This window comes from Phoenix dactylifera, unplaced genomic scaffold (genome assembly GCF_009389715.1).
Source record: "Phoenix dactylifera cultivar Barhee BC4 unplaced genomic scaffold, palm_55x_up_171113_PBpolish2nd_filt_p 000261F, whole genome shotgun sequence".
Taxonomy (NCBI): Eukaryota; Viridiplantae; Streptophyta; class Magnoliopsida; order Arecales; family Arecaceae; genus Phoenix; species Phoenix dactylifera.
The window spans coordinates 375211-436158 of NW_024067752.1; the positions used below are offsets into that span (position 1 = coordinate 375211).

The window sequence follows — 60948 nt, forward strand, 5'->3', positions numbered from 1 at the left end:
CCTCGGCTCTGATACCAAATATCACGCCCCCGTCTGCGCGGGGCACGTGAGGCATCCAGTGCCCACGTGGGAGCCACATGAGAGAGGAATACGGGATTCTCCAGTCAGATACTGTCCGATTTCGGGGCTTCACGCAAGCGTCCTTCACGCCTCTCCAGTTTTTGTTTTCCACCCAAAACGCGTCTGCAAGATTTGGAGACACCCGCCTCATATGCCTAGGCTCTGGAACGAGTCTTTCCGATGTGGAACTATGAGGCCCAATAATCCCACATCGGAAAGACTCGTTCCAAAGCCTGAGCATATGAGGCGGATGTCTCCAAATCCTGCAGACGCGTTTTGAGTGGAAAACAAAATCGGGAAGGGGTGAAGGACGCGTGCGTGAAGCTCCGGAACTGGACAATATCTGGTAGGAGAGCCCCGTGTTTCTCCCCTCATGTGGCTCCCACGTGGGCACTGAGTGTCTCACGTGATAGGGAAGAGGGGACTACCCGGTGCCCTCCGGAACTTGTTATCTTTTAATTTCTTTGGATATATTTATACCTGCTATGTATGATACATCCATTTCAGCAAAAAGAAAAAAAAAATATAATAAAATATATATTTGCTAAATTGGGTATAATAATATTGCAATCATCTATTAAATACTCCTTCATAAATACTAATATATTTTACCTGCAGCATAGTGATCCGTGGACAAGAAAGATATAGTTATGTCGACTCTCCCCTGATTTAGGCTTCACTCTAGCTTAAATTCTACTGTGGGGATATCGTACGCAATGCTTCCGTCAGCAAGACTCAATGAGGCTATCTATGCCCTGTGATGGCTGGCAACCAAAACGAGCAGCCTTGCGACAAAACGGAGATCTGGAACCCATTGACTTGACTTCTTGCGAAGAAACAGCGGACTGCACGACAACAAATTGGGGCAGCCCGTGTCCTTTCACGTCTCTTCTTTTCCCCTTTCGTTTTATTAGATTACCAGTGGTTGCTCTCCTTTTGTTTTGATTTGGCAGCGTTAGACGACTTCCCCAAGTCGCTCTCCTTTTGATTTTGGACCATTCTAGAGGTTGCCACCTTTCAATTCAAAATTTGGCATTGATCGGAGAGAGAACAAAATTTGGGCCATCACCCAAGATATAGAGAGGTTTTGTGAGGACTCGTCTGGGTAAATGTTTAGTCCTACATTGATTATTTACTGAAAAAATTCAGATATATATACAGAACTAAGAAATCGAAAAAATATCTTTCGGCTAACCATTTTAAGTGAGGCCCGAAGTTGTTACAAATGGTATCAAAGTGAACTCGACCCATAACCTGTATGAACTAGGAAATACTGCAGCATAGATCCACTGGGGCTGACCACGGGCCAATTGTAGTGCTTGTGATTACATTTAAATATATATAAATCCTTATTTTGACGAGAATGTCATAGCTTAAATGGAGGAGTATATGAGGATTCATGTGGGCGTGTTTAGCTCCACATTGGTTATTCGCCGAGGAGATTTTGGGTACTTATACAAGACTAAAGAACCGAAAAAATACCTTCCGGCTATAGGACCTTGATGAAATATTTAATATGTCAAGCATATTATGTACCAAACAAAAAACCATGGGCCTTAGTGGAATGTTTAGTATGTCAAGCACATATTATGTACCAAAAAAAACTATGGCCTTTGATGGGATGTTTAGCATGTCAAGCATATTATGTGCATGAATAGAGAGAGAGAGAGAGAGAGAGAGAGAGAGAGAGAGAGAGGCACAATCTATTGCCCGTATTAACCAGAAGTTTAGTATTGGAAATACAATATGGCTAAAAGTTATAGTTAATTTTAAAAAAAACCTTATTGTACATAAAAATTCAGAAAAATAAGATGTTTAAAAATTCTATATTAAATAGATCAAAAAAACATATAACTATGTGCTCGAGAATTTAGGATGGTAGAGTTCTTGATTTTGAAGAATAAATGCAATTCATGTGCTTGTGAATATTTTCTAATAAGTTTATGGTGGAAAAACGATCGTATTCAATTAAACATACAATGAATGACTAACTACTCTCGTGGAGTTTTGCTTCAAGACTTTGACTCCATATTGCACCACTTGAATTTATGATGTTAAATTGATACTTAATGATATCATACAGTCATCATCTAGAAATAGTGACTTCAACTATACTAAGATGTTGCCATCTTTGTAAGGTCATCGACACGCGAGTGCTAGGTCATCATTCATTTATTCACGATTTTAAGTGATAACGATTTTTTCTTTTCCACATATGGGCTCCACTTTGTGAAATCTTCTTATTTTCTCCTATATGAGAGGCGGATGCAGGTCGGTTGTACTTGTTCAATGAAGAATCATCATATAATTATTCATTTCAAAGGTCTTTCACTTTCTTTAATGAGTTTCTGCAAAATTTTTCCTTGGCCTATTGAGACTGATACCTAAAACAAGGGACTCTGGGTCATCCATGATAGTCCACTAATGTTTATAAACAGGATCCAACTCCCTCCAAAAGAAAAAAAAGAGATTACTCATACATTGTAGCTGCAAGATATATAACCACTTTTATGTCTTTTACTTTGACAAATTTACTTTGGGGTTTGGTAGGGGGATAACTTTTCCTGCATTGCAGAAAGGATAGGCTATTCCGCAGGAAAAGTCTTCTTTTAATCTTTGGTTGGAGGGATAAATCCAAGGAATATATTAGTGCATCAGCATTAACAATGATTTGAATTTTATCACAATGGCAACATTGCCCTCACCTTTTGGAGGAATAGTATTCGGAGGAATAAGTTATCCTGTTACATGGGTTAACTGGATCTGTTCTACCAAAATTGCGGAATAGGTTATCATTTTTATGTCTAACTTGTACTCTTGAAGTGTTTGGCACGATATTCCTTATTAATTTGGAGGGATATCCCCAATTTTTATATCACCTCTCCCATCCATTAAAAATAATTAGTGCTAATCACATATGATGCATTAAAAAGAAATCATGAATACCACTGAAATTATGTGAGAGAGAACTGACCTACCATGAAGAAAAGGCCAATACGATTTGTGTTACAATAGCAGAGAAAAGAGAGTTTTCCTGGTATATCTAGAAGCAGAAATATTGGATAGAGACATGATTAAGATACGTCTCCCTTTCATTATGAAAGCTTGGGCACCAATTTTTCTACCGTCGTTGGACAAAACTACACCTTGATTCCACCTACTTCTTTGTAATCTAATGGTCTCACTAAAGAAAAAACAATTGAATGCTTCTTTTATGTCGGTATAACTAATTTCTCTCTGAAAAACATCAATATGACTGGTAATACTTGGTAACATCTTTCCATAGGTTTGTTACATCTAATGTTGTCTCTATTGTGTGAATAGGTGCTGGTTTTGCCACTGGTTTGAATAAGACCCCTTCCAGAAAAAGGGTTGTTGAATTGATTAGAAGGCCAATTCTCTAGAATTGCTGCTACTTTTTCTCTATTCCCACTTGTCTACTACTCTATTTTAGTTCTTGATATACTGGTGGTTATGGAATTTTAGTAGGTTTGTCGGCGAAAAATATGTGGTTAGCTTTTTCCTTTACATGTAGATACGTTTTAGAAGAGCTTTTATACATTTGCAAAATGTAAAGGGTACCACTTATTATAGGACAAACTCTACTATTCATAAAATATACTTTACAAATGTAGCATTGTTCACATAACTAATAAATGTTGGAACACTTCGACATCCTAATCCAATTTCCTTTTTGCATTTCTTACATTTTGCATAATAAAACAAAAATCTTACACTCTTCAAAATTTGTTGCTTCTTTGACTATTTACTCGTATCGATCTTAAAAATATATAGAAATGTTTCCACTAATATCCAGCGACAAACTTCCAATTTATTATAAAATATTATGTATTTTTTAAAAATTTATTTAATAATAAATTTGGTAGTTTTCAAAATTTTAATAATTTTTATTTTTCCTCTTCTCCTTATACATATTTGATAAGGGGCAAAATGGATCGTCCTGCTCAGGACAGAAGACCACCCTGTTCCGACCAAGCAGACCTCAGCGCCGACCAGGCTAGATCTCAGTCCTGCTGAGAAACCACAATATCATATCAGTGACTACATTGGCATTTAGTGATGAAAGATGAGTTGGTTGTCCTAACAATGTTCATAATATAAAAGGAACAAAATTGAATGTTGAGAATCCAGTTTCTGCATGGATGAGTTGGTTAATTTTTTTTCACACTAAGAATGATAATCATCTAGAATTTGGACTGCATTTTCTACTATAGATTAGAAAGTCCATTTAAGCATAGCTCATGTCAACCCAATACTTTCAATCCAAATCATATGGGAAGAAAAAAGATATCCATGATTTTTTTTCATTATAGGCCCACCATCTAAGATTTAGGCTGAGATTTTGGTGGGTCATTGAAGGTAAAGTTAGGCGGGCTAATAGATTCAATTCTCAGAGAATATTTCTACAAAATTATCCAAACAGCGTTCAATTTTTTGAAAAACCCAAAAATCTCGCCATAATATTTAAAGGCTCAATATCGTCATGGAGGTTACCAAAATTATTGGTGCTGTGAGGACCCGTGCGGGTATGTGTTTAGTCCCACATCGGTTATTCGCTGGGTAGATCTTTGGTACTTATACATGATCAAGGAACTCAAACAATAACTTCCGGTTAGCAATTTTGGGTGAGATCCTGGATTGTTACAAATGGTATCAGAGCGGACCCGGCCCATAACTTATATGGACTAGGGGACACTGCAGCACGGATCCATTGAGGTTGACCACGGACCGATCGTAGTATTTGTGATTAGATTTGAATGAATTTGAACCTTTAGCCTGACAAGAACGTCAGGGCTTGAACAGGGGGAGTATATGAGGACCCGTGCGGGCGTGTGTTTAGTCCTACATCGGTTATTCGCTGGGTAGATCTTGGGTACTTATACAGGATCAAGGAACCCAAACAATAACTTTCGATTAGCCATTTTGGGTGAGATCCTGGGTTGTTACAAGTGCCGGCTCAGATTTAGGTAGGATTGGATAATAACACTATATAGTATAATCCACTTTTTTTTTTTTTTAACACCACTATTAGGTATTTGGCACTCGGATTGGGTGAGATTAACAAAGTCGGCACCGTATAGCGGGAAAGGTGAACCAATCACCACGTGCATGCCAAGTGACGGTGATGACAGTAAACCAAAACCATTTGGTAACGGGGTTGAGCCTCATTTCATTATTCTTTCTCGGACCGGAAAGGGGTTGTATCCTTAAAGTAGGGTTCACCTTCATCGGCATGCATCCACCATTGGATCGCTCGCATCAAGATCTATGTAAATGAATGAATAGAAATTTTGGAGTGCTTTGAAATTATGCATGATGCAATCTAACGGTTGATATTGCAAAAGAAGATTAATTATCCTTTCGTGCTAAATATACAATCTGAATCCTATACCCCCGTAATCTAAAGCTTTTGAATCTCTTCAAGCTGTATATGTTATTCTTACGCAAGCGTCCATCATTGGATTGCACAATGATCGCATCGAGATCTATTCAAACGAATGAATAGAAAATTTAGAGTGTTTTGAGATTATACATGATGCAACCCAATGGCCGGCATTGCAAAAGAAGACAAATTATTCTTTCGCACCAAACATACCACCTGAATCCTGTCACACCGTAATCTAAAGCTTTTGAATCTCTTCAAATTGTACATGTTATTCCTATGCAAGCGTCCACCATTCGATCGCACAATGATCGCATCAAGATCTATGCAAATGAATGAATAGAAAATTTGGAGTGTTTTGAGATTATATATGATGCAGCCCAACCGCCGGCATTACAAAAGAAGACAAATTATTCTTTTGCGCTAAACATACAACCCGAATCCTATCACATCATAATCTAAAGCTTTTGAATCTCTTCAAGTTGTACATGTTATTCCTACGCACGGGTCCACCATTGGATCGCACAATGATTGCATCAAGATCTATGCAAACGAATGAATAGAAATTTCAGAGTGCTTTGAGATTATGCATAATGCAACCCAACGACCGACATCGCAAAAGAAGACAAATTATTCTTTCGCACCAAACATACGACCTGAATCCTGTCACACCGTAATCTAAAGCTTTTGAATCTCTTCAAGCTGTACATGTTATTCCTACGCAAGCATCCACCATTGGATCGCACAATGATCGCATCAAGATCTATGCAAATGAATGAATAGAAAATTTGGAGTGTTTTGAGATTATATATGATGCAGCCCAACCGCCGGCATTACAAAAGAAGACAAATTATTCTTTTGCGCTAAACATACAACCCGAATCCTATCACATCATAATCTAAAGCTTTTGAATCTCTTCAAGTTGTACATGTTATTCCTACGCACGGGTCCACCATTGGATCGCACAATGATTGCATCAAGATCTATGCAAACGAATGAATAGAAATTTCAGAGTGCTTTGAGATTATGCATAATGCAACCCAACGACCGACATCGCAAAAGAAGACAAATTATTCTTTCGCACCAAACATACGACCTGAATCCTGTCACACCGTAATCTAAAGCTTTTGAATCTCTTCAAGCTGTACATGTTATTCCTACGCAAGCATCCACCATTGGATCGCACAATGATCGCATCAAGATCTATGCAAATGAATGAATAGAAAATTTGGAGTGTTTTGAGATTATATATGATGCAGCCCAACCGCCGGCATTACAAAAGAAGACAAATTATTCTTTTGCGCTAAACATACAACCCGAATCCTATCACATCATAATCTAAAGCTTTTGAATCTCTTCAAGTTGTACATGTTATTCCTACGCACGGGTCCACCATTGGATCGCACAATGATTGCATCAAGATCTATGCAAACGAATGAATAGAAATTTCAGAGTGCTTTGAGATTATGCATAATGCAACCCAACGACCGACATCGCAAAAGAAGACAAATTATTCTTTCGCACCAAACATACAACCTGAATCCTGTCACACCGTAATCTAAAGCTTTTGAATCTCTTCAAGCTGTACATGTTATTCCTACGCAAGCATCCACCATTGGATCGCACAATGATCGCATCAAGATCTATGCAAATGAATGAATAGAAAATTTGGAGTGTTTTGAGATTATACATGATGCAACCCAACGGCCGGCATTGCAAAAGAAGACAAATTATTCTTTCGCATCAACATACAACCCAGATCCTATCACACCCCAATCTAAGCTTTTGAATCTCTTCAAGCTGTACATGTTAGTCCGGTATCAACCACCTTTTCAAGAGAATTCTCGTACTCAAGAAGAAATTATATCCTACACTGTGTCAATGCTGCCAATTATAGCCTCTTTTGAATCTCATTCATCAAACACTTATCTTGATGCACTACTATAGAAATTGGCGGTTGTGATTATCGGCATGCACGACTGCTGGATTAAGATCTAATTTCTCGTTTTGGAGTGCACAACAACCGTAGCCACCGGCATCTTACACGTGGTTGGATTTCATTCTCACACATGCAATAACCAACCTGCTGACGAGATAAAGCCCTCTTGTAATTAGTGGTACCACCGGAGCGGATCGCCGGTAGGTCCCTCCTGTCACCTTTTTGCCGGCCGCACGCGGGCACGAGCATGCACAGAAAGAAAAGCTACAGGACGAACCGAAGAAGAGCCCTTCACCGCCCACGAGTGCAGTACCCCAACGGCTCCAAAAGCCCACACCAAAGCAAAGGATAAGGCACAAAAGAAGCCCACCAACCACCGTCATAGAATTAATACAATACATCCCAATATATAATAGATATATACATGCATACGAGGTGGTAGCTAGGGGTGTAACCTTTGTTTTCTTTTTCTTTTTTTTTTCCTAAAAAAGGGGAAGGAGGAAGGAAGAGACAAGCCCACCTCCGCATAGCAGCCCCCACTGGGCCCTCGCCCCGCCAGGAGAATGTTCGATGCGGGCAGAAATGACTGGTGTTGAATATCCCGGCAGGTTTTACTCATACCTTTCCCACCCGTGGGCCCGGCTCGGCTATCCCTCTGGGCTCCGGCTCGAATACCACGTGTGAGCACGTCACACCTGGCACCACCCAGGTTACTAGTAGAGCGATACGCCCTTCCAGTCCACGTGTCCAAGCAGGGAACGTTCGATCTCCACAATTTGATCGACGCTCGTGCGTTTCGAACTCGGAACTACAGAGATGGAAGTGAGGCCACGCTGCCACTAGGCTACCATCTTGGTGGCAGGGGTGTAACCTTTTGCTCTTTATCTTTTGAACTGAAGCATATATAGGAAAGGGTGTACCGAACCACTTAAACAAGATGAAAGTTTGGTGTAAAAGGGGAACGTGTCAAAGGTTGTGATGATTGCCTACCTACTCAGGCTGGTAACTAAAGAGAATGATATGGGGGACCCTCCTGTGGATGAAGAAAGCAAGCTTTTTCTTAGTAGTGGGAATGGTGAGATGATGATGGGATGGATGGAGCTGTAAGTTGTTCATTGAGTGGCACTGCCGGCGATACTGGGGCGGTGGGCTGTGGGCCGGGCTCTGTCCCCTCGTGGCGAGCCGAGCGAGGTGCAGCCTTTATCAAATGACATATTGGAAGATCGAACCAAGTAGGAGATACTAGATGTTTCATTGGTCTTTGGAATGTGGACTTGGGATTGAATTTTAGTTTGATGGTCCATGGAACTGGAAAAGGCGAAAAAAAAAGGGAGGGGAGAAGCTTGGGGGATTAGCTTTTGACACTCGAGTCATTGCACCAAGTATTAAATTAAAATCTTATGCTCTCTATTTGTAGGTTATGCTTATGTCAGGATGATGAAAAAGATTGTGGTCAGTAGTAGTTTTGGCTAGGAAGAGAAGCATGCATTTGGATGGATTATAGATAGTGGAATATTCCAGAAGAAAGTCATGAAAGAAGCCCGAGTAATATGAATGACACTGCAATTGTGTGAGGAGGCGCATCATTTGTTAGCGTGATTTTAGAAATCACATAACAACCTGTATCAGTCTGTAATATTTTTCAATATTAGCGTGATCTCTGTATTATTTTTCTTTTTTCGTGATTTTAGAAATCATATAACAATCTGTATCATCCCGTAATTTTTTCTTTATTGGCATGATCCTATATAATTTGTATGGCATATGTACACTAATATATATAACCTCTCTCTCTCTCTCTCTCTCTCTCTCTCTCTCTCTCTCTCTCTCTCTCTCTCTCTCTCTCTCGTTTTCTTTTGTTTTTTTTCTTTTTTCACAAATATTTTAACATACAATTATAGGTTTAATATGGACAATGCTAAGAGGTATCCTTCTTGACAAGTTAAGATGTTGTAATCGACCATGTAGTTGTGCCATATCACTTACTAATCTTTTGGGTGCCATGGATAGTTTTCCATATATAACAGTACTCAACCAAGGGTGTTAATTAAGAGTTGGCCTGAAGCTGTGGCCCAGAGTCACCTGAGAGTGTTGGTTCTCAAAGAGAGTGTATGTAATTTGGACCATGGTGCGATGAAATAATCGAAATTTCCTAGGCATAAAAAATGATGAGCCATTGAGGACTGCTGCCATAGAACAGTGCTGTGGATATTGGAAATCTTAAAAAGATGGACACAATGAGGTGGGAACTCCAACATCTAAACACTACAAGGATGGTATCCTTTTTCAAGAAAACTAGAAGCTCTAAGAGTTCCCGAGCCTCCACTCTATGTGGTCTGTGCTCAAGGCAAAGCTCGACTAGTAGAATTTATATGTTTAAAGCTCGACAAATATAAATATTATACATGATAATTGAGAAAAAATATGATGCCAAATGTTCCAAGAAATGCAGAGTCATTAATTCTCAACAAAATTGGTTAATGGATATCATAATAGAACATCAGAACGGTTGGAATCCATTGATTAATTGATTGATTGTGCTAAACTTAGTCGGTCTTACTAAACTTCACCTTAATTGATTTGTGATTGATTGTGTCAAACTTAGTTGGTCTTACCAAACTTCGTCAACCTCCTGTCTATATAAAGACTGCTTTTGTACATTGTAACAGACGAACAGAAATGCAAATTTTTTCTCGCATTCTTTTTTTTTCAACAAGAATATATTCCTAAGTACATATATATTTGGGCTTATTTATAATACAAAGGCGGCTAACCATATTTACATGGAGGTTTAAAGAGAGGCAATGTTTAGTTTTATCTGCAGTTGCTAAAGGGGCATGGACATATGTCGGCATCACTATATTCCATAGCATCCCCCCTTGTACTCCTTTATCTCTTCTGTCATTTTCAAAGCAATGAAACTTAACATAGAGAAACTTTTTAAAGTTTGTGCCAGTGGATGCCAATGAAGCTTGAAAATTGCAGATCTTGTCGGCTTCCTACTTTATCCGAGCAGCATAACCTCCTGCACCACAAGCTGCAAGGATAAAAAAGTTTTTAAGGGAAAGTCTCTTTTGATATAAAACCAATCACTCCACTTGGACTTAAGGCACAAAGTTGCTTAGGCAATTAAAAAAAAAAAATTACCTCATACATTCATAAAAACTTCACATAGCTAAGGTTGTTGAGGATTCAAGCCTTTTCTGCCCCTCTTTCTCATAGGACTGCATAACTACTCTCCACCGCATATCTTCTTTTTTGGACTTTTGAAACAATTCTAGTCCACCAGCCAAACCAAATATCAACCGCTCGCTTGTCTTACTATTTTTTTTTTTTTACTAAAACGAATGATTCATATAATCTAGTACGAATACATTTAATAAGATCAGAGAACAGCAAATCTCGAAGCACTTTAGGCAACTCCTCTTTTCCAACCCACAGGGTGCTCCTGAAGTAACTAGCGGCCACATAGGAAGCCATCCAATTTTGCTGCATCTTACATACGATCTTTGATAAAAGTAAAGAAAAGGAATCATTATCCATAGCAATATTAATTTGAATCTTTTCAGGGCTAATTTGAGCAGAGCAATTTTGTGCTTGGATTGAGCAATAGTGGGGCTACAAATGCTGAAAAAATTTCAATTTTTTTTAGTTTCACTGACCTCGTGTGACCATGGTTTAATCCTATCTAGCTAGAATTAAAGGAACTTTTATTTTTCTATTTGTTGAACATAATCCAAACAAATAAACAAATCATGAATCCCGTATTGGAAGCCAATCAATGGCTCCTTCCAAAAGTAAAAAGATATGCCCAAAAACAAAGAAAGTGAACACCAACCAAGGTGGTGCGGGTTGAAAGGATGGATGGTCCAAATCAAGTTGGTAGAGCACACCATTTGTCAAGCCACCGATGGCCCCGTTTTCCCATGGCCTGCATCCTTGGGACCATTTCCGCCATTAGAAAGTTTGATTGAAGCGTATAGCTCTCCACAGCTATAGCTTTCAACCTGGCCAACGAATGCAGCATTTCAGCTGTCTTCCATTCAGCTAGCTTGGGTCCCAGTCTCCGCGTCTTGGCCTAACTGGACTAATTTGAAACCTAGGAACCTTTGAAGGGCCACAGTGTGGTGGAGAGAGAGAGAGAGCAAGGGCTGCCCCATGGTTGAGTGAAACAGGACCCTGCCCTTAAGAGTATCTTCCATTTTCTTAAGGCCACCACCACCATGATAGCCAATGCAGTGTTATCAGTGGATGCGTCACTCCATTTCAAGTACCTTATCCTCTTACTTCCCATTATTCTTTCTACATTCTTCTGCCAATATGTTAAAAAAGCCTGGTGCCATGAATGGCTATTTGAATATATGGTTCTCCTTTTCCTTGATGGGGTCATTGATCAAGTGCTCTTTTCCCTTTGCCACTAAGTTACCATTGCTGAGTTTGTAGGCAATGTCTTTAAGGGAGGCCATGTTGCTCATATGTGGCAAGTATATAAGTATGAAAACTAACCATCATCCAACGTTGAAGTCTAAGTTTTTCTATTTTCATGTAAAACTATGATCCTTGTATTGCATGATGACACCTAGGCGATGTCATTCCGATAGCCTTTTGCTACCTAGTCTTGCTTGTAATTTTTCTCATGAGACTTGTTTCGTGGAATCTCCATTGAAATGAGCAGGTGATGATGATGTAAGAAAAGCACAAGAAGGATGAGTGAGAGTGGATCCTGGATCCTGGATCCTGGATCTTCTCAAATATGCCCAGTTCGGTGGTCCATGGCCCATGGCCCATTACAATGTAATATTGGGTCGTTTGGGCCACCTTGTAACCAAATATAAGAGAAAAAATATAATGTGAAAATGATGTGTGTGTGTGTGTTTCTCTTTTGGTAAGGTAAATGGATAATTTATTGGATTAGAAAATTATAAGCAAGTCATTTTTACATTCGGCTCCACTTAGGGATCATCTGTCTCATGTGACATTCTAATATCATCAAATGCTACAAGACTAGCCTATCAAATTATAAATTTATTATAATGATATAGTATTGATACGATATGTGATTCAACTAATGCTAATGACTTGTGAGTCGTACCAACTCCTATTAATTGTATCCATCTCCTCTTGCCATGTTAACATAAGGATATGTTAATGTAACACATATATATTTCATCTCCATGTGGGACATCATGCGTGGACTTCTTGGATGTTCATCTTTTTCTTTCCTAATATCTCTCTATGTTTATTGTCATAAAATGGATGAGGAAGATAAAGGTAAGAAATACATAAGAGAAAAACAAAAAATGTATTTCTCAATTTCACTTCGTACAACTTTCCATCCATCAAATACTCTCTTCTTGAAAAAAAAAGAAGCAATATTATGTGTGCCAAATATTACCATTCAATCTGCAAAAATGCTGATGTTGATTATTTTTTCTATTTTTTTTAATTTTCTTTTCTTTTCGATGCAAAAGATGCAAAATCCATCATTATTTCAACATTGAGCTGCTACTATCTGGCTCGCCCATCACTGAGCCACTTTTATGGTAATCAAACCCAAAATATGAGTGACTTGGGCCACAACCGGACCTTTGTGACCAGTCCTTGAATGAAGCCCAGTTAGAGAAGATCTGCGGCTGGCTGACAACTTGAGATGTGGGCTGCCAAGCACAATGAGGAAGGCTCTCTCATTCAACTGTAAGAGAGAACACTACCACCCATTTCAACCACAAAAAGGATCAAAGAACTTTCCATGCATGGGCTGGTCATGCAAGGACCATCAGCTCACCAGGCCATGGTGGAGTGGATCCTCTTCTCTGTTTGTTGAGCTATAAAAAGCACGAAGGCCATGAGCTTAGTTTTCAGCATCTGTGTGCTTCTTAGATGAATTTTTAAGCTAAACCGAGGGGCTCGACTCAGGAGCTCGACAGCGAGTGTTGTGGGCTTGACTCATAAACAAGAAAGAAAGAAAGGGCGACAATTTACTCTACTTCATCGGCTATCAAACCAAACCCTATCTTAATAGGGTGGGGTTTTTTTCGGCCCGTAGCGGATCTAGAGAGTATACGAATAATGATAAAATCTATTTCGGATTCGATCTAAATATGTATATAATTTTTCACAAATTTTCTCGTTGAGGTATATATATATATAATTATGTTTTTAAGTTTTATCCGATCAATAGGTCCAATGAATAGGCGTTAGGCAGTCGTATTGTTTTCGAATTGTACCGTTATAGGGTGCGTTCGTGGAACGACGGGCCCATTCCTTCCACGAACGCACCCATTCCAAGAAATCACAATGGCTACGGCCCAAAAGGAGTGAAACCAGCCGAAAGTATAATACCAGCGGCCACCCTGTGACTCCGCCTTCATCTGTTCCTCGATCTGTCGTCTTTTGCCTCTCTCTCTCTCTCTCTCTCTCTCTCTCTCTCTCTCTCTCTCTCTCTGCGGATCCAAGAACTAGGGTTTCTGCAACGCAGAGCAATCGCTTCTCCGCCAATTCGGGATGGGTCTCTGGGAGTCTTTACTCAACTGGCTCCGAAGGTACTCTCTCTCTCTCTCTCTGATATGAATTTGTTTCTGATTGGTGATAGGAAGAATTGGAATATTTCTGGTATGTAATTGAGCTTTTGTTACTGAGGAACTCCTCGAGAAGAATTTTTTTGGAACTGCGATTGGTTTGAGCATGATTATGAGAAAAGATGGATGATATATGGCTGTGAAATGTCCTACCGAAAGATATGCAAATGGATAGGTGGTTTGCTTAGATAGCTTATGACTCCTTTTCCCCCTATATTTGGTTTGTTATTTTTAATGGTGTTATTTTTCTTGATAAATTGTTGCTCTTTTGTTGCTTATATAACGAGAGTTTTGCGCTTTAATATGAAAGTACACTTTTGTTGCGCAATTGGGTGGGAATGGAAAATTAGTGGTTTGAGATCTACTTTCGATAGCTGGAGAATGGAAATTCTTGAAGGTTTTTCATATAATCATTTTGATTAGTGGCTTAAATTTTGGGGCAATGATTGCATGATAGAGCGGATTACATGATGGAATTAGGCCTGACATGTATGTAGGAAATAGCCCAACTCCATCCTTGCTTTATGCAAGCTGCTGTAACAATAGTTAAGGTTGGTCCTTATTAAGTTGTTCAAAATGATGTCGCATATTGTTATAATAGTCTTATTGTGGCCCCCATGAGTATGTTGCAATTTAGATAATTGAGCCATCATATAAATAGATGTTGCTTATTTGGTGTTTCCAATTAGTGTTGTAAGTTTACTTTCCACCATAAATATCATGCCTAATGAAACAAAATTGTGTTTGGTTATTCATGATATTTATAGTATGCCTATCAATATAGTTATTCTTTCAGGTAGAATTTAGGAAAAAACAAGAATAAGAGTTCAACATACAGGTGTAAGGCATTTCAAAATTTGCCTCTTATTTGTAACTCTATGAACTCCAGTAGCAAGCTTGATAATTTTAGTACTTGAGACTTGTTAGTGATACATAATCTTAAAAACCATACAGTCAAATAAATTATAGAAAATAGACTTCTAGATTATTTAATATGTAAATAGCATGATCCAGTCAGATCCCATGATCCAAGGGACTATATGATCCTCAATATAAATTTAGATCCTATGATCCCAATTCCAATCCAAGGATGAGATCCAGATATCTTGGAGCCATTTGATCCATATTGCAAGATTTGGATTGTGAAACATAAGATTTTAACAACAATGCTTGAGTCACCATAATAGAGAAAGGAGAAAGTGGGTATTTTTAGATACTAGTGTATACAGGGGTTATGTTGTACAATTTCTTAAATGTTATTGTGAAACGAAACTATAACAGTGCTCATGGATAAAATTGTTAAGCTAGGTCTATGGCTAAAATATTGAATTAAAATAATTATGTGCTCTCTAAATCTTTTCATCTTTTGCTAAAATATAGAATTAAAATAAATGGTTTATCTTCTCCACATAAAGCTAGATTAGTTCCTTTAATGTTTTCTACTTTTCTTGTTTTCTGGTTCATTCTCTCACCTTCATAATCATAGCATGCCTCGAGTGCAAGTCCATTGTTGTTGCTGCAATATGTATATCACTTCATTCTTATATCAGGGCACCCCAGTGGTTCTTCAATCATCTGGTGCTTTTTTCAAATGTGCAACGGTTAGCATATGCTTCCTGACAATAATAGCCCATTTTATCTCATGAAATTCCATCCATGAATTGGTATTTCATATGGTCTTAATAGTTTAATTCCTAGCATCTTTTGAATTATTGGTGCTTCTATTTGTTTTTAAATTGGAGGTATGGTTGTTTATATATTTCCATGATCATTTTAGTTATTGTTTAAGCTGCAAAATAAAACTTTATCAAGGCACCCGCATTTTGAGATATATTCCTAAAGTTACAGAAAGCTCCTACATACAATCAGTACTTATGGATTTTAGATATAGCAAATTATCTTAGTAAAATAAGACTGATGGACTCGAATTGTAAAGTGTGAAGTCAAGCAGTGGGTGGATATCAATCCCAGTTGATTGGAAGATGCATTATCCATGCATATATGCAAGTGATTGCTTTTTGTCTGTGAAGATCCAACAATCTATTGAAGTTAAACCTGTTCAAATGGTTGTTTGAGAATCTTTAGTTGCTAGCCAGAACTCTTCAACCTAACTACTCAAGTTAAGTTAGTGTACCTGCTTTTATTTTAAAACCAAAGTTGAAAGGTTTAGAAGCCTAAAAAACAAGTTGACCTCTCTGACCTCAATGTATTAAAAGTCAAACCTATCTATTTCTTGAATGTTTTAAAAGAAGATTCAAATTGCAACCTCACAACTTGTAAAATCCGAGGGCTCCTCTTACTGTAGTTATTCGTTTCTCAGTTTACATACTCATTATTACATGAACATCATGTCATTTATTGCTTTTTGTTAGACATTTATAGATTGAATTTTTATTATTTAGGTTCAGAATATCTGATATCTTGTACAGTGTCTGACATCCCCTGGGATGCATATCCAAGTGTGCAATTCATGGATAAAAGAACTAAAGAAGCATCAATTCTTGGACTTGAAGCTCTTCATGGCGAAAAATAAGTTGATTATCCATCAGAGTGAAAGTATTCATGTTCAGGCTTTTATCTTAAAATTTTGTTGATAAACGAGTTCGTCTTGAGTAACTTCTCTGATGACATGATTGCATAATTTTTGGTTATCACATGGTATTTTGATCCTTTTCCCCCTTTTATCTTCATCTGGTTTCTGGATTAGCATCAGGTCTGTTAAATGTGTGTTTTGTAAATGATAAACATATATGTCGTACATATGTAAATGTAAACCATGTATATTAGAAAGATTACATGCTATCTCCTCAAATATGATGTTTAGACCTAATACGAGTAGCTAATGGAAAGCTTTTCATGCTGATAGAAATAATTTATTTAACAATGTTGATAAAACTGTAATTATTCTTTTGAGAAGGCCAACTTAATAAATTTTCCCTTGAAGTGGAATGATGTGGCATGAATTATCAGCCTAGCTCATAACTCCATGTCTTTTCATCTGCAGATATGGCATTTAGTGCTGACAATTGTAAGAATTATGGATGCTTAAAAATGGTTAACAAATGTTTGTAGCAAATGCATCTTCAGTAAAATTATATGTACTCTCAAGTTTATAGGTAGTCAAATATTCACCGGAATTTTTGGAAGGATTACTATTGTTATAAGTATTCATTATTCATGGACATATAGATATCTTCAGTGTTTCCTTTTTTTCGGGTATATCAACATGGCTTCCAACTTGGATTTATTTCATCTTAAATTCATAATGCATAGGGAAAATATTGCCTGATTTCTATGTTCTTTAGTCTTGAATTCTGTTTCTCAATTATGCTTTATATTTGAAATTCTTTTGTTGAGTTCAATCTTACTTCGTCAAAAAATGTTGTAGTTGCCAGTCTCATGGTTCAAAACTTGTTCCTACTTCTAACGGTATGCACTTCAGTTTGTTCTTCAAGCAGGAAATGGAGCTTTCCCTGATTGGTCTTCAAAATGCAGGAAAGACATCTCTTGTCAATGCAATTGCAGTGAGTAGATCTCATGCCTCCTTTTCTTTTCCCCAAGTTCTCTGCGTTTCCTGCTTCTTACATGACTCTTCTATTCTACAATCATCAGACAGGTGGCTACAGCGAGGACATGATTCCAACTGTATGTATCACTACCTTGTCATACATCATAATCTTATTATCCTATGATTTGATGTATTGTATGCCCCAAAATTGACATGGTTTTGTGTCTGGAAACCAGGTGGGTTTCAATATGCGTAAAGTTACAAAAGGAAACGTGACGATAAAACTTTGGGACCTTGGAGGACAACGAAGATTTCGCACCATGTGGGAGCGCTACTGTCGTGGAGTCTCTGCAATCCTGTAATTTCTCCCACATATCGTTTGATTATTACAGAAAAATGACTGGTTTTCTTTCTAGAAAATATGAAAAACCTGTTGAACATATAACAAGCAGATAACAGGACTTGATGAGTCAATTGGGAGATCTACCTTGGCTTTCGTTTTCTTTTCATTGCACAGTTACTCAAATGATAAATGCACTTTGGAGTTTTAGAGTTGATCCAAGTTTCAATATGAATCAATGAGTAAATGAAGAAATAAAAATGGTTGGCTAAACCCTAGGACATGACCTGGTAACTGGAATAATTACACTATAACCCAGAACTTGTCTTACAAATAGTAGTGCAACTGCTTGATTCCTGTAGTTAAGGGCGTTATATTTGAATCTCAATAGTGAGGATCAAACTAGACAGTTGTGTGCGTAGCATGCAAGTGGAGGGTTGGGATTGGGGGCAGACATGGTTAAGATATAGAAATAACAAAGTTACGCATGTTACATGTCATACTGGAAGAAACATGAAGCCACATCTGACATCATTGAGACATCAGAAAATTTTGTAAGATTCTTATGTGGAGTCTTTACTGTAGCTGTCAATATTCTTGTTCATTGCATCTCACTGTATAAAACAATAACAGGTGATGAAGCAAGGTGAGTATAGGAGAAAGGATTGCAAAATTACAAGAGAGATTAAAAAAATTTGATAAAAAGTAAAGTTCGACATGCTCTGTCATGGTATGACAAACATGAAGCTGTTTTTTTCATTGTAAACAAATTCAGTAGATTGATCTTTGTAGTTATCAGCATTAGATATTAAGGCTCTTGTTCTGGAATCTATCTGTAACATTGAAGAATAATCCAAGTATTGGTAGGTAAGCAATACAATAAACAAACTGTTAGCATGCAAAAAGCTTTCCGTGAGATATCGAATAGACTGCCTATATGCCTCCAGTGAAAAGTGAATATTTAATTATTATAATCAAATTCATGCCTAGCCTATCTGAAGAATTCAACATATGAATAACCCTTATATAAGGGCTATGATATTCCCATTACCATACCGAGTCAAAGATTATTTATATATCATAATGGAAACAAACTTGAATAAACTTGTAGTGCTCATTAGTAATTGTCTAAATCCATGGCTTATATTTGATTCGCAGAGTTTCCTCTGTTAAGCAACAGTTCTTATGCTAATCCACTTGGTCTAGAACTCTGTGTTGCATTGAACTGAAAGCGCAACTCACTAATTTTGTGTTTGTAGTATGTGGGAATGTCTTAAGGGTCTGGTCCAACTGATTCAATGTACCTTTCTGCAACCACCTAAGTACCTGATCTCTTGATTGTGCTTTTCCATTTACACTCTACAGCGTGCTTTCTTGTCAAAATTTATTCCTCCTACATATAATTGCCACGCACCATTTAAAAAGCTTCATCTAGAGTTTTAGGAACAGGAATCCAAAATTAGAGAACTGGAAACCGATGATAGGAACGAAGCTACAAAGAAACAAAGTTGGAAATGGGAATTGGATAGATGGTACAAATGTGCTAATTTTTCTTGGGGCAAAGAGGAGATAGATATCTTTGATCCGACGACTTGTAGGCTGATTTGGAACTGATTGAAGTGGTTATATTTGACCATTTGTTGCGCCTTTAGAAGAGTTTGAATTTCATCAGATTGCACTAGTAGATATTGTTAGATGGATGGAAGATCTACCTCTTACGTCTGAGATGGAAAATATGGAAGTCATGTTTTTAGAAGTCATGTTTGCGCCTTTTGATGGCTTGCTGAGGTTATTTTGTAGCTCTTTCCCTTCTTTGGGCATGTGAGGTGTTGCACGCAAGTGGCAGCCACTTTTTAGAATGTTCATGCTTGATACTAATCTATTAGCATGTTGTCATAAAGTGCCTTATAGATTTTGTACATTGAATGTAGAAAGCAGCATTTATTCATAATTTTATTTCTGTTATGATATTAAACCAGTTTCCATGCAGTCTGTCTCCAATGTTAGCTCATGTCATGCCAATATTGTAATTATGCAACTTAAATATGCGGCCTTTCTAGATGCATCAGTATTCTCTTCGGACACTTGTTGCTAGGATGAGGTCTTATGTTATCTGCTTTATTTTTGGTACTGTTATATTATCTGCTTTAGTACTTGTTTGTCCATTTGAGATGTGCATTGATGCATATGCTGAGCTGCTATCGAAAATCAGGAATGGGACTGAAGTAGGGTTGATTTAGTTGCAGGTTCAAAATAATCCTTAAGATATTGCTGGGGGTTGGGGCGGGTGTTGTTGCAATATTAAATGTGAGAGGTGGGAGATTGGGAATGGAAATCTGGGAAGGCGAAGAAGCACACGCATGAAACTTCTTGCTATCTTGAAGTTGACTTGTGAATCTTGTTATATCATCTTCACCCTTTTTGGTTTTATAACCATTTTGCTTGTTTTCTTTTGTTTTTTTGGGGACTGCGTATAATATTTTAATATCAGAGTCTGCATCACATTTCGATTACATGCTTTTTGACGTTCATTGATCATCGCAGGTACGTAGTAGATGCTGCTGATAGAGATAGCATTCCCATATCCAAAAGCGAACTGCATGAATTGCTGACGAAACCATCGTTAAATGGGATTCCTCTGCTAGTTCTTGGCAATAAGATTGACAAATCAGAAGCTCTTTCCAAGCAGGCTTTGGTCGATCAACTGTGAGTTTAGTGTGCAATATCTGTCAATCACCAACTTTCTAACTAATAGAAAGACATTGTTTTAAATATGACCATATTTTAATTATTTTTTCAATCTGAACTCATGTTGATGTTAATATGAATTCCAGAGGTCTGGAGTATATCAAGGACCGGGAGGTTTGCTGCTACATGATCTCATGCAAGGATTCCATCAACATAGACATTGTGATAGACTGGCTTATCAAGCACTCGAGAACGGCAAAATAACCAACGAGCACTCAGTGATTCTGCTGCTCGCAGCCAACTGCCTGATGAACTTTGCTACAGTTTGATTTACCACTGCTTGATTTGAAGATAAAATCTTATCTGGAGAATTCCTGAATCTCAAGTTTGGTAGGAAGCAATAATTTGACACCCTTAGTGGCAAGGAATCATCATCATCGAGAAGAATGTCTTATATGGTGTGTCTGTAACTCTGTACAGTCCTGTTTGTTCAGATTTGGATAAATTAAATGACTTCTTTGCAGTTTCTACCTGAAATTGGTACTGTGTTAAATAAATTAATTATGTTACCCCTGTTTTGATGAAAAATTTTGCTACGTACGCAATGTAAATGGAGCATGAAGAACACATTTTACATGGATGGCCCAGACTTCTTATAATTGCTTGGAAACTGAAAGCTGCTTACAAGAGCAGCCTGCCGGCCGTGAGGATGTCGATCTTAATCTAGCAGTAATGCTAACAATCCATGCGATCTATCCATGGGGGCTTAAATTGTGGGTGTTCCAGGTTGGAAATAGCATGGTGTCGAAGTGATTGCGAGATGAACTATGGCTTACCAAAGCTGCCAGAACAGTGTTTCAGACTGGAAATAGCATAGGCCGATCTGATTGAGCCAAACTTCTTGGTACCCTAGCTGCTGAGACAATGTTTGCTTCTACCTGTTATTTCATGGCCTGCCTTTGGAGTCAGATCCTCCTTCCCCTATACAAACGTTTTCTCGTGGTATGAGAGAGTCTTTGCAAGTACTTGATTATAAAAGCGGACTGGTGGAGAATAAAATGGCAAAGGAGACTTTAGGAGGCTTTGAGAAGATGCCGGAGCTTGTGAACTGTAAAAGTTTTTGCAAATTTAGGAGAGTGATACACCGTAGCATCCTCATGAAGTGACAAAGCCAGTGACTAAATTTCCCATCTCTCAAGAAAGCTGTATCAAATGGCTAGATGGATGGAAGTTTCTTGAGTTGGCAAGTTGGAGCCTTCTAATATGAAAACTGAAACGGCTGTCCTACATCCTTCTCTATTTCAACGTCAGAACAAACACCAAATCCCATCTGAAATACCGAAGCTAAAGCAACATCAACTCCAAAGAACTTTGAGAGACAGCTCCAACCTTATTTCGGCCCTTTCATATGTCTTCCATTGTCAGTTTCCACCACCCATCAAAGACATCGCCTTCAATCCTCTCCTGAGACACCAGGGCCTGCTCTTTAAATCCAACAACCCAAAGACTCCTGAGAGAGGCTAGGGAGCTCAACCGGCACCCAGAGCAAGTCTCTGAAAGACATGGGAGATAGGTACCAAAAGAACACCTTCGAGATGGGATACCGCCGGACGGGCACCAACAGAAGCTTAGAGAGCCTTCTTGGCCGGGACAAGCCTGCCGTGAGCCGTGCGCCGGCACCAGCCGAGAAGCTGTACCCAGGCCAGGGCCTAGAATTCCAGAACCTCTCCTACAGCGTAATAAAGAACCAGAAGAAAGAAGGTGTCAGGATCAAAAAGGAGGCCTATCTCCTCGACGACATATCCGGCCAGGCCCTCCGATGCCAAGTTACTGCCGTACTTGGCCCAAGTGGTGCCGGAAAGTCGACGCTCCTTGACGCGCTGGCCGGCAGGATTGCTCAGGGGAGCCTCCAAGGATCTGTCAGAATAGATGGAAGGCCGGTTAGTCCCGCTGCATGGCTCTTTTAAATGATCAAAAATAAAAAAAAAGTTGTACGAATAAGAATGATAACATATGCATCATGGATTTGGTTTGAGCAGGTGACCACCAGCTACATGAAGAAGGTGTCATCATACGTCATGCAAGACGACCAGCTCTTCCCCGCGCTGACAGTATTTGAAACCTTCATGTTTGCTGCTGAAGTTAGGCTCTCCCCTTCCATTTCTAAGTCGGAGAAGAAGCGGCGAGTGTGGGAGCTCATCGACCAGCTTGGTCTGCAGGTTGATTAGCTCACTATCAGTTACTACTTCAGTCATGACCAACACTTCTGATCTCAACTGTCTTGGAGTTTCAAGAGTTCCTCCCTTATCTACATTATTTACAGAACGGCTACATTTGTTTCCAAATTTATAGCTTCATTACATGCTTTCTGTTATGCCATACATTTTGTTACCCGTCTCCCTGCTCTTTCTTCAGTTTTTCAGCCTAAATCCAGCCAACTTTCTTCCATCTGGACAATCTTTGTTACACATGCCTATATCATCTCAATCATACCGAAGAACTCTTTGTGCATCCTTCAACATACTTGATATCTATCCTTTTTGTTTTACGATGCATATGTTGCAAACTTTCTGAAGTTCTAGATCTCTTGTAACTAAAGATATTTGAGTGCTGAACAGACAGCTGCTCACACATCCATAGGCGATGAAGGCAGGCGTGGTGTGTCGGGGGGCGAGCGTCGCAGGGTGTCGATTGGGATGGACATCATACACAAGCCATCCCTGTTGTTTCTTGATGAGCCCACATCAGGTCTCGACTCCACTAGTGCTTACAGTGTAGTGGAGAAGGTAAAGGACATTGCCAAGGAAGGAAGCATTGTACTCATGACCATTCACCAGCCATCTTTTAGGATACAGATGCTTCTGGACCGGGTGATCATCCTTGCAAGGTGAGCATAGCAAAAAACTACATAAATGCATATGCACAGCAAATAATTTGAATGATGTCACAGTGAAAAAGTTGGTTCGCCTGAATTTTTTCGTTGAAGCAGACCTTCAGGAAAAATTACTACGTGCGCAGTGGAAAGAGTTGCTTATATTTCACACAAATCCTTTAATAAGAATATTGTTGTTGTTCTCTTAAGTGGCTTCCAGTATATTTGATCGACAAGAACATTCTCACGGAGACTTTTTTTTGTTTTGTTTTCTTTTTGTTTTAAACTCCAATGATTTTTAGAATTTAGAACTTCAAGTTGTTGTCCTGAAAGATCGTCAGATGAGTGAAACAAGGTGGCCATGTCATCTCTTTTGCTCAAAAATTTAATGAGGGACAGAATAAAGGAAACAGACATTTACATAGTTCAATTGTTACTGGCAGTTCAATAATTGATGCAAATATTATAGCTGCTTCTGCTGCTCTCTCTTGGCTGTTATAAGATTTAAATAGAGCTTACCCCCAAAAAAAAAAAATCACAACTAGCTATATATCAAGCTAAAGTTTAGATATGAGAATCTTTCTACGCTTCTGAACAACTTTTGAGTAGAAATAACATTTCCTCAATTACAAAGTCAAGTTTACCAAAATCTCATGTAAAGAAAGACAGAAACATTGTTCCCACAAAGGTTCCCAAAAGTGGTTTTCTGAACTGTAATTAGATCAAAACTTAGATAACTAATCAAACTAGAGCAAAACTACTCGAGAATTTACAGTCGATCCTCTTAAAAACACTTGGGAATAATGCAAGTATATGTGCAGTAATATTGGCTGATGTATGACAACTGATCTGGACCTATGGTGTTGCTGCCTTTGTTCAGGGGGAGGTTGATATACTTGGGGAGCCCGGCAGCCCTCGCAGACCACCTCTCAAGATTTGGCCGGCCGGTCCCCGACGGCGAGAACAACATCGAGTACCTTCTGGATGTCATCAAGGAGTACGACGAGTCGACCCTCGGCCTCGGCCCTCTAGTTCAATACCAGCGCGACGGCCTCAAGCCCAGCGAGGCTGCAAGAACCCCGATCCCCAGGACCCCATACCTCAAGTCCACCCACGCTGCCCGGCAAATTCCGCTCAACAGCCGGCAATTCTCCGCCGGCAACCTTACGCCGGGGCCCAACTCCAGCCAGTACTCCGATTACTACGGCGACGGCGATGATGACGAAGACTTCGACAACTCCCTCGAGAGGAGGAGGAGGAGGAGCAGGACCAGGACCGGGACCGGGACCCCCCTACACAGTGGAATCTACCAGCCAAGACTAGCCTCCCAGTTCTACAAAGACTTCTCGGTGTGGATCTACCATGGCGTCACCGGCACTACTCCTCGCCGGCAGCCCACCTGGACGCCAGCTCGAACACCTGGCCGCACCCCGGCCATGACCCCCATGTCATCCTACTATTCCAGCCAATCCGCCGCCCAGCACCTCCCTACCCCAGTAGTGTTCATCAAGCCACCGGCAGCAGCCTACGCCCTCGAGACCGAGCCCCTCGACGACCCCGACGACGGCCCCAAGTTCGCCAACCCGTGGCTCCGCGAGGTGATGGTCCTCTCATGGCGCACTGCACTGAACGTCTTCCGCACTCCCGAGCTCTTCCTTTCGCGCGAAGTGGTTCTAACCGTCATGGCCGTGATCCTCTCGACTCTCTTCCACCGCCTCAGCGACGACAGCTTCACGACCATCAACCGCCTCCTCAACTTCTACATCTTCGCGGTGTGCCTCGTCTTCTTCTCCTCCAATGACGCCGTCCCGACGTTCATCCTGGAGCGTTTCATCTTCATCCGGGAGACCTCGCACAATGCCTACCGAGCGTCTTCGTACGTCATCTCCGCCCTCCTCGTCTACCTTCCCTTCTTCGCCATCCAAGGCTTCACCTTTGCAGCCATAACCAAGATCTTGCTGAAGCTCAAAAGCAGCCTGATCCACTTCTGGGTCATCCTGTTCGCCTCGCTGATCACCACCAACGCATACGTGATGCTGGTGAGCGCTCTCGTGCCGAGCTACATCACGGGCTACGCCGTGGTGATCGCGACGACCGCGCTCTTCTTCCTGACGTGCGGCTTCTTCATGAAGCGGCTGCAGATTCCCATCTACTGGCGGTGGCTCCATTACATATCGGCAATCAAGTACCCGTTCGAGGCGCTGCTCGTCAATGAGTTCAAAGGGGATAGGTGCTACTTTGGGACGCCCAACCAGCTCACGCCGGGGCCATTGGGCGACGTCAGGATCAGCAATCTTCACTTCGAGCGGAATCTGACATGCCCGTTGATCGGGGAGGACGTCCTCGCCACCATGGACATACGCCTCGAGAGCGTCTGGGCGGACGTCATGATACTGCTTGCATGGGGCGTGCTCTATAGGCTCCTCTTCTACCTCGTCCTCAGGTTCTATTCCAAGAATGAGAGGAAGTGAGACCAACCTCTCTGCCTCTCCGGAACACTTCAAAAAAAAAATTAAGCATTACCGGCGCTTTTTAAAGTATATACCCACGCTGAACGTACCGATGCTTATTAGCGTCGAAGATTTTGTTTTTCTCAAAAAAATGGGAAGAACTTTTAGTAGTTTTTCTATCAGATGCTTTCTTTATGAATGGGAGACTCTATTTTTGATTGATTATTTAATTGGTTTTAGCTGTTTCGTTTTTTTTTTTTGTTCTTCTTCTCTGGAGGTTTTATTATTATTATTATCGGACAACGTAGACTATGCTTTAATCAATATACTCTTTTGATGGAAAAAGCCATGAAAGATGAGCCCTGATAATGTCAACTACCACAGAAGGATCATGCTATGTTGTCCATTTTCACTGTGCTCATGAGCATCCAACATATTTGCAGCACATTTGCAGCATATGATAGCTTAATTTCCACTTTCACGTTATTAAAACTGGAAGATAACAGTCATCAAAAGTTGAGAAATCCTAGAGCTAATATCAGCATTATCTAAACTGATCAAACTCATAGCAGCGATCGAGCCAAAATTTCCAACAAGAAGATGAGATGCAAACCATGATAGTGAGAGGTGCAAGTGCTCTATCTTGTTGCCTCTGATGGTTTTATCTGAAAGTTCTCTCACTAAATTTGAAAGCTTTGTCTTCGCATTCAAGTAGGAGATGCCCTCATTTGTTAGGGTCTTTCTGAGGTGTTCCAATGTAAACAATAATTTCCTCACTGCTTTATCAAGCTAATAATACTGTTCACTCTTTAACTCACCAACTTCATATGTAGTTCATTCCAACAGTATTGAATTGTAAGACAGGAACCCTTGAATTCTTAAGTTTTATACAACTACATAAACATATCCAAACTTACGTTGTTGGCAGTAAGATGTAAATTAATATACAAATAAGCTTGGCTGAATAAGTCAGGACGTCCATCTCACCTTCTTGATTAGTAATAAGCGCCCAAATCTCAAAAGATCTCGATGGATAGTCTCCTTTCAGCTTTTTATTTGTTCTGTTTGTTTTTTGTTTTCCTTTCAGAGCATATAATGCAACAGTTGAAACCAAAATTCCAAGTCAACCATAATTGCAACTTATGACCTTCCTGCATGCAGCAAAATCTTCCCCTCCAGCCCACTCTTATCAGCCCCCACGACCTTGTCAATTTCTTTGCCATTTTTCACGAAGAAAAAGGTTGGTACACTGCTGACATTCCAGCTCTGAGCTACAACCCCAAGCTCATCTATATCCGCTTTCAGGAACACAACTTTGCGGTGCTTTTCTGCCAAGCTTTTGTAAAGAGGTGCCATGAAGCGGCAGGGCCCGCACCATGTTGCAGTGAAATAAAGAATGACCAATCTAGACAAGCTTGACGCAGCCCTGAATTTGGTTTCCAGTTCACTCGAAGAATGGATGCTAGCAACGCTCCCTGTTGATCAAAGCACTCATTTAGGTTGTCTTTTGCTGTGAATAGGTTTTACTGGAGATAAGGTTGAAGAAATTATGCAAAATATCAGTTTGTAATCAAAAGTAGGATCTGTATCTTGACCTAGAATTTCATATACATTACATCAAATAAAGCCAGTATCTCTAATAATATAACACTATAGTACAATAAAAAATATAATAGTGTAAAAATTTAACAAACCATAATAAACCTAGTAATACAAGGATGTGGATTTAGAACTTATCATCTCTGTGGGCAATGAAGAACATGCAATCCTTGCAAGCTGTCCAAGAGCAAGGATCAAGCAGGGATATGATCACCAGACAAATGATTGACGACCAGGTTGATCATCTAATGTTGGGTGGAGGTTACTGCTGTGAAGCGCAAGCCTTAATCTAGAGCACTAGGCTCAAGAAAGGGATAAGGGGTAGTCAAAGGCTCAGAGCAGTGGGGGCAACCAAACCACTACCAGGAACCAGAGGGGTGGATTCAACCAGGAAGTCTCAAAAGTCCAGACAGAGAGGCAACAATACTAGAAAAAAGAATAGCAGGTAGGCAACAAGTCCTTTAGACGTAGTTAACATAGGATATGTCCAAGACAACAACAGTGATTCCTCAACTCTTCAATAGTGATATGCCCCGATAACCTCAAGATACCAGCAACAATGATGACTAACGATGGGGATGACAATGGCAGTGGGGGGATAGGTGACATGGAGTCATAGAGGCTCAGCATATTCACCAGCCAGGTAGACTTTTACTGTGCCACCTGTGATCAAGATCATGGAGCAAGACAGTTCTTCAGGTGAGTTGAGGAAAAGGAGGGGACCATTGTTCAAGCATGCAACTGATCGAGTACTACTGCTGTATGTGGATCAAAGTGGATCCAAGACTGTTCAAGCATGCAACCCAAAGGATTACAAGGCAACCAGGATTGTCCAAGCATGCATGCATCCGATATCAATGATGTCAAACAATGAGTGTACCTCCTGAGTCCTGAATGTTTTAGCATCTCACCGGTATTCACAAACCTTGTATACAAACTTTGCATTACAACGCCACTGACATATGGCCCCCACATATACTCCCGATCATTATATTCCGAGGAGCATGTTTCTCCACAACCCTATCCTACTTATGGGTGTATGTTCTAGAGTCAATGTAGCATTGTCACCTATCTCCTCGAGTTAGAATGGCCAAGCCCATATTGGACTATCAGGGAAACTATTAGGAATGGTATCAACCATGGTATTAATAATAGCGATGGTTCTGATCCAAAATGCTCTCAAGGAATGCCTTTTCCATATACATAGTTATAATTATATTACTATAATTATATTATTTGACCCAGGGTCGGCAGAATAGGTACTTAGCACTGTACCGGTTGCCCGACGTCACGAGTTGGTACGAGCCTGCGTTGTGCCGGACCGGGCCTGTACTGACACAGTAGAAGAGGTGGGGGAGAAGGAGAACGAGAGAGAAAAAGAGAGAGAGAAGGGGGAGGCCAATAAAGAGCCAACAGAGGACCGAGGAGCCACCGCGCAGAGGAGGCGGAGGCCGGAGAGCTCCGGAGAGCTGCCGCGCGGAGGAGGAGGCGGAGGCCGGAGAGCTGCCACGCGGAGGAGGAGGCGGAGGCCGGAAAGCTGCCGCGCGGAGGAAGGCTCCACTCTAGTCCCCTGTTTCGTTCGAAACAAAGGCCGGAGGGGGCCCTTTTATTTTTGAAATTTTGAATTTAAAAAAAGTTAAGTGAAGTCAGCAATGGGTTTACCAACTTTCATTTAAAAACTCCAAAAATAAAAGGAGTCCCTTCGGCCCCTGTTTTGAACGAAACAAGGGACCGAAGCGAGCCCCTCTTTCATGGCTTCCTCCTCCGTGCGGCGGCTCCCCGGCTTCCGTCAGCCGGCCTCGACCTTCCTCTCTCTTCCTTCCTCTCCCTCTCCCTATCTCCCCTGCTCTCTCTCTTCCTCTTTTTTCATCATCTTCTCCCCCTCCGGTGCTGATCTCGTTTTCGTCGCCAGAACCGTCCTAATCCGCGGCCGGTACGGCTCGGGACGCCCCGAACCGTCGAGACGATTCTACCGACCTTGATCTGACCTAAGTATAAAAGTATAAGCTTACTAAATTATATAGATATATAAGTTTCATTTAAGGCATGCAAGTAATTATCTAGCAATAAAGCCTGTAGGTGGACAACAAAGCACAACAGCACAAAATACATAAAACAAATATTTTCTTAAACTACATAAGGGAGGTTGCCATTCAAATCTAGCTGATTTATTAAGATGAATCCATCCCAAATAAATTAAAAAAATGCTTTGATAGCGCATGAATAGTGCATGAGATAAAGTTGTTGACATGTTGGCATGGCAACAGTATACTCTAAGAGCAAAGCCCTAAACACTGAGGCCCATCTAAACATAATTATGGCCATAGAACATGATGCAATAGGATATGACATATTGATGGAGCTTCACCTTAAATAGATGACAAACATTTGAGAGAATAGGTGCTCTTTTAAAATTTTGGATTTATGATGCAATATCCTCTCTCCTTTATTTCCAACCCTGTATACTGTTCTTTTAGAATATCAGTTTTTATGATATAGTATCATATCCCTCCATTTTCCATCCCTACGTGCATGACTATCATAGAAGTAGATCAAATCAATGATCATGGATGGTGAGGATCATGGGTTTGAGGAGAGAATTGTAGTCAAACATATGATAAAAAGGGCTCCAATCCATTTGCCCATGACAAGCATGAAGATTGGACGGCCAAAATAGTTGATGATGCATACAGTATGCCTATAAAAAGGGGATCTATCTCTTTCTCTCTCCCCAGTCCCAATACTATGTGCCTTAGTAGGTCAAATACAAACTGCTGGTGACATTTTCTCTCTTTTGGCTAGGTTTTAGATTTTTCAACTAAAATAAGTTATTATATGAGAACTCGGGATACGTGAAATCTATCTGTGGGATCAGATTTCTCATTATTAGATTATGTGTCTAATACTTGTTGATATCCATTTGTGGGCCCAAAATGAGCTTGATCAGCCAAGTTGGATATTTGGAAGCCTGATGGCATAGAGTTGGGTCATAAATTTGACGAGTGGTTGGATAGAGGAAGCTAAAAGTAGTAGGTAGGATTGGGCATCTAGATCTAGAACATGAAGGGACAAGGTAGTCTAAAAGGCTTTGCACCTTTAGGTCTAGGAAGATATGGTAATCAAGCCTTTTTTTCAAGAACAAAAAATTGTGGGTTGTATCCATGGGAACGAGAAGTGGATGGGTTGTGGAGGACATCAACGGAGGGAAGTAGGCATCGACAAGGAGCTATAGGAGAGAGTCGAGTTGAATTGGGAGAGAATTGGATTAAGATGGATGGACAAAGGGAAATAGGAATTAAAGAGCCAGCCCATCGATACGAAGTTTCTAGGAAGATAAAAATGCATGGTGATTCTGCCGTTAGGACACATGGGCAACGTGGAGCATCATATAGCAAAAAAGGTCCAATCCATGAGCTGAATAAGACTGAATCACAAGGAAGGTGAGGACCTATAAATCATAAAGAGTTAGGATGGGTATGAGATGCTAAATTTGAGAAGATCCCTAAAGATATGGCATATAATTAATTTAAGTGGGAAGTGTGAAAGTTTCCACATAGGAGAAATATTGGCACTTATACCTAGATTAAGGATACACAAAAACATATAAATAGATAAGACAAATATATCCATATACATATTGTAAGGTTAGTCATATATTAAACAAAAATAATTTGCATAAAGCCCCATATTTGGTATATCAAGCCAAGGAAATGATACATGCTACATCAACAAGTTAATGAAAGAGGAACAGTGACTACCCGTGGTTAGGACCAATGAAATCATGCACATAAGCATGCATTCAGAACATAGCAAACAAAAAAAATGTGTCTCTTGTATGAGGGTGGGTGTATATATAGGTAAATAAAAAGAAAGATAGACAAAATGTTTATGTAGCAGGCTCTTAATAAGAATAAGAATTTTTTAAAAAAAGTGGAAGATTGGCATACCATCTTGTAAAGAAGCCAAGGAATCTTTCAACTCACGCTCCTGCTTTAAAAATAAAAAAAAATCATTTATGTAAGAAATCATTTGCCAATATATAAATATTTGAGATAATCCACATAGTAGGTTAGTCATGAGTAAATGTGTTAACATATAGCTAAGAAACTTCCAAAAGTTGTCTTTTCAAGATTGCTCTTTCTTTTTCTCCCTTATATATATAATCGGTGTCAAATAAGTAGACATGATGTAAGAACCTCCTGGACAAACTATGTTTACATTTTGAACAGACCTAAATCATACACTAAAGTAAATGCCAGTCTTTCCACTGTTCAAATTAATTGCATCATACCTTGTACATCACACGTCCTAAGGATGTACAGAAACAAAATTCTATCCTGTATTGAACGCAGGTCCATCTGCACCATGCTATTTAACATTCTATCCAACCACTATCGAATTTTTTACATGTCAAACACAAGCCACTTGTGTACTCCAAAAGGAAAAAAAAACACTTGCTGACGGTGGACGCATAAATGGGATTCCCAAGGTAAATTCATTAGCAATCAAGAATACAATCCTTGATGAATAGGAAACAATTCTAAGAAAAGATCCCATCTATTTGTGACTTGGTCTCATTGGCTCTCCGGTTTTGCCCTCTGCAAGATTAGATTATATAAAATTCTCTTTTTTTGTGGTTTTTTGGAGTATAGTTTATGACTTCTCCGGTTATTCAAATGGTGTTAATCTTCATTATCTAAATATCTAAATGTTCATTACCCGCAACATAACTATAGCTGATTTTGGCAGAAGACTACCTAACCTAGCAATGGTATGACATGTAATGCAAAACAAAGTAATATTTGTATTGTTTTATAACAAAAAAGTTCAATTTTTTTATTTCTCTTTTTTATTTTTTTCTTTATTTAAGACATAGCTTTACATGCTTTACGTGCAAATGCACATATATTTTTACTATATAATAATACATACATATGTACATTTACATATATACATACCTACGTATACACATTATATATATGTATGCATGTATCTATGTATATATAATTATATATCCTTCCTTCCCCCTCTTAATTCCTCATTTGGATAAGCATCACAACAATGGCTTATATATGTGGAAGCTACTATGTCCAATACTAGGGGACACTTGGCACCAGGTAAAAGTGGAAACAACAAATATATCATAAGTGAACCTTCTGCAATCCATTTGAATAATTACCTCAGCTTCTGCATGTTGTTTTTGCCTTTCACGTTGAATTTTCTTCATTTCGCTCTCTTTCCTCAAGCGCTCACATTTTCTACGATGCTCAATCTTATGCACATTAGGCTTAACCTGCATATGAGATGTATGTCATGCAACAAGTTTTTTGCACTTTCATGTAAGATGCTGAATTACCTTTTTGAGCACTAAGTTGATCTCCTCATCATAATCCAATTTTGATGCCAAGTGCAGGTCCCTAGCAGCCTCTTCCCATTGGCCCAACATAGCTTTTGCCATTCCTCGAGATTTGTATCCTTTGGCAGATTCAGGATTAATCTAGGAAGATGAAGTCATGAGAATAATAAGAACTGAACTTAGGAAGTAATCCATTTAGTACTTCTAGAAAGTGGGTTATAAACCTGCAAGGCTGCATCTGCATCTCGAATAGCAGCATTTGGTTTTTTCAGCTTCACAAAAACACTAGCTAAAACATAAGAATTCCAGCAGCATCAGATGTAACACAATGGTCAGAAAACAGTTTAGAAAAAATAACTAATATGGAACTATTTGTGCAGCTCGGCTTACCTCTAGTTGCATATAGAATAGACGAACTTGGATTTAACAAGATAGCTTCTGTTAGATGTTCGATGGCTTCATCCAGTTTACCTAGCGCAAATTATTATTTAATTTTAGTCAGCACTATAACACAGAGAAACAGAGAAATGTCTACTGCAAAAAAGTTATAGCCTGCCTTCTGATATTTCATCTACTGCTTTTGCTTTGCACATCTGAGCAGCATCACGAGTCTCCTCAGACACTTCAACAGAGGGATCTCCCATCTTGTAAAAAAAAATTTAGAAGTCAGCAAAAATTTAGAGAAGGCTTCATGATGTCAAAGTAGCCATCTATTAACAGACCTTCTGTGGAGGATCATTATCAGGTTCTACCACATCACCATCCAACTCAATATGTGATTCAACAATTTCATCCTCATCAACAGCATCTTCAGCTCTTTGATTGAATTTTTTGTCTTTCACATCCTTTGCCACAAAATCATCCCCTTCATTTTTCATTTGACCTCTTTGTATATGATATACTAAAATTTGAAGGGCTTGCAATAATATACACTTATATATGGAAATAAAATGCTTTTTGATATATGCTACTATTCAAAATTTAAACCAGAAGGAAGTATATGATCAAATAAAAACGTAGTTGCTTTCTTTTTCTAACAAAAAACAACTCTAAAAGTCAAAACAACTTGGTAATCAAACTACATATTACACAATATTTAAAATTTTAGATGTCACAATGAAAAAGAATTAGGTCAGTTTCATCTTCTATAACACATCATGCTGAGCAATAAATGCTATGGCCCCGCAATCTCTGTTACAGAGAAAAATGAAACAAAAGAAAAAACTAAGAGTTACATTCTGATATACACTATCAGAATGCGCTGTGTAAGTAGCATAAATATCTATTTTAGTTAGTTCTCATAGTTGATGCACACATAGATAGTTATAAGGGAAATACTTGACAATCATTGCTGCGGTACAATATGATAAAAGCATGGGCATCTACTGGTAATCATACAGCCAATGGATATGGGGGCTTTGTGGATATGTATGCACTTTAGCATAGTTCTGTGCAAGGACATGCATGCAAATCATGGAGCACAAGGCTAAACCAGCCAATGGGCCAATGGAACCAACCTGCAGGTTAAATGAGCCAGATTACTGTATGATAAAGCTGGGCATAAAACCCTTGGTCTGACTTCAATTTGGATAAAGCTGGCCAGCCTTTCACAGACCCAACTTAAGAAGCTAGGTGTAGTTTGTAACTGTAGCTGTATTCACTTCATTTCTCATGTAATGAACTGTGGGGATCATCCCATCTTTTCTCTTAAAAAGAAGGTAAAAACAGAAGCTAGAGATGTGTAGACTGAACAACTTCTATGTTTTCAAGTTAGCTCACAGTTCAAAGTGGCAGCAGTTACTGGAGTTGGGCAAGGGAGAAGGGCAATAGTATGCCAACATATCTGACACCATTATTCAGTTATCCCTAAGAGACCAGTGCTACTCCAACTTAATGCAAGTAGAATTATGTACCCATCCTTCTTGGTCTTTACGTTGTAGCTGCTTTCCCATTTACTAGACAGGGCTATGTCTTACATATATCCCCCAAGTGTCAGACAAGACCTACAAGGGAAGATCAAGAACCACATGTGATGATTTGAATCCCAAAACTGAAAATAAACTTTACGTCTTTTCCACTTTTCCTAAAATATGCTACTTTGTCTCCTTGCCACTACTGAATACCCCTAATTCGACGAATACTTATCCAAAGGCCTTGCCTCTTTTGCTGTATTCATTTAAATGTATCTTCTACTCACAATTTATCCTTCTCACCCTTTAAACTACTGGCATTTGGCATGTGAAATACACATGATTGACTCAAGAAATATTATTTCAATGGAAGATAGTGATTTGATACTAGGTGTTTTTTTTCATGAGATATGAAATGTCTTTTGTATATAAAATTATAAATAAACTATTTAGCACAAGATGCCACAAGTGGGTGATTGAAAAGGAAGAATATTGATGGACATCAATGGTCTTATCCAATGCTATGCATGTGACTCCTTCAAGGTTGCAGGTTACTGCTATGCATGTGACAGTTGCAAGCATATTGTTGTATCATTTCATGGATGGCAGTGATCCAATGAACCAATTAAATGTTGGATTGCACATCATTCCTATTATTTTAGGAGATTTATTTCTTTTTGATACTCTAGACTAATTCAAGAGGGAATTTTTGAAGAAAAATCCATCATATTTAATACATGTGGCTGATTCAAGTGGAAAGAGTGGTTGGTAAATGGTTCTGAACTTTTGGCATGTACAATACATGTGACTAACAAAGTCTACCGAGACAGGTTAATCAGGTAAAGGGTGTTGCATGACTCACAAGATAAACTAGAAAAATGAATAAAAAAAGAAAAAGAAAAATTTGGGGACTTTTTGGTATTTTGGGGAACTTTGGAGACTACAATATAATCTCTCTTCGTTTCTATGTGTCAAAATCACAGTTTGTTGAACTGTGCTGAACCGACCAGTTCGGGGCGTACTAAACTGACCCATTCAAGGCATACCGAACCAAACTAGTTGGAGATCGGCACATTCAGGCTTTTAACATGAGACGGGACCTCGGTTTGTTTAAACCACCCTTGGTTCACTTAAAACCATCTTGGCTCGCTTAAATCTTGGTCCGATTAAATCATGGTTCACTTAAATTTCCCCCGCTCGTTCGATTCCCACCCTACCCCATGCTCAAGATGTTCGAGCCCCCCCCCCCAGCCACTCATGATGGTCGGAGAGCGTCACTTCCCCTCGGTAAGCCCCCTCTCTCTCTCTCTCATGTGTACATGCTCGCTCGCTTCGAAGGTTAGGGTTAAGGTTTCGCTCTAAACATCCCCCCTTCCTCCCTCCCTCTCTCTCTCGTTCTCTCTTTTTCTCCCTCTCCGGCTCTCCTTATGTCGGTACACCCCAGAATAGCATGGTACAGTAATCCGATTGGGCAGAAGAAAGATTTTTTTTCAATCCGCTCAACTCGAATCTCTCAAAAGAAAACTAGAAGAAGATGAAAAAATCTCGAAAGTAGGGCTTTAAATCCCCTTCTCTTTTATTGATCCTAAAAAAAATGAGGTACATAGCCTCTATTTATAATGTGAGATCCGCACAATTTGAGTCTAATTCCTCTTCCTAATCCTAGTAGGGCTCTTTTTTTCTAAATAGATATGTCTAGTAAAAAAAGCTAAAAAAACTCGAGGAGGTAGATCTCGCCTAATTCTAATCGGATAGAGAGCTACGCCCGGTCAAAGTCTTATCCGAAAAAAAACTTTCAATTTGACTAGACAGTTTCAGGGACTAAACGATGGAATTTCGGCCCAATTCAACCTCCTAGAGGTTGTCCTAAAATTGTATATAGCGAAAAGATATCTAATTTCAAATAAAAAGATCATTTCAATTGAGCATCGTATGACCAAGTTACGGCCTCCGAAAGTTTGGCTGCGACTCGGCTTCTCGATGTGGCTGATCTCGCTCCTGAACCCTGTCCAGCCCTGCTTGTAGTGGCCAAAGTGTTCCACATCGAGTCTAGTGATCCTCCTGAATACTCGTAGTGGCCAAAGTGATCCACATTAAATCTAGTGATCTTTCTGAATACACGTAGTGGCCAAAATAGTCTATATTGAGTCTTGTGATCCTCCTGAATAATCGTAGTAGCCAAAGTGTTCCACATCGAGTTTGGTGATCGCCTTGGATACTTGTAGTGGTCAAAGTGATCCATATCGAGTTTGATGGATCCTTCTGAATACTCGTAGTGGCCAAACTGGTCCACATCGAGTCTAATAATTCTTCCGGATCAGAGTTCTCGTTTAGAAGATTTAGCTCCTGCTAAATCAGAATTGAAGGTGGAGAAACGCCTACTTCCCCGTCTCACGATTGAACCATCTAGCTTTGCTTGGAGATGGTTTCTGGCCTAGCTCTTCTTCACTCTCTTATCTCAGCGAACCACTTGCTCTGCTCCTGCATCTGGACTTCATGAAAGGGACGCTCCTTGCATTCCTTCCTCATCGATGACAACTACGATGACTCAATCTTGATCTCGGTAGATCAATCAATGGAACCAAAAAACGAGAGCTTGGCCTCTCATAAGTAGTATCAGATTTTCATATTATTATCACAAACTTGTTGCAAGCATTAACAAGTCACTTCGCTTGGGCAACAATTGCAAGATTATAAACATCTTTTCATCCTTCATGAACCGAAACTTCTTCAGACACTGGTAGAAGATTGCATCTCGATCACAAAGGTATGGATCCTAAGGATAACCCGACAAACATCCAAAGAAACTACTTTACTAGTTACCTCGTCAATATACCTCTCAATTATGGCGAATTTGAAGGTACATTGCTTCGTGATTTTTTATTCGAGGTTCTTCTGGATCCAACCAAGGGAATAAGGATGTGGATGAGGCTTGGTATAAAACCCCAGCTTCTGAACCAGAATTTCGGAGATAAGGTTCTTCTGACTTTCAGGATCTACAATAGCCTCACTCAATGATGTTCTGCTTCAACTGGATCTTCAGGCGGAAGAGTTTCTCTCGCACCTCTAAATCTGCTTCAATAATTGTCTCAATTTTTCTCGTCATCAGGCTCAATTTGGAGTCTGCTTGCTCAAGCTCAGGTAACTCCTCAACTTGTACAGTATTGAGAATTGCCTTCCCCTTCTTTTGGAATCCTCTTCTTTCTACGTCTTCCTCTTCGACCGCAACTCGAGGTGAAGTTTTCAACACTTCTTCTTGGTGTGTCCACAAAGGTCACCATGATCGCAGTAATTTTTTTAAGTCGTGTTGCCTTACTTTTTGCCCTACACCCCTTTTTGGCTTGATTTTTCGCTGTCTTTCTTAAATTTGCAGCCCTTTTTGCCTTCCTTAAGCCAATTCTTCTTCTCAATCCCTATTACCTTCATGCTGGCTTCGCTAATACTTTCAACTTTGAAGATTTTCAGCTCCTTTCAGATACTCTCGTGGAAACCTCCAATGTATTTCATGAAAACTGCATGATCGTCGATGGAGATTCGGAGGAAGACTGCTTGCTTGTGGAACTCGATGGTGTAGTCCTAAACAGACTGATCATACTTCTACCATAGGTACTGCCCACTTGATCCACTGATCCTCTTTGTGGTCGAATGGGTAGAATTGCTTCTCGATTAGGCTCTTGAATTTGTTCCATGTTAAATTTAAAATATCGTTGTTTCTCATGTATGAATTTTATCAGATAAGAGCATGGCTAGAAAACTTAAGACGGTGAAAGCTACCTTATGGATTCTAGAGTATCCACAGATAGTAAAATATGTCTCGAACTAGTCTAGCCAGTTATTTAACTTTTTCACATCAACAACTCCATCATATACAGGGATCTTAATTTGAGCCTCAACTTTAAACGGTTGAAGAGAGAGCTTTTTCATACCCGTAGGTCGCTCATCCTCATTCTCATCCTCCTCGTTGGATGGTGGTTCTTCATCTCAAGCCTTAAGAGACAGCTTTGCAACAAGAGTTGCCAGTGCTCATGCTGAAAGTATTGCCAATCTCCAGACGATCTCGGTGAGTTGGGCAATCTTCTCCTCTAGTTGTATGAGACGTCTCTTCGTGTCATCATCACCCATTAAGGAAGAACTAACAGCCATACTCGCCTTTGTCCTTCGATGTACTTGAAGCATAGATAGCCCTTCTCCTAATTGCTTGTACCGCTCGCGCATCTGGACCATGCAGTAAAGCTCCTATAAATGTAGAGGACCGAAGCTCTGATACCAACTTGATCTAAACAGATTAAGTTGGAATTTCACCAGGTAAGAGCATGGCTCTGATACCAACTTGATTCAATCAGAAAGAAGAAAGATTTTTTTCAACCCACTCAACTCGAATCCCTAAAAAACAACTAGAAGATGGAGGAATCTCGAAAGAACTTTAAGTCCCCTTTTTTGATTGATCCTTAAAAAAATAAGGTACATAACCTTTATTTATAATGTGAGGTCCTTCCTAAGACAATTTGGGTCGGATTTCTCTTTCTAATCCTAGTATGATCCTTTTTTCTTAAATAGACATCTCTAGTAAAAAAACTAAAAATTTCGAGAGCATAGATCTCAACTTCTACATTAACTTAGCTTTCTGTCGCTCCACCTAATTCTAATCAGATAGAGAACTACACCCAGTCAAAGTCTTATCCAAAAAAAAAACGATTTGACTAGGCCGTTTCGAGGCCTAAACGACAGAATTTCAGCCCAAAGATACTCAATTTTAAAAAAAAAAAAGATCATCTCTATCGGGCATTGTATGACCAAATTATGTCATCCGAAAGTTTGGCTGCGATTTGGCTTTCTGATGTGGCGGATCTCGCTCCTGAACCCTGTCTAGCCCTGCTCATAATAGCCAAAGTATTTCACATCGAGTCTAGTGATCCTTCTGAATACTCGTAGTAGACAAAATGATCCACATCAAGTCTGGTGATCTTTCTGAATATACGTAGTGGCCAAAATGGTCCACATCGAGTCTTGTGATCCTTCTAAATACTCATAGTAGCCAAAATGTTCCACATCGAGTCTGGTAATCTTTCTGAATACTCGTAGTAGCCAAAGTGTTCCACATCAAGTTTGTGATTGTTTTGGATACTCGCAGTGGCCGAAGTGGTCCACATTACGTTTGGTGATCCTCCTGAATATTCATAGTGACCAAACTGGTCCACATCAAGTCTAATAATCCTCCTGGATCATACAAACCCATACCATGCCGAACCGATCAGCGACCGCTATCTCCCTTCGGTACCGGTTCGACGAGCCTCAGTCAAAATAATTATTTTGTAATCTAGATCACTAAAACATGTTTATTGTTTATCACTTAGTATTTTGGGGTTGGGTTATAATGACCCAAGATCTCTTCCAAAAATACTAGCTAAAAGGTATCATTTGGATTTCTTGGCCCTGCATAAGTACCCAAAATTTTTTCAGTGCATAATCAATTTGGGACTAACCACACACCCATAAGGATCCTCACAAACTTCCCTGTTCCAAGCTCTGGCATCCTCGCCAGGCTAAGCATCCAACTAGAATCACAAGCACCGCAATCTATTCATGAATAGCCCAAAGGGGCCCATGCCATAGTATTCCCTAGTCCACATGGGCCATGAGCTAGGTTTGCTCTAATACCATTTCTAATGACCTAAGACCTCACCAAAAAAAAGGCTAGCCAACAAGTTATTATTTGTGTTCCTTGGCCTTATATGAGTATCCAAGATCTCCCAAATGTACAATTATTGTGAGACTAAATAAGCCTACATGGATCCTCTGATGCATCCTTGGGAATCTAAGTTCTACCTAGGAAATGTGGTTTTAAAATATTTCCTGGAGTTGTCACTTAAATATTCTATTAGAATGCATGGCATTTCAACTTTTATCTTATTTTAAAGTTAAAAGAAAAATCTTTCAAGAGATTACTTCTTAATAATATTTTTAAATATAATGGACCTTCAACACATGCAACACATGTGCCAAATATCCAGTTATATGTGCACACCTAATGGGGATTCTTTTAATCTTTATCATTATCAACTTGTACATTTGGCCTATAAATTATGCTAGGTGGTAATTATACATTTTTAATGTTATATGTCTTTTAAATATCTGATGCATATGCTAATTAAAATTTTGGAATCTATGGTTTTAACTGCTACATATTGATTTTCATGTTGCATAAGGTAGACTACAGTCACTACACCATATTGACAATCCACATCAACATACATCTAGCAAAAGTTTTTCACATATGTACTTTTCAATTATGTATTTCATGACCAATTTCTTTAGGTCATATATTCCAGTTCCTTTCTATTAGGAGCACTTATCTTCGAACTAAATGCAATACCTTTCTATATCTATACTATATCCAATAGTATGACTTAAGTTTTCAGACTGTCAATTTTATTTCCTAGAATGCATTTTGTCAAAAAAAATATATAAAGATATTATCTAACAATAACATGTCAGTGTGAATATGATAAAAAACAAAACCAATATATGATCTCCCCATTACATCCATTTCCATGGTAAACCTCCAATCTACCTATCTCTCTCTCTCTCTCTCTCTCTCTCTCTCTCTCTCTCTCTCCTCTCCCCCTCTGTCTGTAGACCTCTCTCCTCAACCAGCCCCTACCCCCCCACCCCCCACCAATATATATATATATATATAGACACACACACACACATATATAACTCTCCTACATCTCTTTATCCGTCTTTCTCTACTACTACTATCTCCCTCCTGCTCAGTTTGCAATTTCCCTCCTGTGCTCATCCTCTCCCCTTCTCCTCACCTATCCTATCTTACAAACTTTCCAATCATATACACCCACCCCTTTCGCTCTATATGAACTCCAATCCCTGTGCATATTCATCTTCACCCATCAACAATTTGTTTCTTAAATTATTTCTCTTCACAATTTATTTAATAAATTGTCATATATTCTCTCCATCTCTGTCCTTATAAGACTATCCTTTATCAATTACAAAAACTCATCAGGAAACAAAGTAACAGCGCAATTACCTAATTAATTTTACTATTACATTTCTTAAATGCATAATACTAAGTACGAGAAGACAGAAATTGTATCATACATCTTTTGTACTTATATACTTTGATTGGACCTTCCTTTTATTTTGTTATAATATTTCAAAATTACATTACAAAACTTTCTTACCTTTTACTTCTCTTGATTCTTTTTATTTTATTTATTTATTTTTATACATAATATACATGAACGTATAATTGATCAAAGAGATAGAAGGAGTGGAAAAAAAAGGTACTCCTTGACTATAACAACCACACAGAAAAGGGAAGAAGATATGGTGCCCAAAAACTTACTCCCAAGAAACAATTCAAATATCCTGTCACTGCTTTATTCTCTTCCATAACTAACATCAAACAAAGAGAGAGGGACGAAAGAAACAAATATCGCAAAACAAGGAGGTACAAAGAGGAAACAAAGATAAGAGAAAAGAATCACCGACCGGAGGAATTCCCGCGCCAAGGCTGAAAGAAATAAAACTAAACATCAGATCAAACTCATCAAACACTTTAGAGGAGAAGAAAGAAGATCAAGAGAATGAGGGGAGAGGGATTACCTTTGAAGATAGTCCTTGAAGAAGGACAGGGAGGGATCGTGGAGGGAGGAAGGGTTAGACTTGCAGTAATTGACGACGGCCTTCAGCTGCGTTACCTTTTCTGCGTCCATGGCGCCCTCCTCTCACTCCCTCCACGCCGACCACCGGCCTCCACCGCGACCGACCTCTAAAAGAAATAATAAAGTCGGCTGGAATATATGCTTTGTTTCGTGTTCAGTACTCCTGTGGCGGCGTTTGGTAACCCCAACAAGATCAGCACGGTGATCCGGATGCTTGGAATGGTTTGATCCTAATTATCTAATTATCTAAGATCAATGTGTTTGATAGGCCATGATTCCGTGATTAAAAATCTCTAGATATTTATAAATAACTTATTTAGTATGATGCAAAGATCTAAGATCAACGACTATATAATATCATAAATACTCCTGATATATTTTATATGAAATTTTTATGTGTTTTTAATTCTCATGAATCTGTAAGTCAATATACTAATTCCCATAATAGCTTCATAATTTTATCACATATTCTACTTTTAGTAGCCCTTATCATATATTTATTAATCATATAAAATATATTATAATAAAATATTAATATATTTACCAATATATTAATTATTAATGTATTCTATAAAAATATTAATATTAACCCTATAAATGATTAATCTTATAAAAATATATTATTTTTATTATAGAATGCATATTTTTATTTATATTTATAATAGATTTTTTAATACTAATAATTATTTTGATTAGAAAAATAAGATAAATGAAATAAACCTAGGTAAGTTAGAATCTGACTTAATCTAAATCTGCGATCAAATCTTGGTTAGATTTTTGCTGCATATGGTTTAAGATTGTTTATAAATGCTAAATGCACTAAAGCAATACGTTTGAAACATAGTAATAGGAATTGAAATTTTCTTGTGAAAAAATTCAAAAGAAAGGAACTAGGAAAGGAGTTGCATCATTATATTAAGTTTAGTGGTCTTATTTACTAAAAATAAATTATCCTAAAGTATTTCCTCAGATTGAATGCTTTCTTATGATTTTTGAGTTCCAAGTATTTGTCTGCTCTAAGAGTCCATTGGGTGTCGAAGTGTTTCAGTATCATGAAATGTAACAGAAAAAATAATAATAATATTTATTAATTAATCCAATAATTACAGTTTTATTTCATTAGTCGTTATTGAACCTTAATGAATCCAATAACTCTGGGTTTAATGGTATTGCTCGTTGGGATTGTTTCAAGTCGGCTACGTGCGTCTCTTTGTAAGAGAGGCCGAGAGCCATAGAGAGACTATATTCCCATCATTTTTTTTTCACTCTATTTTCCTAGGCACCCAAAGATATTCTTGTGCAAGAGCTCTGTGCTTGTGAGGGTGAGTAAAGCTTCCCTCAATCTCCATCATTATGCAATGGTTATGAATGCCTAACCCATTGGTGCATCCAAATAGCTCCTAGAGGAATAATTCCTATCCTCTAAAGCTACGGAGAACATTAAGATTTCCCTCTTGATGTGGACCTAGAAGAAGACACCAGGATTTCTTGGCCTTACATAAATACCCAAGATTTTTTTGATTCATAATCAACATGGGACTAAATACACGTCTATATAGATCCTCATGAACTACTTTGTTTTAAGTTCTAGCATTTTTGTCAGGCTAAACATCTAACTAAAATCACAAACACCACAATCTACTCATGATTATCCCCAAAGAGCCCATGCCACAGCATTTTTTTAGTCTGCATGAGCTAGGCTTGCTGTAACACCGCTCTCCAAAAGCCAATCTACTAATTATCGAGGTGGAATGATGCGCATAACGAGGTACAGCTCATGTTTAAGGAGAAACAGGAAAGGCTTTTGGCTAAATGCACGGATTCAAACCATAAACTTCTGCTCAGAAATTTAACATTCACATTCACAAGAAATGTCTAAAAGTGAAGACAGGTTTCTTATTAGAAAAAACTTTGGAACTTGCAATATGCTATGGCCGTGTGGAAGGGAACTACCAATCACAGTTCTGTTGTTGGAATTTAATCATGAGCATCAGGGTTGCAGAATCTGAAAAATAAGAGATTTTGTTTGCTTCTTACTGGCAAAAATAATAATTTCTTCAAGTATGTCTCTTCAGGACCATACGTATGACAGGCTTTGTTCCTATGGCTTATTTAAAGCAAGAATGATAAATCATTAGGATTTCTTTTGCTTTTTGATACCTCCTTTTCCCCCAATGATTGAGCCTCATGACTCTTTACCTAAAATTGGTGCTTGCCTAAGATTGGACAATTATGAGAAGCATCATGTTGCATTCTTGTTTGTGGACCTTCACGATGGACATGGAAACTCAACTTGCTAGTAGTTTCAACAGAAGTGAGAAGTTAAAACAAATTCATCCTGCTGTAGAGTTGAGAAGTAATCAATGGAGTCAAAATTTCCAGAAGAAAATGAGACTACTGGGAAGTAACTCATATATCACAGGAATCAGGAATTGTTTTATGAAAAACAGAAATACCAAGAGAAATCTGTTAGTTTTCCCTGCTACTCTATGGACATCATGAAAGCAAGGGACATGAAAATCTAGGAAAGAAACCTAACACTTTATCGGTAGCATCCCCCAGGTTAGCCTCTTTTTTCGTATTTGAAGAGAGGTCTTTGATTTGAACATGACTCAAAACTATGATCTATCTGTGTCCTCTTCTTCTTGGTCAGAGAAAAAACTTGGACAGTATCCATTTGTAGCTCAAAATATGTTACTTTGTGCCATTGGTGCAAAGCTAGAGCCCAAAGAGATTTTCTGACCAAAGTTAGAAGTAAATCAGACATTGTTCGCATTTCATCATACCACTGGCAGCATTAACAATAGAAAAAAGAACAAAAATAGAAATAATTTTAAGAGCTATAACCATAACCACTAATGTTGCTGCAATATGGCAATAAGAAAATAGAAGAGCAAAAATTAAAATAAATATCGTTACTCGTTGAACTACTCCAATTATATTCACATAGAAGAGACCTTTACCTAACCAAATATATTACAACACCACCTCCTACCTGGTTCTCAGGACCCCAAATGAATGGCAAATACTACAGTTGCAGAAAGAAGGGTTTGTTGAAATATATAAATAAGCTCATATCACAAATTTTGTATTTGGTGACTCCCCATTACCCGCGATGTTCTTCTGTTGGCCCAAACACCATGAGTCCTCCCTGTTGCTCGAAAAGGCAATATCGGCTGATGAGGATTTGCTGGACACATTAGCATACTCCAACCCAGAAGCATTTTCTTGGGATTTCTTGATGCAAGAGTAAGGTATAGCATTTGTCACCCTGTAAGGAAAAGGAAGGAGGAGTTCAACAAGAATGGCTCAAGAACTTACACAAAATTGAAATTGAAAATGGGAAATGTGAATGAGCTTCCCTGACCAAATAAATGAAAGGAAAATTAGGTTTAAATAAATATACAATGCCATCAAATAAATCCATTGCATTTCTGAAACTGGACATTTCCTAGTCAATGTATATTCAGACAGGAAAAGGCACAAACCACAAACACAAACTAATGCAAGCTCTCAAATGTCTTGAAACAAGCAGTAAAATTATAGTAGCTTATTGGAGATGTTTGATATAACTCCTCAAATATAATCAAGTACCAAAAGCAAGTAAATACCCTCCAAAACACTTGTTTTGTATGTATACCCTTCTTTTTTCTTATGTTTTACATATATTCTCATACCATCTAACGTCGTTAAAAAATTAGCGCTTTAAAATTGAAAAAATGAAAATACCCTTAACGATTAAACATGTAAAAGAAATATTTATAAGGGTATACATGCAAATAGCAATTTTGGAGGGTATTCGTGCAATTTCACATACTTAGGAGGGTATACACGCAAAAAAAATCTTAAATTTTTTACATAAATACCCTCCTAAATATTGGAATTTGTATAAATACCCTACCAAACTGATATTTACATGCATGCCCTCACCAAACAAAATTTTTGTATAAATACTTTGGACATAGTGATTCAGCTAACGTGATTTGCCAAAATCATATTTATTTAAATTAAAAATTAATTCAAATTATGATATTATCTTTTTACTCCTAAAGTTGATAACAGATTAATGGGTCTTGCTGAAATCAAAACCATTCCATCGAGAAATTTTTTGATCTCTCTCGATTTTTCTCTTTCACTCCTCTGTCCGAAATCAAAACCATTCCATCAACTCCCTTCTCCACCATTGGCAATTCTTCTTCCTCATCCATTCGTCGGAGTTCTCGCCACCAGAATCTAAGTCCCTCTCATTGCCACCGAAGTTCTCCTTTTATTGTATCCTTTTTTACATGAAGATGGTTAGTCCTACCTTTAGCCTTATGAATTATTTAAAGAAAAATATTGCAAGAGATATGCAATATTTATCTTTTAGTGTATGATATTTGTAATGTTTATCTTTTAGAGCTGAAAGATTTCTCGTGTGTAGGCAGGTGGCTGGTTTAAAATTACTGTGATAAGATGGAGGTCCCATACACTATATCTTTTTTCTTCCAGAAAATTGAAGCTCCAAAAAAAGTAGCTTAAGGTACACAGCATAAGGGGTGGCCTTTTACCACATGGCCGCAGAGGTTTTAATAAGTCTGAAGGGTTCTAAAGTCCTTCAATGATTTTGCATGGGAATGATTGATGTTGTTCTTCCATCCATGAGCACAGCAGTAGCAAAGAAGCTTGATCATTGCAATCTATCGTGTGCCTTTAAGAGATTCTAATCCTTTTTATATTCTAATATATGCCTCATATATGCATCTATAACAATAAATATTACAAGCTATATTTCGCTAAAATAAGATATAGTAGTTGTTATAAATGAAGAAGAATAAAGTAGAATAATTCCAGGTTTAGTGAAAGAACTTTCATAGATCTTTTTGTTATCAAATTATCGAATCAATCTTTTTCTTGAGAAATATTTTTACAAAAAATATTGAGGAGCAAGCACTAGACTAAAATCCTGGTGTTAAAACAAGTTGAAATAGACAAAAAATAAAATTAATTTTTTTTTGCATGTAAATCCTCCTCAATATGTGAAATTGCATAAATATTCTTCCAAAGTTGCTATTTGTATGTATACTCTTATAAATATTTCTTTTTACATGTCTACCCATTAAGAGTATTTTAGTTATTTTCAATTTTAAACTGCTAATTTCTTAATGACGTTAGATGGTGTGGGCACATACAAAAGAAAAAAGAAAAAAAAAGGTATACATGCAAAACAAGTGCTCTATAAAGGGTGTACAAGCAAATATCAATTTTGGAAGGATATTTATGCAATTTTTAATATTTAGGAGGATATGTACACAAAAAACCCTACTTGAAATTTGCATGAAAGTTTTACCTTTCCTTTCGCTTCTCCAAGAACCGGGCCAATGATGCTCTCCGAGCCTGAGGTACAGCTGCAAACACAAATCACCCATTTATTGAGAAGCAGCTCCTGGTACTAGGAAAACACTACTTTTGATTAGCCAATATGATTAATAAAGAGCAATGAGAATCTATGCCCAGGAGAGCAAGAAGTTTGAATATGGTGAATTTGGTGCAAAAATGGAATACAAGGATCTGCTTCTGCATATCCTATCGAATCTTTGATCTTGCATACTCTGAAGCATGGTCATGGATAAGACACAATATGGATACACCAATGCAACAAATTCAGAGAAAAATAGGATATAGATGAAGTGCGCATGCAGCAAGAAACCATATACGACCATCATAAGACAAACAATTGTAACTTTTAAGTTCATTAGAAATTCTACAGTTCTAACTTTTCCTCATTCTCTTTTATAGGCTCTCTCTCTTTCTTGAAGCACATACAGTAATGAATGGCAGAGGGGGTTTTATTTACATTGACACTATTGATCCAGGTATCTAGTCAAACCAAATCTAATTGGCCCTTCCCATAACATTCCAATCCCCCATAGCATGTCAGATATATTTGACAAGCATCCGGACCCATATCCTTGTATCCATTATCATTTTTGGTAAAAAAATAAATTGATGTTTATAGAAGGAATTTAGCATGTATCGGGTTTTATGAGAGGTATACCGGTTTTCAATACATAAAATCTACAGGCATGACTACTATAGTCAATTATCCGTGCTTAAAAATAGATAAAATTCACTCTGATGATTGTGCACGCCCCAAATCACTATGAAGGAATCAAAATTGCAACTAATGCAGCTCTAAGCAATAAATACCTCTTGGCGCGACAGTTGCAACAGAACTAGAGCCTAGTGCAGCAGTTAGAGTTTTTGAAGGCTCATTCTGGCTTGTGGGAGCCAAGGAACCAACAGTCTTAACCACAGCAGTATCATCATTGATGGTAGAACCACCACCACAGTTAGGTACTGTTTGAGAAGTAACTGATAATGGGCTGGAAAGGCCTGAGCAAGGTGAAGCCACGTGGCTCGAGGTAGGGGTCAGGTTCTGATTTGTGCTTAGAACATCAGATCCTGCCAGTTTTGTTGGGGCTGGAGCAAGTGGTTCACATCGTGGCTTCACAGCATTTGAAGTCGCATTAGATCCCTTACTTGCTAGTAACATAACTGCTTGAGCCTACAAAACGTAGTACTTTGTAAACAACTAGCCTCACAGACATTAAATCTTCAATTTTACTTTTTTATAAAAATCATCAATTTCACAATGTAATGCATTACCTTGTCCAATGGGACATCATCAAATACATTCACAGCACCTGCATAAAATATTGTTAACTGTGCAAATTTGGAAGCTGTCTTGGTCACACTCCTACAAAATTCCATTTCGGATTTTTGTCAACAATTGAAGAACTTTCTAATAAAAAGCACAGAATTTACCAAAATGTTACCTTGGAGCAAGTGCTCCGACCACAGAATCCCCAACAGGGGCACTGGCTGCAAGCCCTCCTCCAAATGGCTGCTGCTTTAAAGAGGTGACAGCAAGATTTGATGCACCTTGGACCTTCAAGAAAGGACTGCTCCTGGTAACTGGTAAGGAGTGATGAGAGACATGTGGCAACATTCTAGGCTCGTTCAATTGGTGAGCACAAGCACCAAAGGAACCCGAATGTTGAGGTTGGGACACTTGCATGCTGTATTGGTGGACGCCTTGTCCATCAAGACCGAAGGGTTTCTGTCAGCCCAAATCACAAAAGTTTTTAGTTGGATATCTTGATCAAAACAAATAGTGTGATACGATGGTTCCATGATCAGTTTGACAATTAAGCAGACCTGTAGTGCTAATGCAGGGAAGGATCTGTGATTGGCCTTGAAGGCATCGACAGTAGATATTGGCTGAAATCCTGAAGAGAACTGATCAAATGCAATCTTCTTTGGCCTCTCTTCATGTTGTTTGAAGGATACAAACTGCTGCGTAGCAGTGGTCGCGTTCAAGAAAGGCCACTGCAGGGCAGAACCTCCAACGTAGACTGCAAATTCCACATAGTAGGTATGTAAGGAGCATGGAAATGAGATTTAATGCATCCATCAATATTTTAATCTAGAAAAATGAGAAAATTTATACACTCAAGTTGTAAACAACTGTATCCGCAATTATTTGATGTAAAGCTTCTACCAAGGCTAGTCTATATAATCTTCACAATCTGAGTCTCAGGTTTCCACTGCTAACTAAAATCTATCGAATTAAATGCACCAAAAGACATCAAATAGATCCCAATGGACCAAGTATGGCATGATTGCGTTCAATCGCAAGAAATGATGCTAATCCAACTCTAGAAAAGGTAGAAATAAAAATTACTTTATGATCAAAAGAAGGTTCTCAAAAGTTGCAGCAAATATTAGTCAGCTAACCATGTTTCTTCGCTCGCAAAATGAACACAATCCAAATCCACGTTAAATATTGCAGAGGAATAGCAAGCCCACTTCAAAGCATAGCTATTTATGGAAAGAAATTTTACATACCCATCAACACCACTTTTCTTACTGTTCCTTACTAATCAAGAATAATTAATCTGGGGTATTTTGGCAACACTCGCAAAAATCCAGCTCTCCAAATATGTGCAGACTCACAAAAACATTAGTGCAATCAAGACAATAAGTCCTAATTCTGTGATTCCAATAATAACTTCTAAAGAAGCATTCCAAAAACCAAATCCGAAGCAAAAGGCTACACAACTCCAATAACGAAAAAGTGACCAGAAAATAATTAAAACACAAATCTTTAATCAAAACCTACCGGAAACTTGCACCAAAAACTTCACAAAGACCCATCTTTCTTGGAGGGGAACAAACAGGAGCTTGGACACGAAGAATCCCCCAGACAATTAAATCAAGACGACAATTTTTCATATATTTACAGGAAAAATCCAAAGTTGAAGACATAAATAAATCGGACCTGGGTCCTGGCGGCTCCCCCTGCCGTCCTCCTTCGGCGGCGGCCCGGAATCTTTGGCATTTATTCCCAGAAAGTCCCTCTCCATCGCAGATCTAATTGGCACAAGGCCTAATTCTCTTCCCGAAAAACCCCTAGCCCTGGATGAAGCTCTTCCCAGAATACACCTATACCTCACGAGCGTCCAATCCCAGCCCTCTCTCTCTCTCTCTTCTGTGTTCTGCTCTGCCCTACGCTTTCTTTTCTTCCTCCCGGCTGGACAGAAACTAAAGCCACTAATTTTTTTTTCTTTTGCTTTTCGGCTTTCCCAAAATACGCCACTTACTTGGCCGCTAAATTTATAAGTCCCACGAGCACGAGATCTGAGACGCCACCTGCCTATTAACGGGGCCGTCCGGTCATGAAGACCGTCTGGTCCGGTCACCATCCACGTGCTCGGCCCGCGAGATTCCCCAACCCGCCCGATCAGTGGAGCTCCGCGCGACACGCGTCCTCGCCGTGGGGCCTGAAGCCGACGGCGAGGACTCGGGGGGCGGGTCCTGATCGGCTACGATCAAGCGTTCCCCTCGGCGATTATCTGGCAAATAAAAGGACCGCCCCGTGTGGTATCCCGCGGAGGAAGGATGTTATAGTGCTACGCCATCGAGATAACCTGACAGCCGTCCGATGGGGCTCGCGTGTTCGACTACGGAGCAGTGATTTTTATCAGTCTATCATGGTGAGTTTGATTAAATGGATCACGAGTTGATGCCTTTTATGGTACGAAATTGGTTGATGCCGACCTTCTGCAATGTCTGCCATTAAAAAACGTGGTGAGGTGCTAAACTTTTTAGTCGCTGTCGAGGCTCTCCTCCACTTGGTCTTGATTTTTTATGGGAGGAGACTTTCGGCTGGTTGCATTTTTCACCACAGAAAATTCTCGTAGTCTCTTTTCCATGATATGTCATCATCACCGTAGCTTGCTTGAAGGTCACTCTTCTTTAAAGAAATGCAATTCTTTCCTGCAAACTTGTTGCGCTTTTTTATTATTATTATTATTATTTTTATTTTTATTTTGCTTAAGACGGATGCTTCGTATAGTACCGATACGAATACATCCAATAAAGTCAAAATACAACAACTCGCGAAGTACCAATGGCAACTTCTCTCCTCCGACCAAAGGGCGTACCCTGAGTGGTGGGCCGCATAGGCAGCTACCCAATCGGCCGCCCCATTGGCCTCCCTAAATACATGCTTGGCCTGAATGGCCCTCCATCTCTCATCATCATCTCTATGTCGCGGATCAAGGGTTGGTATATGCTCTCATCCCTCGACCCCCTCTGAATCCACCCGATGACTATGGCCGAGTCACCCTTCAGAATGATCGAGCTGGCCTGCAGCACCATCCGCGCATGTCGAAGATCCGCCCAGGCAGTTCGCAGCTTTGCTCCCAGAACCGATATGTCAAACAACTGGCACCAACCTGCTGCCACTATCCGGGAGTACAAGCCCCGTATGACAAATTCTGCATCGCTCCGCGTACCGCCATCCAGCACCGACCCGTCGAAGTTGATCTTGAGGAAGCTCGGGGGTGGGAGCAACTTGATGCATGTTTTTGCAGGGCCACAAAGAGGACTATTTTTTTCCGATAAATAAATAAATTATTAATTGAAATGAATATAAAATATTATGTATGTATGTATGTATGTGTGTACACTACATATTTATTCTTTTATGAGGTAAAATAATTTATGGCATTACTTTTTTTTCCAAAAAAGATCCACAGGTTATCGGCTATGCACTTGCTAATGCTTGTCTTATAAGCAACACCGAACACCGTGCCAAAGGCTTTTGGGCTCTTTTAAAAAATATAAAACTTAAAAAGATCCATGATGGCAATCGTTTGAAAATTTTAAAAAAAATCCTACAAGAAAAAAATGAGGTGAAAATAAAGCTCTACAATCCTCCTCTATTTTAAGTTATGAATTGACATATTAACCAACCCTTATTCTAAACTAGTCAAATAGAAGTATTTATATTGTTATTCTTCTGGATTATAGAATAGTGGAGGAGAAATTGATTTGGCAAACGGCATTATTGAGAATCGATAAAAAGAAACTTTAAGTGCTGACTTCTTTTGTCAAGTATTTTATGCCAGGAAATAATCTGATTGGTTAGGTTGTGAGTAAAGCCATCTCATATCTAGTTTTAGCATCGATCAAATTGGAAGATATCGAGACTCGAACTGTAAACTTCTCAAATCAAAAGGAAATTGATTGAGAGATAACACATGGTGACCTATCAAATACTAAAAGGATGCAAGCCATATTGCGAAGATATAGAAAAAGACCAATAATGAAGATATAGTTAACTTAGTATGTCTTCTCGACTTCTAACCTAATACACTTAATGATGGCATGGCTCGCATTTCGATTAAATATAAGATAAGCCAATCGCAAGGCTATGTAACAGATGAGAGATCGAAGATTGCACTTTTAGATACTTTGAGGTTACCAGTATAGAAATCTCTAGACCTCTACATAAAATCTACTAAGGACAAGATTACAAAGGATTACCTCTTATCATAGTTGTACATGATATATAATGACATGTGATTTGTTTTAATCATTTAAGGTGTGAGCATGCGAGTGTCCCCATATCTGTAACTTGTCTATTTGACTTCCAATAACCTCCATACTTGAGTGATAACCACATATGTTAATTGTCATATCCTCTAATATTCTATTACCTTTATGGTACCTTATCTTTGGTTGGTAAAGTTGGACTATAATGTCACGTAACCTTTAACGCCTATCTTCACTTTACTAAGCATAGAATGAAGAATAATATTATAAACAATTATGTTGCATGTCATATATTTTACTGCATAAATCATGCAATAAGATCAAAAGAAAAAAAATTGGGAAAGCGCCAACTTATTCGATATTCTCATTAATAATTGAGGGCTAAGAGAACTTTTTTGTCCTCCACATGCTTAGTGAACTTTTTGTCTTACTCCCAACCAATTAGAGTTAGATCCATAGTCACAGGTATCTGTTCCCTTTAACTAAGGTACATGTATGAACTCATTTTGAGGTGTTTTGTAACTTTAGATAGGGTTTTTGTTGTTTGGGTTTGGGGGTGGAGAGATTCAAAAAAAAATTGTTAATAAAAGTCATGGATTGACCCTTCGTCTTCAAAAGAAAAATGTTACTTTCATTTTTCATATAACTCAGTTTCAAGATTCACTCTAGATATTGTACAAGGCATATCGATCAAGTTTACCATATTGCATTCATCTCAAAAATACTTTATATGACATTATTAAAAAAAATAATACTTGGTGCGACAAGAATAGCTAGCATAATTTATTTATTTATTTATTTATTTGTTCAGCTGAGCAACAGAACCAATCTACTTCTTTTGCCTTAAACAATTTGAATCACAATGATTTGTTTTCTTTCATTAATTAGTGATTATTTCCACAAGGTTGCAGACGAGATTCAGATGCTTATTGATTTCTTAAGACACCTCTGGTCTTTTTTTATTGAGTCCTTCCCATGTACATGTGCATGAAAATGTACATAAGTTTCCTGTCCTTCCAATCTTGAGGCTTATAAAAACTAATATTCCAACAAGGAAGCTGTCACCTCGTGCATGACGAGCAAAAGCTTGAAGTTCACAAGCAACGGCTAGCCACAGCTTTGGAATTTTATTATCCCTTCAACCCCATGCCGTGCGCCATTATTTATTTTAATTGCCATAAGCGAATATTCTTGAAAGCTTCGTTCCGGCTCGTGGTCCACTCCTCGGCAATTCCTCGGCGAGATCTACCGACATAATGATGGATTAATGCATGGGCCGCCGAAAAGAACGAGGACAGTGACGGGAGACCGGATCGTCAAATCGGCCATGTGGCCATGCCTTTTAAATGGCAAAAAAATTTGTCGCAGTTCGAACGCACCCAAAAGGAATGATGGCCCAAAGCTATCCACTTGAGGGGCAAGGATCGGCTGCAACAGGAGTTGCACAGTCTTATATTACGATTCAGACACCTGTCAAGTTCAAGCTACAAGCCGGCCACCCGAGGGTGGTCATAAATGCGCTACGAACTATGGCCGCTCATCCTTGTTAAAGCACACATCTTGATGCGTCGCTATAAAACCAAGCGGCTATAGTTGGTGGCATCATAATATGGTGACACAGTATAAAATATATAATTTTTAATTTTAAAACAAAATTTGTAATTAAGATAAATTAAATAAATGAACAAAAGAAATCATAAGATACCATGCACAGATTATGCAAAGAAATGAGACTCAGGGTCAGGCTCAATCCTTAGACGAAGTTGCACGAATAGGTAGTTTTCACCAACATTGAAGCCTCCAAGCTTAAAAACTCTTAACTATAAATGCATTGAGGCTTCCAAAAAATTCTTAGCTATAAATGCATGAAAGTCTTCAAATATTTTTTAAATACATTTATTATTATTATTAGTGAGTTCTTCTTAGACTTTCAAATTTATTGAGCTGCTCCTTAATATTATTATGATGCAATTCTTAGATAAAAACAGACATGAAAGTGGCAAGAATATATATGATAGAGCCAAAAAAAAAGCCAGCAATTTAAATCATACGTTGCATTATTATTGACTTATCGACAAAAGTTTGTGAACAATTTAGATGATATTCTATCAACTCGACTCAACAACACTGATTCCATAAATTATCCGATCAAGAATAGCGTCAACTAGCAGCGCTCCTGTATAACCCTGTTTCCAAAACGCGTTTCCGGAGTAAAGCAGCGTCTCCTATATAACCTGTTGACACGTGGCGTTTTAGTGGCTCCCAGAATTGAGATTCTGGTTCGTTTCTCTCCTATGTCATCCTCGCTATTCCCGTTTCCAAGGAGTTTCTGTCCGATGTTATCCTCGTGTTTCTCGTTATCCCACTATGTTTTGGTGGCTCTCAGAATTGAGATACCCGTTCGTTTCTCTTCTCTCCTATGTTATGCTCGCTATTCCCGTTTCCAATGAGTTTCTTCCAATGTTATCCTCGTTATTCTCTCTCTCCCACGCGCGCACACAATTAGGTGGTCTCCATCAGCAAACCACGTAAAGAAACGAAAGCCATCTATTATTACTATTATATTATTATTATTTAAATTTATGTAATTTTGGAGTAAGCAAACGAAAGCCAAAGCCGTCCCTTTCTTTGCCACGTCCGCAATTATCCTCCAAATAAAGTGTAATAAAATAATCCCTTGGGTTGCCGACTTGCCGTCCCACAAGGCACCATAGCAATGGCGTTTTTATTTCCTTTAAAACCGCCAGAGCAAAACCACGTCCCGCGTGGTGAGCGGTAACCGGACCCGTCGCGCGCGTGTGCGCTGAAGGGCCCGGGCACGTGATGGATGCCGCCAAAACAAGGAGAAATTTTATCTTACACTCGGTCTACAGCTGAGCTGTAGACCGGGTCAATAGGATCGCACCATCTCATTACTATATGGACCACGTCCGGTGAACCGGTTCAAATCCCAGGGCACAAGGTAGATACCAGGTACTCCGCATTTGATCCTGAATTTTTTTAAATACAGGAGGGTAATGTGGCAGGTGACTATTGGTCTCGTCCATTTAATAATTAGACCTAGGCCATATTAGTTGGAGACCACAGTTCACAAGAAGAATTGGGCGGAAATTCAAAATTTACACTCCCAATCTCACTCCTCCTTAGCCACCTCTCTGCCTCCAGGCTTGTCTTTGGATGCTCGCCCACTTGATTAATATTAAATTATAGCATCACAAATGTATTATTAATATATTAATATTTATTTTCATGTTGAGATTATTATCAAAATATAGAAATTTTGATATATATTATCTATATTAAACCTAGACTAGACCGGCTAGTTGGATCGAAAATAGATAACTTGGAGCTAGCTCCGGTCCAACTATTCAATTGAAAGCAAATAATCTATTGAAATCTATCGGACCCAATTGTATTTCACTTCATCTAGTAAGTCTCACCGACCCGAATGGACCAAGTTAATCAAAGTGGCTACCCAGTGTTTATAAGCAATCATATATTGCATCAGTATTTCCATTTTTTTCATATAGATCACTGATTGAACTGGTTGATCTAACTGTTGGACCTATGCTCAATCCTTTAGCTAGATCAATGTTCAATTGGATTCTTATTACTATAATAAAGACATACTTGTGTTTATCATTTACAACTTACTATTGTGGAAATCGTTATCACCATCATGACACTAATCGCATGCATGCATCCCTTTAGGGGACAAATGTTAGGCACCTAAAATAAATAGATAGCTGATTTGGACTTGTCAACCTCTCTCCGTGCGCATCACATGGGAAACTAACTATAACAATGTCCTCCTAGTTTTCAATGCAATGGGTGCTGCAGTAAAGTTAGGCAAATATTTGATCCATGCAGCAAAGATCCAAGAAGCTGCTACATGATTGGCTAACTCTTGGCCATAACAAGTTATCCTGAAAGTAACCTAGCCATGATCTTGATCCCTTCTTCCCCTCATCCTTCTCTCCGACATTTTTGGTGTCACCAATTATAATAGATCTTTTTGCGTGAATATTATTCTAAAAATTTAAATTTATATAAATACCCTCTTAAAACTTATATATATTTTTGTACTCTTATAAAACGCTATTTTTACACAAATACTTTTAATATAACGGTTCTTCTAATATCGTTAACAAAAATCATATTTATTTTAATTAAAAATAAAATAAAATTTTGAAATTATTTTTTTATTTTTCATCGCGACTGTCTTATAAATATTTCTTTTTGCACGTCTAATGATTAAGTATATTTTAGTCATTTTAATTTAAAACTAAGCATAATAGTAAAAAAAATATTTATACAAATTTTGATATTTATGAAAATATTTATTAAAAGAACTTATTATAATAATAATAGCAGACACCACGTCAGCAAGAAAGCAACGCCACATGGACAAGTGGGTGTCGTGATAGCATTTATCCAAGTCCTGCCCAATCGCTGAAGCTCTTGTGGAATCGGAAGGAGAAATCCCGTGCAGGCCGTATGGCCGAATAGTTTACTCGCATTTCAATCATGTGAGGGGACACGGAATTTTACGGAAGGGAACGTAGCTTAGCATCTAGATTTATTTTGTGGCCTTCTTCGCTCAGGTTTTTGGCCTTTATTCCCTTTTCTCGTCGCAGCGAGGCGGCAGACGCGGAGGGCATGTGCGACGAGCGATGGACGAGGGATTTTCTGAAAGAAGGGGAGCAGGGCTTGAAAAGGTCACATCATGGCAGGCGTCGGCGTCTTGGTTCGGAGCACGTTTTATAGGGAGCAGGATAGAGATGCCGTTTATGATTTCTTGCCTTTATTGAATTTTAATTAAAATTAATAATTTTTTAACATTCTAATTTTGATGTCATTTCAAAACAAGATCGGCTATTTTTTTTGTAATTATGCCACCGTTCTTGGGTCCTAGCATATTATTATTTATCATGAGCGGCATGGAAGGACATTTTCTATGCGAGGCGGATGTTAGATCCAGATCACATCTTTTTCAAAAGAGGATTCGGTCATGATGATCGAGTGGATTCGGAGTCGAAAACATGATGTAGAGGAGAGGCCGCTGCTCAACGACGCCCGCAGATTGCTAAAAAAGAATGTCGTATGTCTTTTAGCAAGTCATGCATATGGAGGCCAACGGTCCTACAGATTAGGTTCTGTGTCCTCATGTAGTCTTCTATTTTCTGATCTGGTTGGCCGGATTCACACCCGTCGAATGTAAGCCGCTGTTATTAAAAAAATACTAATTAATATTTAATTATTAAATAATTTAAAAATACCTCAACTTGCTGCAACTAATGTTTCTCGAAATTATGATAATCAATAAGGATATGAGAAAATCCACCATAGTACAATAACGTGATTATTAAAAGATATTCTTAAAACATTTATAGGCCCGTGAGTTTGCATCATATCTTAACCCATAGTGATGACATTAGAAGTTTAGTGAAGTAGGCTCGAGTACTAAAACATGAGGGACAGTTCGAGCGTCAAGATCGGTCTTGGTAGGTGGAGTATAGAGATTGCTGGCCATAGTTACAAATTCACCTTGGAGCTTAGCCCGGACATAAGAACATCAAGTGGTCAGGAATATCGGCAAGGGGTAAGACACTTAGAAGAACATAGTTGACTATCACCTACTTAGAATATAATTCAAATAAATGGTTGTGAGCTTGGGGCAAATCATGGCATAATTGCATCAAATAGTTGGTGGGTAGTTTTGAAAATTAGAATGTGAGGAGCGGGGATAATGATGAGAGAGCAGTAACTATCGAAAAGTGGACGGAATGGTAGTGTTTTTTTTTTTTGCACGAATACTTTTCTAAAAATTTAAATTTGCGTGAATATTTTTTTAAAATTTATATTTATTTCTATATCCTCATAAAATGTTGTTTTTGCATAAATATTTCTAATATAACGGTTCTTCTAGCACCATTAATAAAAAATCATATTTATTTTAAGTAAAAACAAAATAAAATTTTAAAATTACTTTTTTTTCCTCTATTGCGATCGTCTTATAAATATTTGTGTTTGCACATCTACCATTAAGGATATTTTAGTTATTTTAATTTAAAACTGTTAATTTTTTAACAGCATTAAATGGCGTGGGTAAATATAAAAAATAAGGATAAAAAAAGACAGAATAGCAAAACAAATGTTTTACGAGAGTATACATGCAAATATCAATTTTGGAAGGATATCCATACAAAATTCGATATTTATGAGGGTATTCATGCAAAAAAAAACTCTTTTATTATTGTATTTTATATTTTGTACCTCTTTTACTTTCAATGAATATTATTTTTTATTTTCTTTAGATTAGCTCAGTTCCTTAGTTACCACTCTTTGAGCGGGTAGCATCTTAGTAGTGAAAGTTTTTGAAAGGTTTAAAAAAATAGAACTCGCTATTCTTTCTCTATCCTTTCTGGCTCGAACCGATATCACGCCCATGTATTAGTTTGGGCGGTATCTTGGTCCAACCCCTCTCGCATCTAAAAATGCAACAAACAACATGTCACTAATCTCAAGTTATATTTCTCCACATCTATTGTCATTAATGCAATCATAGAGTACTAGCTAGCATACCCTCTTTGGCCCATCAGAATGAGCATCACTTTCTATGACATTCTAGTCCATAGTGGAAGGTGGGACTAGAAGCTGAATAATAATAAAAGAGGCTTCATCCTTGGTAATGGAAGTAGATTGATACACCAAGGTGCAAGGGATAGATTGAGCATTAAGATCCAATTTAACAAGACAAATGCAGAGGCTGCTTATTGATGTCAGAGCAGTAGGCTTGCTTACACCACATCCTGATCAAAAGAACAGGCTTAAAGACAAGCTAAGATGATACCCTGTGACTAGGCTTGAGAAAGGCCAAATGGTAGCTAAGGGAGAAACCAGGAAAAGACACAAGTTTCTAGACCCATTGGACAACCACATGGAATAACCTACAGTTGGCCCATTGATGATTAAAGAGCACTGGTAGGGATAGGCCGAGTCCTGTAGATAATCTGTGACAAAATATTGGCCGATTGCGAGCATGGTCTACTTACCTAAGAGGCTAGGTGCTAAATTAAAGATCGATCTTTATCAAAAAGTAATACAGTCACAGTTTACTTCATCAGACTCTATTTTTAAAAGAAGCATGTTGAGGAGTTTATCTATTAGAATTTATTTTTCACTAATTCAAGTATATTATTTTTCTTTTCCAAGTAGGATAAAATGTCCTCAATTCTTTTAAGAAAACAAATACCTTTTACAGAAACAATGGATTGCATTATAGGTTCGCAAAGGAAGAAGATAGAATGACTTTAGTTCACCAGTGAAATAAAACTTGTCATATTTATCCACATAGTGAAGTATGGCAAACAAATCCAAAGAAAACTTCATTTGAGGTCATCATTTGAATTCTTTATATATATATATATGATTTTTTTTTATGAGTATTCTTCTAAAAATGTAAATTTACGTGAATACCTTCTTAAAACTTATATTTATTTCTAAACCCTCATAAAACATTATTTTTACATAAATGTCCCTAATATAACGATTTTTCTAACACTGTTAATAAAAACCATATTTATTTTAATTAAAAATAAAATAAAATTTTGAAATTATTTTTTCATCCTCCATCGCGATCGTCTTATAAGTGTTTGTATTAGCACATCTA

At 38.5% G+C, this 60948-nt stretch overlaps 4 protein-coding genes across 5 annotated transcripts; 2 read left to right on the top strand and 2 right to left on the bottom strand.

Annotated features, from left to right (window-relative positions):
* Positions 1–13698: 13698 nt before the first annotated feature.
* LOC103717350 (ADP-ribosylation factor-like protein 8c) lies at positions 13699–21105 on the top strand. Its single transcript, XM_039117699.1, has 6 exons — positions 13699–13945; positions 17424–17505; positions 17594–17626; positions 17726–17847; positions 20374–20535; positions 20664–21105. The coding sequence occupies exons 1-6, from the start codon at positions 13908–13910 to the stop codon at positions 20779–20781; spliced, it is 555 nt and encodes a 184-aa protein (XP_038973627.1). The 5' UTR covers positions 13699–13907; the 3' UTR covers positions 20782–21105.
* Positions 21106–21201: 96 nt separating this feature from the next.
* Positions 21202–26040, top strand: LOC103717357 (ABC transporter G family member STR-like). Its single transcript, XM_039117700.1, has 4 exons — positions 21202–22457; positions 22557–22736; positions 23136–23404; positions 24270–26040. Exons 1-4 carry the CDS (start codon positions 22080–22082, stop codon positions 25858–25860), a joined length of 2418 nt encoding a protein of 805 aa, XP_038973628.1. The 5' UTR covers positions 21202–22079; the 3' UTR covers positions 25861–26040.
* A 567-nt stretch (positions 26041–26607) lies between these two features.
* Positions 26608–42545, bottom strand: LOC103717351 (TPR repeat-containing thioredoxin TDX). 2 transcript variants are annotated; one of them, XM_017845239.3, is made up of 10 exons: positions 42334–42545; positions 42220–42241; positions 33517–33639; positions 33351–33438; positions 33185–33265; positions 33019–33083; positions 32795–32935; positions 32618–32731; positions 31386–31428; positions 26608–27314 (listed from the first exon to the last, which is right to left on the bottom strand). In XM_017845239.3, exons 1-10 carry the CDS (start codon positions 42441–42443, stop codon positions 26980–26982), a joined length of 1122 nt encoding a protein of 373 aa, XP_017700728.2. In that variant the 5' UTR covers positions 42444–42545; the 3' UTR covers positions 26608–26979. The 2 variants fall into 2 exon arrangements, with proteins under 2 accessions (XP_017700728.2, XP_008803913.2); XM_008805691.4 differs by having other exon boundaries at positions 31386–31425; positions 42334–42539.
* Positions 42546–45230: 2685 nt separating this feature from the next.
* On the bottom strand, positions 45231–51023 carry LOC103717353 (protein TIFY 6b). Its single transcript, XM_008805693.4, has 7 exons — positions 50716–51023; positions 49593–49789; positions 49211–49494; positions 49041–49131; positions 48582–48939; positions 47722–47779; positions 45231–45663 (listed from the first exon to the last, which is right to left on the bottom strand). Exons 1-7 carry the CDS (start codon positions 50798–50800, stop codon positions 45465–45467), a joined length of 1272 nt encoding a protein of 423 aa, XP_008803915.2. The 5' UTR covers positions 50801–51023; the 3' UTR covers positions 45231–45464.
* Between the last annotated feature and the right edge of the window lie 9925 nt (positions 51024–60948).

Bases quoted from the DNA above. Each gene is read 5' to 3' on its own strand.
- LOC103717357 (XM_039117700.1), top strand. From the start codon at position 22,080: ATGGGAGATAGGTACCAAAAGAACACCTTCGAGATGGGATACCGCCGG. The intron at 22,737-23,135 runs GTTGATTAGCTC...AGTGCTGAACAG, and splicing joins TCGACCAGCTTGGTCTGCAG to ACAGCTGCTCACACATCCAT. The intron at 23,405-24,269 runs GTGAGCATAGCA...GCCTTTGTTCAG, and splicing joins CGGGTGATCATCCTTGCAAG to GGGGAGGTTGATATACTTGG.
- LOC103717350 (XM_039117699.1), top strand. From the start codon at position 13,908: ATGGGTCTCTGGGAGTCTTTACTCAACTGGCTCCGAAG. The intron at 17,506-17,593 runs GTGAGTAGATCT...TACAATCATCAG, and splicing joins CTCTTGTCAATGCAATTGCA to ACAGGTGGCTACAGCGAGGA. The intron at 17,627-17,725 runs GTATGTATCACT...TCTGGAAACCAG, and splicing joins GCGAGGACATGATTCCAACT to GTGGGTTTCAATATGCGTAA.
- LOC103717351 (XM_017845239.3), bottom strand. From the start codon at position 42,443: ATGGACGCAGAAAAGGTAACGCAGCTGAAGGCCGTCGTCAATTACTGC. The intron at 32,936-33,018 runs GTTTATAACCCA...TCATCTTCCTAG, and splicing joins ATGCAGATGCAGCCTTGCAG to ATTAATCCTGAATCTGCCAA. The intron at 31,429-32,617 runs GTAATTATTCAA...TTATTTTTAAAG, and splicing joins AACAACATGCAGAAGCTGAG to CAGGAGCGTGAGTTGAAAGA.
- LOC103717353 (XM_008805693.4), bottom strand. From the start codon at position 50,800: ATGGAGAGGGACTTTCTGGGAATAAATGCCAAAGATTCCGGGCCGCCG. The intron at 49,790-50,715 runs GTCCGATTTATT...TGGAATTTGCAG, and splicing joins GGGGAGCCGCCAGGACCCAG to TCTACGTTGGAGGTTCTGCC. The intron at 49,132-49,210 runs GTAACATTTTGG...GGAATTTTGTAG, and splicing joins GTCGGAGCACTTGCTCCAAG to GAGTGTGACCAAGACAGCTT.